The sequence below is a fragment of the Heloderma suspectum genome, chromosome Z (assembly GCF_057233095.1).
Source record: "Heloderma suspectum isolate Gila_16-S chromosome Z, 16-S_ref, whole genome shotgun sequence".
NCBI lineage: Eukaryota > Metazoa > Chordata > Lepidosauria > Squamata > Helodermatidae > Heloderma > Heloderma suspectum.
In genome coordinates this window covers 14013708-14075684 of record NC_139476.1, presented here as the reverse complement: position 1 = coordinate 14075684, position 61977 = coordinate 14013708, and the positions used below count along the sequence as shown (strand labels likewise).

General features: G+C 46.1%; 2 protein-coding genes across 3 annotated transcripts; one reads left to right on the top strand and one right to left on the bottom strand.

The window, feature by feature from the left end:
• Positions 1 to 6659: 6659 nt before the first annotated feature.
• UPF1 (UPF1 RNA helicase and ATPase) lies at positions 6660 to 36492 on the top strand. Of its 2 annotated transcripts, none has more exons than XR_014786498.1 (24): positions 6660 to 8227; positions 17770 to 17912; positions 19128 to 19217; positions 20281 to 20448; positions 20617 to 20797; positions 21171 to 21332; positions 22057 to 22141; positions 22310 to 22408; positions 22860 to 22968; positions 23093 to 23252; positions 23366 to 23484; positions 24118 to 24282; positions 25336 to 25450; positions 25817 to 25960; positions 26769 to 26982; positions 27337 to 27454; positions 28487 to 28643; positions 29605 to 29747; positions 30514 to 30717; positions 31914 to 31995; positions 32684 to 32845; positions 33922 to 34139; positions 34961 to 35080; positions 36095 to 36261. XR_014786498.1 is itself a non-coding variant. In XM_084826075.1 (24 exons), exons 1-23 carry the CDS (start codon positions 7985 to 7987, stop codon positions 35075 to 35077), a joined length of 3369 nt encoding a protein of 1122 aa, XP_084682201.1. In that variant the 5' UTR covers positions 6660 to 7984; the 3' UTR covers positions 35078 to 35080; positions 36095 to 36492. The 2 variants fall into 2 exon arrangements, 1 of the variants encoding a protein (XP_084682201.1); XM_084826075.1 differs by having other exon boundaries at positions 30543 to 30717; positions 36095 to 36492.
• Positions 36493 to 43251: 6759 nt separating this feature from the next.
• GDF1 (growth differentiation factor 1) lies at positions 43252 to 47708 on the bottom strand. Its single transcript, XM_084826083.1, has 2 exons — positions 47426 to 47708; positions 43252 to 44129 (listed from the first exon to the last, which is right to left on the bottom strand). Exons 1-2 carry the CDS (start codon positions 47706 to 47708, stop codon positions 43321 to 43323), a joined length of 1092 nt encoding a protein of 363 aa, XP_084682209.1. The 3' UTR covers positions 43252 to 43320.
• Positions 47709 to 61977: the final 14269 nt, after the last annotated feature.

The window sequence follows — 61977 nt, the reverse complement described above, 5'->3', positions numbered from 1 at the left end:
TGCCACCTGTTCAAATATTGGAAGTACTGTAAGGTCCTCAGTCCATTGCATTATAGGTGGTGAGTTTTTATCCTTCCCATGTTGCAGTATCAGTCGATTAGTTTTCAAAAGGGCACAGACAATCCATTTACACTGACTGTTCATTAATTTCCATGAAGCAGGTAAATAATTTTAAATAGTGTGTGCATCAGTGAATATTAAAGACTGTTCCAGTACAAAATTTATCTGTGTAATAACCTCTTCCCCCAAAGAAACAACTACTGGATATTGGCAAAGCATACATTTAAAAGTTCCATTAGCTGTATTGCACCACCAGCAATTAGCCGAATTAGAAAATTCCTTATTAAAGAGACACTGCCATGTCCAATAGACATGAAACAAAAGTTTTTGCTGAATAAGATGCAGCCTCAGATCCATACGTAGCCGCCAAAGTGGCAATCCACTAATTAGGTATTTTGTGGTGGTGCCCACAGCAGTTTCTCAAATTCCCAAATGTGCTCATTGGTCCAAAAAGTCTGGGGACTCCTGGTTTACCATGTACCAGAACGTGCCATTTTCTTAATATACACTGGGACCTGCATGCAGCCTTGTATATGTGGGAACAGTAATACAGACATCACAGGAATGTAACAAACACAGGTTGTCTAGATCTGGGGTGACGACTTGGTTTTCGTTCCTTGATTATGCAAAGTGCCTCATGCCTCAAAGCCGAATGGGTGAAGTGACGTTATCAGAAAGCCTTGAATTACCATATAAGTGCCATCGATCTGCACTGTGCTTCATAGGGTAGAATAGGGCAGATCTCTGCACCAGTTCCACCTCCCTCTTCCTCCCTCTCTCAACTGTCACCAGGCACCCATTCCATCAGCCAGCAGCACAGGAGAGACAAATAGCAAGGCTCCTCCAACAGGCTCCTCCTCTTCCTAAAGTGTTTCCAGCTGGTCATAATAAGAAATGCCATTTAAGAATTGTTGCCTGATTATGCTTTTTTAAAAACCTCTTCCCTCCCCACGCCTTCTTCCTTTTGTGTCATGTCTTTTAGATTGTAAGCCTGCGGGCAGGGACTGCCTTTTTTTATTACTTGGGAAGACTTTTCAGCTGAAGGGGATAAAAAATACTGTTAAAATAAATAAACCAAATGGTTTATTTTTTATTTTAGTCTAATGAGCAGAATATATTAACAAAGAAACAAAACCTTTGCCTGCCGTATTTCTCTTTATTAACCCATTTGAGGCTATTTCCCTGTGGGTGCAAGGAATGGGGGGGGCCTGTGGTGCAACAGGTCATTGTCGGACCTGCAAGTGGTCTTTGGACTGGGAATGGACGAAGGAAAACACCTAGTCATCATCAAGTTTCAGAACCTTGGACAGCTGCTGTGCCTTGCCACAAGAATATACAAAAGGCCTTGGTCGGAGCAGGTTCAAGAAAAGATTCCCTCAAGAGCCAATTACCTTTTGATGTGTAATTCAATGCCAATAGCACAATAATGAAGACTAAAATCTGGGGTGAAGAGGTGGAGAAATTGCTTGTGCAGCTGTACATGTAGCTGAAAAAAAATATAATTTATACCATGCCATCTGCAGACAGACATCTTCAGGGCTGCATAAAGTTGTATTCAGTGGCGTCCGTCCACCAGCGGAACAGACACGATTGGCAGATTAGATTCCCAGAATGGTTGTGGCACCTCTGGAGTAGACTTGGGGTGTGCAATGGTTGCAGGGAGTAAGGGGAAGTCTCCCTGCATGAGCAGAGGCCTGCTCCCATGATACTGGATGTTAGCCATAGGAAACACAGGCAACAATAATGGTAGTATCTCATCTAGACTACTGAAATCTACTGTATTTCATTTATTTCATTTATGATATTTCTATACTGCCCCATAGCTGAAGCTGTCTGGGCGGTTCACAAAAATTAACAACCATTATAATACATTATATAAAATATAACAATCATTCACATAATGACATAAAACAAATAACACACAACAACATATACCTAAAACAATTTAAAACAATCAGCCAGAGACAATCAGAGACTCATTATACACTGCCAAATGCCTGAGAGAAGAGGGCAGTTTTAACCTGGTGCCAAAAAGATGACGATGTTGTACGTGGAGCAGGGCTTTGAAGACTGTTCAGAAACTGCAGTTAGCACAAAATATGGTTGTGCAAGTGTTGAATGAGACTGGATGTATAGATCATATTTATTGCCAGTCTGAAACAGCTAGACTCACTGCTAGTCCATTTCTGAAAGCTGTTCAAAGTGCCAATTCTGATTATCGTGCTGGTATCAGGCTTCCTGCATGGACTCGATGGTCTTGTAAGCTCTTTCCAACCCTATGATTCTATGATTTCTATGATATCAATGTGTGGGACCTTGTGTTGATGGTGTGTGCATGTGGAAATGTCGCACCAAATACACAGCTGAAAAATGGCCATTCACATGGCCAGAGCCATTTGGAGCTAAATGACTCCTATATATTACATTCATCAACCAGGATCCTTCTGTTCAAAGGCATGCTTTGAAACATAAAATATTCAGGCCTGGGTTTAGATCCATGTTGACTCATCAGCCACAGATGGCTGTACCTGTAAGCCGGGAACTTTTCTCCATACCCTGGAGAGGAATATTTTCCATATTTATCAGTGAGGACTCAGCCTCCATTCCTTTTGGTTTTAATATATGGTTTTAGTTTGATATATTGTACATTTTAAATGCTTCTCAATAAACACAACGTTTTGCATGCACACATACATAAAAACACACAAACGTGTGCTGCTTTTAGGGTGCAATCCTATGCATGTTTAGACAGAAAAAGTTCCTACCAGCCAGCAAGGGAGTTGTAGGACATTTTTTCTGTCTAAACATGCATAGGATTGCACACTTAACCTATAAGGCCCTAAACAGCTTAAAACCTTGAGTATAGCGTTCAGGTCTGGGCGCCAATTTTTAAGAGCACAAACAAACTGCATATGGTGCAATACCTTTGTTAGGCCAACTCACAGATCACAAAAAACGTGCAAGTTTTCAAGAGCTCTTCGTTGGGCACAATATTACAAGAGGCAGGTTGGCGATGGGGGTACTGTAGTCAGGATGCCTGCATAGTCAGAGTCTTAAGATAATACAGAGGAGAGCTTGTAGACATTCAAATCAGGCACTGCGAGGTGATACGGTTTCAGCGTTTCAGGTTTCAGCGCTCCTAGGATCACCAAGAAGGAGAAGGCACTAGATATGACAGCTGTCTTCAAATATTTGGAGTGCTGTCACACAGAAAATGGAGCAGAGTTATTCTCCACTGCTCCAGGGGGGAAGGACTAGAATCACCTAATGGCAATTGCAGGGAGGCAGATTTCGGCTCAACATTAGGAGAATTCTTAATAATAACTGATGCCATGGGAGGGGGAGGGAGCTCTCCTTCTCTGGAGGCATTTAAATAGAGGCTAGAGGGATGCTGTAGGTGCAAGATTCCTGCACTGCAGATCCTACACTGAGCAAGGGGTTGGAGAAGATGACCCCATAAGGGTGCAATCCTATGCATGTTGAGACAGAAAAGAAGTCCTACAAAAAGTTGTAGGACTTCTTTTCTGTCTCAACATGCATAGGATTGCACCTTCAGGCCCTTCCAGCTCTATGATTCTATGTAAAGGGACACCTCCTCCTGCACGAACCTGCCCAGCCACAACAATCAGCCAAAGAGACTCTGTTCCATGTTTTCCCCACACCCACTGAAGCAAGGCAAATGGTGATAGCACACAGGGCCTTTTCAGTGGTGGCACCACCCACGGAACTCACTCTGCAGATGTTTGCATGACACTCTTTTTCTTTTATTTCTGGCACCAGGCAAATACTTTTTATTTGTCCAGACTTTTTAGACCTGTGCTTATTTTATGCTGATTGCATTAACTGTTTGCTGCAATGTGCTGTTACCTGTGTTACTGTATTGATGGCACTTGAAAGGTGTTCTACACACCACCATGACTGAAGAACAGCAAACAAATGTTTTGATGACGATAAAAATTATATCTCTAGAGGGGGAGCTGTTGCTGTTCTGTTGCGTCCACTTCACCAAATGCATGGAGTGTTATCCTCAGCTGGTGGTAGTGTGTATGTACGTGCAAACACACATATACACGTACACACAGATATAGAAGGGGAAAAACTGGAAACAGGTGTCACATGAAAATGCAGAAAATATATCCTATAACATCATAAATGAAAGCTTAATAGAGCAGTCCTATCTCCCCTAGACAGCATCGGGGGGGGGGGGCACTGAATAGTTTGGATTCCTGGATCTGAGGTTGGAATCAGCGCTCCAACCTTGGACCCAGGAGTCTGAGCTCCCCTCCTCTTCCCCGCCTGCATGGAGAGAACCGTGCTGGCTCCCTCTCTGAGCTCGCAAAAGCAGCTTTGGAGAGAACGGAAAGGGTTCTGTGGGTGGGGAGGAGACTGGGGAAGCAGGAATATGAGCTCTCCCAGCTTGTTTTCCTCCCCTTCCACAGAGCCCTAGCTAGACGGGCAAAAATACCCATCTAGCAACAATGCAGAGCGGGAGAAGCTCAGGGGCGATTATCGCCTCTGCACTCCTCCCACTCCGCATCAAATACCTGTCAGCCTCCGAGTTCGGAAGCTATGGGCATCCGGATAGGATTGCTCCCGAAACATACGCAGACTAAATGCAGTGGTCATTTACAACTGCAGCATTCAGTGATAACCACTGTAGGATGGCTAAAAACCAGGTTCATACCAATCTTAACATTGCTACCAATAATAGGTCCCTGGTCCCCATGTGCTTACAATCTAAAATAGTGTAGGGAAACAATGGAGGCAGAGAGGGTGGGAAAAATCAAGGTAGAGAGTGAGAAGAATGGAAGCCAATGCCAGTACGCTTACTTAAAGCTTGGTTACAGTTGGGAATAAGGATGAGGGGTGTATGTTGAAGGCTCTGTGAAAAAGGTAATTTTTGAAGGATGGGAACAAGGTGGCACCATGCCCCGGTTTAAGGAGGCCATCACATTTATTTATTCATGCGCTGTATTTTTATCCCGCTGCTATTTCAGACTGCTATTGTCTCCCATCCATCAAAAAGAGAGACAGGCCCTGTCATCAGGCTTACAAACTAAAAAGGGAAGGGAAGGGGAGTGGAGTGGAGGGCAAAGCTAGAGAGGAGGAGATGAGTTTTTCCAAGACCAGAAAAATAAAAGTGGCAAGCCATAAGTGGGCATTTATTAATAGCTAGTCTGGCTTTCCCTTGCTGGCGTTCTCACACTGAATAGCAACTGGTGCCTCTTGTTCCTTTGGCTGATGGATGGCCCGTAGGGTTCTTTCCCCTGCTTTCTGCAGTCCCAGGGCTACAGACCAGTGGAGCTAAATTCTCTTTCTGGCAGGGATGGTAAGGAAAGCTCCTTGCAGTTGATCCTTCTCTAGCCAATGGATGGGGCCACATTGGCTTCCCTCTTGGCTTGATGTCATTCCTGGGGGGGGGGGGCAGAGGGTGACATCACCCCATCTTCCTATATCCCCTGGCTTATGGCAGAAGCCAGCTTGTGCTTCCTTTTTGCTCTCGAGTCCCAGAGGCAACTCATGCTTAGGGGCAAGGAGGGAAAACAGGCAGATTCTTTCAATGCTATGCAGATGGATTCAATGGTCCTGTTATCCTTAACACACCAGGAAATTTGTCCCACTGAACTTCTATCTGCCTTTCTTCATTGAAATTTAGACTGTACATCAAGTGAGGCACAGACTTGCTTTATGTTCTTCAGTACTGTGCTGCTACATAAGGAATAATAGAGATTAGTGCACAGCTGTGAGCTGGAAAGTCTTGGATTCAGATTTTGCTACAGCTGCAAATTCTGTAAGTGGCCTTTAGAGGGGCCACTAACTCTTCACCTCAGGATGTACCTACCAATGAGCTCAGGGCCCCACCCATAACTATGAGCCGCAGGCAGGTATTTGGGTGGGATTTAAACACATGCCTATGCCAGGTTTGATAGAATCTGGGTTATCTTGATGTGGTGATCGCCAGTACCTTAGATGGCTTTCAAAGGAGGTTCGACACATTGCTGTAAGATGGCTATTTATGTAAGTGCAGAAAAGGGCAACTAAAATGATCCAGGGGCTGGAGCAACTCCCCTGTGAGGGAAGGTTACAACAGCTGGGATTGTATAGCTTGGAAAAAAGGAGGGTCAGGGGAGATATGAGAGAGGTGTACAAAATAATGCATGGTATGCAGAATATGGATAGGGAGACATTTTTCTCCCTGTCTCATAATACTAGAACCCAGTGGGGTCCTCCCATGAAGCTGAACAGTGGGAGATTCAGGACAGATCAAAGGAAGGATGTCTTCACACCGCACAGAGTTAAACTGTGGAATTTGCTACCACAGGATGTGCTGATGGCCACCAATCTGGAAGGCTTTAAAAGGGCATTGGACACATTCCTGGAGGAGAAGGCTATCCATGGCTACTAGTCCTGATGGCGATGTGCTATCTCCAGTACCAGAGGCAGTGAGCCTATGTGCGCCAGTTGCTGGGGAACATGGGTGGGAGGGTGCTGTAGCACTCATGCCCTGCTCGTAGGTTCCTGGTCAACAGCTGGTTGGCCACCGTGTGAACAGAATGCTGGACTCTATTAATTTGCGCACTGTAAATTTTGTTACATTGATTTTAATTGGTCAAAATCAACCCATGTCATTGATTTTATTTATAAGGTATTAGCAGTTTATTAATTTCCTTAACTATTTCACTGTTATTGATTTGCTCTTAATAAGATGAATAATAATGCATCAAATGATTTCATTAACATTGTTCATTAATAATAATGTATTAAAATGCTTCACTAACATACCAACCCATCAAAAAACAGCCACGTTCCCCTGCAGCGGAACAGTCTGGTGCGGACACGTAAACGCGCATTAAATTACCCCATAAAGCATTTTGGCCAATCACAGTTCAGCTAGTGGCTTTTCCCCGCCCTCCTGCCTCGGAGAAGGGGAGTGGCCTACACGGAGGCGTTCAAATTCCGGATTCGACTCGCGCATGCGCACTACTGCCACACCCTCTCTCCCTCACGCTCCTTGTACGTGCTTTACGTTACGTACTACGTGTCGTGCCTTGTCATCTCCCGCCCAGGCCGTGTAGCGTCCTCAGCGCCAGGGTGTTTGACGTGTGCGGCACGCCTCCGTCGTGGGGGGGGGGAAGGAAAGGAGGAGGGCGGGCCTTGAGTTGGCCATGAAGCCTCCGACCTCCTCATTGGCTTTCCGGGAGCGTTTCGCGCGCGCTTCTATAGCGTCCGCATCCTGATTGGCTAGTCAGCAGCGTCGCGTCGCCTCCCGCCTTCCTCTTGCGCGGGGCTGATCCTCCTCCCTCACCACTCCTTCCTCGTTTCCCACGAGCTCCACCTTGATTGGTCCTTTCCTCCCTCTTTCCCCCACCTCCTCTCAGAATGAGAATCCGGTTGGATAATCCCTCTCTCTCTCGCTGTCAGTCTTCGTGTAGGGGCGGACTTATAAGGACCGCCTCCCCCCCCCACCCACACACACCTTTTCCATCCTTTCTCCTCAGGGACGCTCTCATCTCCTCGCTGCCGGGCTCGACTCAGAAAAAGGGGCGGCGCGAGGGAGGGGGGAGTCGGGCGCTGTTGGCGGCTGAGGCGGCGCGCGCACACGCGGCCGACGCTCGCGCGCTTGCACGCGTGCGCAGTGAAAACTATTCTTCTCCTTGCCTCTGCCTTTCAGCCCCCTCCTCCGTCCCTCGCTCGCTGGCCCGGCTCGCGCCACTCGGGCGAACGTTAGGCCGCCCGCTCATTGGCTGCTCCGCGGCGGCGTCCGGCCCGGTCGACGGTTGCGGCCTCGAGTTCCGCGCAGGCGCACAAGCCCGGAGGCGCTCGCTGTGAGGGGGCCGCCGCCGCCCGCCGCCGCCGCGAGCCTCGCCGTGAGGGGAGCCGCGGAAGACCTGGAAGCGCGGCCGCCGCCTCAGCCGCCGCCATCATGAGCGTGGAGGCGTACGGGCCCAGCTCCCAGACGCTCACCTTCCTGGACACGGAGGAGGCCGAGCTGCTGGGCGCCGACACGCAGGGCTCCGAGTTCGAGTTCACCGACTTCACCTTGCCCAGCCAGACCCAGACGCCGCCCGGGGGGGGCGCCGGCGCGCCGGGCAACGCGGGAGCCCCTGGCGGAGGAGGGCCCGGGGGGCCGCCCTCCGTCGTCGCGGCGGGGCAGCTCGACGCCCAGGTGAGGCCGGCGCGGGGAGAAAGAGGACGGGGCGGGGCGGGGAGGGGAGGCAGGTCGGGCCTGCCGCGTTAAAGGGAAGCGGAAGAAGGCGGGCGAGGAGGAGGAGGAGGAAATAACGCCTCGGCGCGCGCGTGTGTGTGTGTTGGGGGCATGGGGGGTACGTGTAACCCCCCCCCGCGTACCTTTGTGTAGAGAGCTGTCTGTGCGCGTGTTTAGAAACGGAGTATTGGGCAGCTGTGTCGGCACGTGGATATAGGCAGATGCCCCCCCCCCGTGCATTATGTACACACACAGCATATCGAGAGAGAGAGGAGGCATAGGCCGTATACACGTGCACGCACAGTCGCCCAATATTCCTTTTCCTTCCAGTCTAGGAAAGACATCCTTTCCCCACAAAAGGCTACATGCACGCAGATCCATGACACGCTTGCTTGCGTGTGTGATATATGTACACTATACACACACATTCTCTCCCTTGCGCGTGCGCTCTCGCTCTGTGTGTGTGTGTGTATACACATACATACACACACACACACATACATACATATGCACACACACACAAGCATGCATGTCATGTAGTGTGCATGTAGGCTTCTGTGGCGAAAAGTAGCCTTTTCTAGACAGGAGGTAAAAAGAATATTGGCGGATTGTGTATACTTTTGTGTATGTCTTTATATGTATGCATTTCTTTATATGTATGTATTTCTTTATAGGTATATACCGTGCATCGGGGAGAGAGGGATGTATATGATATGTGTCATATGCATCTCCTGTGCATCTGTCTAAATCTCTGAGTAGAACTGTTTGTGGTTAGAAGCCCTTTCCAGAGCAGTAGGTGTGTTGGGCTGTTTCAGTAAAACCAACAAAGTGTTAACATGTTTATTATGGTATGAGCTTTCACATGTAGGCACATTTGTATATAGATGTGTCCATCTCTGTACAATGTGTGTGTGTTATGACCACACTGGCTGGGGAATTCTGGGAGTTGCAGTCCAACGCATCTGGAGGGCACCAGGTTGGGGAAGGCTGGAGTAGACATTATAGCGTACTTGCACTTGTAAATATGTGTGGATATTACACATGCTGTGGGTGTACATACAAGGGTATAGTGAGTTTTCAGTGGAAAGTAGTCACAACTAATGTTAGCTGGATTGGGCCACTGTGTACCTTTTTGTGCCTTTGGAGGAGGAGTTGAAAGGATATTGATTTGTGTGTGCGCACATGTATATTAGCTAGGAACCATTGGAGAAGTGTAACAGTCTTACAACTACCCCCTCCCCGAAGTCACTAGTCCTCACTGTTACTAGCTTGCCCCTTCTAGACATAACTTTTAGGCTACAATCCTGTGCACTCATACCTGTGAACTTATTTCGAGTAGTCATGCATAGGTTTGCACTGATTGTCATTTTGTGAGGTCTGAAACAGAGATCCAGCTCTCTCCTGTTTTCCAAAAGTTTCCATGCCAGATCATCAGAAGATAACTCTTACTTGCCATAGGAGACTGGGCACATGATTTTTTACAAGAGGGGAATGTAATTGTGAATAACACTCAAAGTAGTGTACTAAACAGGAGATTATTTGTGTCTGTAGAAACTGGGGCGAAAAGGAACAAATTTTGTGTGAATATAACAACCTTTTGTGGTTAAAGTAGCCTTGTAGAGAGGAGACCAAGAAATATTTATGAGGATGGGGGCACTGTAATGTGATGTAATGTATAAAAGTATTCTGTGAATTAAGGGAAGACTCATCCCTCCTCAACCAAGGACAGGGTTTCTTATCAAATCATGTAAGGGCTTTATTTTGTGAACCAGCCAGAGAAGTTTGGCTATTGGGCAGCATAGCAATGAAATAAATAAATACTGAAACGGTTCTGGTGTGGATAGAGCAGCATCAACAGCAGTAGTTTTACCTCTGAGTAACTAGGTGTGGCATAAACTGCGGGGCAAGGTGTGTGTACACATAATGAATACATCTTACCCCAAGCAAGTGCCCAGACTATTTAGAACCATAGAATAGTAGGGTCGGAAGAGGCCTATAAGACTATCACGTCCAACCCCAAGAGTAGCTTTCCACTCTGTTCTCTGGATTTGCTCTACCTAGCAGTGGAGCCCTCTGTTCCTCGGCCTTGTGGGAAGTTTCATCACCTCATGCTGGACAAGTGATGACAGGCAGTGCTTGAAGCTTCTTGCATCTTCTTTGGAAATGCTTCTTTAAAGGATAAAACATCTCTCTGTACGTGTCTGAATTTTCACAGGTGCACTGTGATAACTTTGCAACTCTTTTAAGAATTGGTCGCTTGCATGCTGCAAACTGTGTGTTAACCTTGTACTTTATGAAAATAGACCACAGCTGTTGCAGTTTTCTCTTGGCCACGTCGATTCAGGAAGTACTGCATGCTTGTACCCATCCACCTCTTATCTTCCCCAGCAGTTGGTTGCTAGTGCTACAAAACATTCCCATATGAGTAGTGACATAACATAAGAGTAAAACATGATGTAGTTTTAATTAATGCACCAACAAAAAACCATAATGCTCAGTTTCCCCTAATAGACCACCTTAAAAAGTGCTCAATTGAGTGTGTGTGTGAGAGAGTAAATAATACGTAGCCCTATTGCCATTTGTGTTGGGTCTTATTCAGACATAAATTTTAAACTGTTGGGTCCCCCATTGCTAAGCCTGAGCAAGTTACCCATCGCTGTCTTACAATATCTAGTCCACAGGATAATGACTGGATCTGGACGTAAAGAGGTTCTATTGCCTTGGCTGTCAGTAACCTGGTCAGTCAACATTTCTCTTGACCTGTGTTTGCTCTACTTGACCTCCTTTAACTGGAACTTCGTTGTTGTTCAGTCATTCAGTCGCGTCCAACTCTTTGTGACCCCATGGACCATAGCACGCCAGGCCTTCCTGTCCTGCGCTCTCTCCCGGAGCGTGCTCAAGTCCATATTCATTGCATCAGTGAACTGGAACTTGGTTGGTGATTTTTCAGTCTAGCAGTGGCCTTTTTCCTTTGCTTTTTGAAAGGAGGAGACTAAGCCCTAATGAAAAATGAGCATTTTGGTTGCGGCCTGCATATTTGATCCATGTTTTTGTAAAGCCTTTTCTGTGTGAGTGTTTTTAAAAATGGTCAGGTTATGGCTTATGAACATATTGATGCTGAGCTTTCCCAGCAAAAGGATAGTACTTCTGTCTGTTGTCTTCAGTGCTAGCTGTTGCACAAATAAAACTCTACCAAGCCCCCAACCTTAGTAGATGAAACTTTTTTTCTCTCATCCAAAATGTTAAGTCTTGCCTCTTAAAAAAAAACAAAGGGCTTGTAGCTGATCAGAAGCCAATCATCTCTTTTGAAAGAGTTAAACATAATAAATGATCACCCTGGCATTTCTTGTAGTTATGTGTGCAGATGCTATATATTGCCTCAAAAGAAATGAGAGTGGGAAGCCCAGCCAAAAAACCCCGCCTCTTCAGGCAAAGAAGTTTTTTTGAGCAAGCCCCTACATGATGCTCTTCTTCTAGCCAGACTTGTCTGTTCAAGAGATGGTGTTGAGATGATGGCAGATCTTGTCGACTTTTTTGACCCCCTCCAAGAACCCCCCCCCCACACACACACACACACACACTGCTCATGTTGAAGAACCTATTGTTGGACAGCACATCTTGGATTTATAGTGAGGTGAACAAAGTCCAACTCCATAATTTGGGAGGAAATAACTTCAGCGTGTACTTGAGCAGCTGCTGAACTTGATTCCCTCTTCCCTGCTGCTCAGTGCTTCACTTCTTGGGTGTGCTGATGTCTCTTTGGTTCTGTTTTTTAGGGAGGTTTTTTTAATAAACCTTTTGGTGTTTTAATTCATGGATGTTTAATATAATCACGTGTTAGACCTCTTCATATTAACCAAGGCATTAAACATGGGTATAGGCAGTCTGCTATATACCTTGCATTCTCAAGAATGTTTTGCGTGGTCTTTTCTTCCGGGGACCGTTAAGGCTCCAACTCAGTCAGGATGTTGCAGGGTGAAAAACTATAACATCACATTAAAAAAAAACCCCTCTCCTCCCATCAAAACTGAGGTCAAGGCTGTGTTTTTATACAAGGATATAGCACACTTCCCCTCAGTGTGATATGCATGGTTGTGTCCACACACACACACACACACACACACACTTTTACTTTCTCAACTACCCTATGAGATAGGTTAGGCTAAGAAATATCGACTGGCCCAAAGTGAGCTTCATGGGTGAGTCGGGATTTGAACATTGGTCTCCCAGATCCAATGCTTCAATCACTGCTGGATTCAAGAGAGACTGTATGTGTATCTGAGAATACCTACGGACCTGTGTGTGGGAGTACTTACGAGTTTTCCTTCTTAATGTGACCCGTTGGTTAATTTAGAATGAGCAAGGCCAAGCAGGAGGTCATTACTGCTGGCTCCAATTGGCAAGACAATTAAAGACACGCAAGTCCGTTTCCTACTGATATGTATTCACATTTCCTCCATATAGGCTGGGGATCAGTACGGGGACTGGAGGGGAGACCCAGATCTAGCACCCAAAGGTTTCATTCCATCAAGCCACAAGCATAGACCCTGATCTCATGGTCCAGTGCTCCAGAAATGGGAAAAATGGTAGGGAATGAAATCCACAAGCCCCATCCCACCTCCCACCAATTTAAACTAGTTTTTCCCCCTCCTCCATAGCTTTCTAAAAGCAGTGGATGGGCTGGGCTGAGGGTAGGCTCTGTAATTCCAGCCCTGGCAAGGTCCCACTCCTCTCGCACACTAATATTCACCTCAGCCCCTTTCTTCTAGGCAGAGATAGGAGTGAAGGTCTAGGGATGGATAGAAATCAGTTGTGTGTGTTCAAAAATGGATTTTAATTTTTTAAAAACAATTCAATTATAAGTAAGTGTGCCTTTTAAAATGATATAAAAAGAAACTTGGATATGGTACAAATGAACAAACTAAAAGTTCCACTTACATTCTCTCAAAACAGAATCATGATGATCTGTCAAGATCCTGAATTAAAGACTGCTTTTCTGTATAAAAGAAAACCTGGGGTGGGAGGGGAGGAATCTGACTTCTGAGGTTAAGCACCGTAAATGATACAGTGTGCCAGTTTCCACATAATGATGGCAAATCGGGGGCTACTTAGTTCTCAGGTTAATTTTGGGTTCTTTAACCCACAAACAACCCAAAGTGTCCAGGGTCACATGTCATGGAGCAACCTGTGATCAGGCTAATAGGAAGCTGCATATTGAAATTGGAAGTGGCTTGCACCACATCAAATCATAGGTTAATTAACCCATGAGTGGCTGCTTTTACATTCAACCTCGGTCAATAAGTAATCCATTGTGTTATATTATTGTGGGTTTTCTGCTGGACCCAGGGACTAGGAAGTCATTACAGATCCTAGAATCCAAGAGGTGGCATCCTGTGGGCCAGTTCGCCCATAATGACAGCCCAGGAGCTGTCGGGACCAAGCAGGAGAGCGTGGGGGTACTACCTGCAGTGCACCAGCCACTTCTGCTTTTACTCAGCAACCCACACTTAGCTCCTCCATAGATTGGTTAACCATGGGTTAACCGCTGGGTTGTTTAGCCCCTAAGCAAGCTATCTATCTGGGTTTGGATGTCACACTCCACATCCTACGATGGAGCTGAGTGTTAGTTGTTGAGTAAAAGTGGATGTGGTGGGCATGCAGGAGGTAGTCACTCTCTCCTGCTCATGCATAAATTGTTTAAGCCATGGGTTGTTGTTACATGTGAACCAGGTCTGTATCTCACCAGGATCATCCACTGACTTGTGTGTCTATCTTGTGGAGAAATGCTATGATGCCTTTATAGGAGTAATCTCTTGTTTCTGGCTAGTTCTGGAGACTCGTTTCAATTCAAACCTGTGCATCTTTACCCAGAAGAGAATTCCATGTAGTTCAGTGGAGCTTAGTTCCAAATGAGAGTGCGTAGCCTTCCGTAAGTGATCTTGCTTAGTATCATTGCCTGTGTACAGAGATAGTGAAACAGAAACCTGTCTCATGTCTCTAAGACAGAAGTCTGTCTGCTGTTGAAAGGGCATGTGGGCTGCATGGCCAAGGGCTTTGGATTATCCTCAGTGTTATGAAAGCTCTGTTAAGTTGCAGACCAATATTTTTTTAATTGTTATTCCAATTAGTAGGCATACCTGTCAGGAATTACATGCATTTCAAAATGGGATACTTGATTTAAATAAAGCAATTTCCAGAGGCATAGCCATGTCAGTCTTCTGCAGCAAAAACAACAAAGTCTTGTGACACTTTAAAGACTTAAACAATATTATGGCATAAGTTTTCATAGACTTCTCAGGTGCAGGAAATGTTATCATTCCTGCATCTAGAGATGCATGTTCTCCCCAAAGCTGAGGTAATTGTGGGTAAGTATAAAGTGGCAGAGTTTGGTGGCTAGATATGCTGTAACACTATAAGGATGATATTACTGATGGCTTTTGGTCCATCTTTGTGGGCGATGTTGGTGTAAAGGGCCCCAGCATCCATGGTAGCTAGAATGGTGTTCTCTGAGAGACTGTCAATGTATTGTAGTTTCCTCAGGAAGACATGGGTATCCTGTATTGAACTTGGAGGATTGGTGGCATATGGTCTGAGAATGAAGTCTGTATAACCAGACACCCAACTGAGATAGTAGTGATGCCTGAAACAATGGGCCAGCTTGCATGTCATGGTGGCAGATCATTGGTTAATTAACACATGATTTGCTGGGATGCACACTGTGTGCGAGCCACTTCCAGTTTCTGTGAACCCCCAATTGGAGGGTGTGAGCATAATGTGTGAATCCAGACTGATGAGTTGTTTAATGGCTAAACAGTCCAGTGGTTAACCCAACAACAAGCCATGGGTCCAGGTTCACACGTCACTCTCACAACTTCTAATCAGGCCGATCAAAGGTTGCTTACAGAAATGGGAAGCTGCTCACCCGTACTGCACAGCCCTGCAAATAATTGGTTAAATAACCCACAATTTGCTGCTGTGACATCCGAACCAGGTCATAGAATGGGTTTACCTCAAAAGCTCCTGTGTTCTTATTGATGCTTAGGCAATCTATGACTTTACGTTTTCTGGTTGCCTGGTTGTGTATTTTCCATAACAGATAGAAGATGCCTGATCAAGGTCCTGAGGTGTGTTTGTGGAGATCTGGTCCTCCACATCTGTAGCAAATTACTTAATCAAGTTGTATAGTTCCTTCTGGATAGGGGCCTATAAAAGGCCGCATTGGTGAGTTTCCTCAGCCTCTGTACATAGTCTTAACTTGTTCATCGTGATGACAGAACTTTGTTTGTTGGCCTCTTTAATTATGGTGTCAGTATTTTTCTGAGGCTGCAATTTATCAAGAGCTCAACACTTTATCTTCTGTGACGTGAATAGAGACAAAGGTTTCCTAGCACATTACGTGTATTAATTAGTTCACCAGCCCCAGGATATCTATTTTAAATCAGGGTCTTTTCCTTCTCCTGTTCTCCCCCCACACACACATACATACACTTTTTATAATACCTCCTTTTTGTAATGCCTTGCCTGATGAAGAGATCTGCAGATCTCAAAAGCTTGCACATGTTTTGTGATCTTTTGGTTTGCCTAATAAAGGTATTGCACTAATATGAATTTTGGCCATAAAAAAGGTCAGCATGGCTACTTTATTTATTTATTTATTGCATTTATATCCCACTTTTTTTCCTCTTGCAAGGAACCCAAGGCAGCTTACATAATCTTCCTCTCCATTTTATCCTCATGACGACAACCCTGTGAGGTGGGTTGGGCTGAGAGTCTGACGGGCCCAAAGTCGCCAAGTGGGGACTAGAACCCGGATCTCCCAGCTCCCAGTCCAACACTCTCACCACTACACCACACTGGCCCTTGCTTTTTCAGGATGTCTGTGTTATCACCCAACAGCTGTTTTTGAATGGCTACAGTTAATAACTTCATTGTTACTGTGTGTACTTCCTGCATTGATTTCCCTCTGAGCTCACTGTTTACATTCCCCTCCCTAAAAATCTGTCTCTATACCTGTAAGTCAGAACAACACTTCATGCTTCAAATGAGGTGGACTGTAGTCCACCAAAGCTTATGGCATAATAAATTTGTTAGTCTGCCACAAGAGTTCTTGTTTTTGATTTAAAGCAATTATTCAAGTGAATTGCATTTTTGTGGTGATTTCTAGCAATTGGCCCCGGAAAGGGCTCTCTTGACACCCCCCTCTTGCATTGTTAAGCAAAGCAAAACCCTCACCTTGTGAGCAGCTGAAGTGTGTTGTTCCTCTGCTCAGGCCCTGCAAACTTTGGAAGAAATGAGCAGCTAAGGTGCAGCCTAAATGAAGGCCCCCTCCCAAGCCTCCGTTGCTCTTCATACTGGGGAGGGCTGTGTGTGGAAGAGCTCTCTGCTTGTATCTTAGCTTGTGGAGGAGTGAGTCAATGTTGCCAGTCTCTCAGCCCTTCCTTAGGCCCTCTTAAAAAATGACTTGCTGTGCAGGGGTGTAGGCTGAGTGGTTGTAAAAGTGGCTGTGCTTGTTTAGCAGGTGAAAATGCTCCAGTTGTACAAAAGGTGTGGGCTTGTCTCTAAAGCTGCTGTGTTTTTATTGCTGCTTAGGCAGCCTAGATTCTCTAGTTAGCCTTGTGCTGCAGGTAGTTAAGGAACAGCAAAGGGAAGTGAAGGAACCTTGTGCAACTTGTTCCAATAAAGTTAGGCTTGGAAAGTTGTTTGAAGTGTCTGTGTTTTGACACGTGGGGCTGCTTTGAGGAATGTGAGTGATCTGTGATGTACTGCTGCTGATAAATGATTTTCTCAGGAATAATTTAGAATTTATAGCTGTGTGTTGTCCCTGTTGTATTGCAAAGTATTCGGGGGTTGCTTGGTCCTGAATTGGCAATTAAGACCAACAGCTTTATCAAGGACCTGCTCCTGGTAGGGCTGAAAACTGCTCAAGTACGAAACTGATGACTGGTGGTGGGGAGAGATTATTTGAAACTAGTGGCAGGAAAGGATGTAGATAACAGGGAAGGGTATGGAGGGAAGAAAGTGGGGAGGCAGTGATAAAAGCCAAAAGGAATACAGCATATTGGGTGGGTGGGAAACTCCTGTTAAAATTTTTTTTGTTTTTTTTCGCTGCTTCTTTCTAAAAGGGCCATGTTTTTTTTTCATCAAAATTCAAGATTCTGTGTGCATGCTTGTTAAATAGCCACTTGCCCATGGTGTGTAAGAATTATCTCCAGGTGACCAACCAGGCAGCCTACTAAAACATTTTTGTGCTAATAGTTTACTTGCAAGGCTGCCCATCCTGATAGACCATTGGAAAGACTGGGGCTTGCACAGCAGTGGTGCCAGGTGGGCTGTGTCTGCTGAGGTCCCACACCCCACTCCGGCTGGCTGCTTTTGGTTAATGACAAAATGTACTCAACAGCCTGAGTTCACGTCTGTCTGCTCATGACATTGGAGCCATTTCCCTCCTCGATCTTGCCTCTGTGAATCTTAGTTGCGTGACTGAAAAACCTGTTTTGCTCCAGGTCAATGGGCCAGACGGCATTCTCCAGAATGGGGCAGTGGACGATAACATACCTAAGACCAGCCAGCTTCTTGCAGAGCTCAATTTTGAGGAAGACGAGGAGGACACTTATTACACCAAGGACCTGCCTGTGCATGCCTGCAGGTAAGCTGGTGGGGCCTGCAGTGGCAAGAGCTGAATATCCTCTCCAGTTCACTACAGAGCCTCTCCCTATGGCCCCAGAGTCACATCCATTTTAGTCTGTTTTGCCGCTGCCCTTCCTGCCACTGCCAAACAACTCCCTTCTCAGGCTCTCCTGGCACCCTCACCTACAGCTTTGGTGAGGAGGATGGGTTTGCAGGCATGATCTCTGTCTGGCTGATGGCAGGTTTTAGAACTTGGATTGGGCTGAGACAAACGCTTAACTCAAGGTGAAAGTTCTCCTTGTGATCTAGGATGAGGCACCAGACCAGAGAGCCTGAGCATGACATGCTGGTCAGGATAGATTGCTGACTCCCACTCCCTTCACTTCAACACCCCACCCACACTCACCTCCCTGTATACCAGGAAGAGGGCCCCTCTTCTGAATCCTCTCTGGCTGTATGTGTGTCCCTTTCCCCAGCCAGAAGCAGCAGCAGGTCACCCTGAGAGCTGTCAGCTCTGCCCTTTAAGAGCTGTTGATGCATCGACAGCATTGCAGCTGCACACAACATCTTTCCCAGGCTTAGGGATGGTGAGCTGATGGTGGTCAGAGGAGGTCCCAGCAGTTGCCTGCTTTGCCTCTATCAAGCTTCTTGCAAATAGCCACACCTGTGTGGCACATAAAGCATTGTCTTCAGAGGATTGGGCAACAAAACAGCTTGTGGGTGCTAGGTGGCCTTTCAGATGGCGAGGGGTGGTGGAAGGGGGAGTGTTGCTGAGGATCCCTAAGGCTTCTCTAGTACAGAAGCAAGTCTGTTTTATTCACACATACACGGCATTTGCTCAGTTATGCCACATTCTGCCATGCTCTTGGCTTCTTTGCCAGATAGCACAGCTGGACGTATGGGGATCTGTGGGAAAGTGTCCTGACTTCTTGAACATCTTCACATGCTGCAACATTTTCTAGTTCAGCGCAGAGGGCTTTGGCCCTCTGGCAGCATACGCTTCCTGTGGTCAAAGTACAGCTTGCATTGTGGTAACATAAAGGAGAACTGGGGCTTAACTACTGATGCCAACTCTTCGCATTGCAGAGAAACTAAGAACACTAAGCAGCTGCACAGCATTTTTCTGTGGCAGTTTCATGTTTGATCAGCTTGTGTTGGAAAGGACCAGGGGAAAGCCCGCTTGCTTCTCTCTCCTTTGAAGCAAAACTAACTCTCCATCTCTCTGTGTCCTTAGCTACTGTGGCATCCATGACCCAGCTTGTGTGGTCTACTGTAACACCAGCAAGAAGTGGTTCTGCAATGGACGTGGGAATACATCTGGCAGGTAACATCGCACCCACAGTGGGTGGTTCACCTCTGTTGAGCTTATGAACATAGGAAGCCACCTCACACTGAGCTGGATCACTGGTCTCTCCAGCCCAGTTCTGTCTGCTTTGACTGGTAGCAGCTGTCCAAGATCTCAACCAGAGGCCTTTCCCTTCTCGCCACCTCTCAGTGGGGAGGCCAGAGTTCAGATCTGGGACCTTTTCTGTGTATTCAGTGCAATGCGTATGGTCTACCACTATGTCATGGTCCCTTCCAAGTCCTGTAAGGATTTAATCTTGAACATGTTAGGACTTAACACCAAGCAACTTTTAAAATTGAATAGATTGATTTATAAGCCACCACTTGGGGCCTAGTTCTCACAAGACAGCTTCCATCGAATACATATCACATACCAATATTTTATAAAACAAAATCATCACGAAGGCACAAATTACGATATAAGGCACAACATAAAAACAGCAGTCAAGCTCAGTTACTTTAAATAGTAGCATCCGGTTCAATACATTAGCATCAATACAGATAAAATAACTAGCACCAGATCAAATGATAGCAGCTTTTCATATCAAGAAAAGTGATACAGAACAAATAGGTCTTTAATGCCTGTTTGAAGGCTTGCAATGTTATACAAACCTCCACTGGAATATAATTCCATTAATGTGGGGCCACTGTTGAAAAGCCCCCTTCCTTGTGCACACCAGCCAGATTGCTCACACCAGTAGGCGCACAAGTAGGGCTTCCAAGCATGATATGAAAGAACAGGCAAGTTGATAGGGCTGTAGGTAACCCGGTCCCAAAAGATGCACCGTCATGGAGTGCAAGAGAAACAGTATTTCTTTAAGTTGGCTTAGCTTGTTTTTGGCATTTGGATGCACAGGGTTGCCCCTGAAGGAGCTTGTTGCGAAACACATTGGGCTGTATTACGTTTTCACTATTCATGCTATTGAGAACGTGTTTCCCTTTTTGCATTCTTTCTGGGTTTGGTGCTCCCCTCCTGGTCTTTGGTGCCTCCCTCTTGTGGTTGTGCAATTCAACCCAGCGTGGCTTTTTCTGTGTTTTGTCAGCCACATCGTGAACCATCTTGTGAGAGCTAAATGTAAGGAAGTGACTCTTCACAAGGATGGCCCTCTGGGTGAGACGGTCTTGGAGTGTTACAACTGTGGCTGTCGCAATGTGTTCCTCCTCGGCTTCATTCCAGCCAAGGCAGACTCGGTGGTCGTTTTGCTGTGCAGGTGAGAGGAACTGCTTTTTTGGAAGCAAATTGCTGCGCCTTGGCAGGGCAGTCTCTAGTCTTCTACAGTCATAATGAATTATGAAAACTTTTTTAAAAAATTAGGCTTGGTGACTCTCTTCTTCCACTTGTCTAATATAGTATTTTCTCTAATATCTTGGTTGTGCAGGCAGCCTTGTGCTAGTCAGAGCAGCTTAAAAGATATCAACTGGGACAGCTCACAGTGGCAGCCTTTGATCCAAGACCGCTGCTTCCTTTCCTGGCTGGTCAAAATTCCTTCTGAGCAGGAACAACTGAGAGCACGGCAGATCACTGCTCAGCAAATTAACAAGCTGGAAGAGCTCTGGAAGGTGTGTATGAGAGATTGAGGCAGATGGTAGAGTGAAAGGAGGCGTCACCAAGTCATAAGCACAACTGCATGTCATAAGCACAACTGCATGTACATTGTGGTACTGGGCACAGAATGCAGCTTCCAGAGAATCTCAGTTTGCTTTTTAAAATCAAGTATCTGGTCCTTATTGCTGCGATGATGTGCTTGAACATCCAAAACCTGTGTTGCAGAAGATGTGGCTGAACAAGATTTTCAGTTGCTGGGAGTTCAAAGTGCTCTCGTCTTGCATCTCCCGCCATGATTTAGGAAGACCCACCATGAAGCTAGCTCACGTCAGGCAGGTTGCAGTGTGGCAGAGGAGAACTGTAGAATGCTCTCTTCTGTGACTGCAGGAAAACCCATCCGCCACCCTGGAGGACTTGGAGAAGCCTGGTGTTGATGAAGAGCCCCAGCACGTCCTCCTCAGATACGAGGATGCTTATCAGTACCAAAACATCTTTGGGCCTCTGGTCAAGCTTGAGGCAGACTACGACAAGAAGCTGAAGGAATCCCAGGTAAGGTGCAGTATGGGGAAGAAGCAGCTGCTCCAAAATTGATTGGCCGGGTGGTAATAGGAATTGTTTGCTGGGTATTCCTTTGAGTTAGGCTCTCTCTTTGCACAGGGGAGAGTGCTCTGTGCCAGAAAAGAGTGGATGTCTTGTGTTCCTTGTAGTGAGTGAGAGAGCGTATTCTTACTAGCTATTATATTTGTGTCCTGCCCTATCTTAAAGGCTGTGAGTGGCTTACTCAAAGGAGGGGAAATTATTTTCCCTGTGTGTAAGGTGTATCCTCCCAGTAGCCTTCTTTGCCTTCAGTCACAAGACAACCAACGACTGCAGCAGAGTTATTTTGGGGCAGCGGGAGAGAGGAAGCAGGCTCCCAGAAGATCGGGTGAGCAAGCAATCCCTTTGCAAGCGATCAATTCAGCCTCTTTGTGAGTGATGAGTAGGGTGAGAGGAAGAGCAGTTCTGCTGAATCCTAAATTGATCCACCCTCTTTTCCTTAACAATGGTTCTCCCATGACGTTTGAAATTCTTGGTTAGATCTTCCAGCAACTGCTAAACCAGACTCAGCTCTGAAGTATCACCGGGGAGTGTTAGCAGCCCTTCCTGTGATTGTTCAAGCTGTGAGCCAGCCGTGTAGTACCCGGGACAAAGGAGACAGGAAGTAAGGCTCCAGATCAAGTATTGGCCTCTCCTTGCCCATGTGTAAAGTTAGGATCTGTTCCATTATGTTTAGACCCAAGACAACATCACTGTGAGGTGGGATCTGGGCTTGAACAAGAAAAGGATCGCCTACTTCACCTTGCCAAAGACTGACTCAGGTGAAAACTAGAATTAACAAGGTCAACAAACCAAAAAGATTGGTTGGGGCTTACTTAAAAAGGGGTGGGGGGGTGGAGGTAGATTCTGATTACACAGTATCACTGCTCGTAATGGGTGGACTCAATACCAGCTCTGGAAGTACTTACAGCTTCTCGCTGTCTCCTCAGATATGCGCCTGATGCAAGGAGACGAGATCTGCCTGAGATACAAAGGGGACTTGGCCCCGCTGTGGAAAGGAATTGGCCACGTTATTAAAGTTCCTGATAGTATCCTTTTAATTTCAGAGGAGAACAAGGAGGGCTTGACCCCTCAGCTGTACAGTGGATTTAACGGCAAGTGGAGTCCTTCAAGTGCCAACTTCAGGCATTTGAAGGAGAACTATGGGAGACCACCGGTTTCTCTTTCTCTGTGCTATCTCAGAACATCCCTTATGATCCTGTCACCCAAAAGAAGTAAAAGGCCTTGGTTTATGGATGTTTCACCCCCATTCTTCCTCTGAGGAGGTCAGAGCAACTTCCTCAGGCTGGTCTCCCATCCAGGCAGTTAACAGGGCTAGATGGGATCAGCTTCAGCAGTGGAAACTGTTGTGGGCATTCCAATGACATCTGCTCACTAGAGTTGCATTGCAAGAAAAGGTACACAGGTGGGGAATGCAGACAGCCTCTGAAAAGAAACGTGCAGCTGTTAGAACAATTGCTACTTAACACGGTTTTGAAGATTATGGTGATGAAATTGCGATCGAGCTGAGGAGCAGCGTCGGCGCTCCTGTGGAAGTGACCCATAACTTCCAAGTGGACTTTGTGTGGAAGTCGACTTCCTTTGACAGGTGGGTGAAGTCTTACCTAGAAGGCAGCTATGGGTTGTGAAGTACCCTGAAAAATGTTTTTGGGGTTGGGGTGGAGGGAGAGAGACAAGGTGATGTGGTTTATATTTGTATTTTTGCCTTTCAGAATGCAGAGTGCCCTCAAAACGTTTGCGGTGGATGAAACCTCTGTGTCTGGCTACATCTATCACAAGCTTTTGGGTCACGAGGTGGAGGATGTCATTATCAAATGTCAGCTGCCAAAGCGCTTCACAGCACAAGGACTTCCTGACCTCAACCATTCTCAGGTAACCTTATCCTGTCCCACAACAAAGGCAAGAGTTAGAGCGGGGAGAGCGTCAAGTGTCCATTTCGTAACCTGTGCTCAGCCTGTACGAATTCACAATCTTTGCTTTCTCAGGTGTATGCTGTGAAGACTGTCTTGCAGCGCCCCTTGAGCCTAATCCAGGGCCCTCCTGGGACAGGCAAGACTGTGACATCAGCCACCATTGTGTACCATCTGGCTAGGCAAGGAAATGGGTAAGAGCCAGAGTGGAGAGCACTGAATCTTCCTCACCAAAAAATGTGTAGAGCTTCGAGGGCTGAAGATCACTGTCAGGATAACTGAGCTTACATTTATAGAGCACTTTCTGTTTAGATGGCACTTTTCTTAAAGGTGCCACTGGAACCCGTAGTCTGGCGCAGATGAAATATCCCAAGCGCTTAACCATGGTTGTAGTATAGTTTGATTATTTAGCTAGAAGTCATAACAAAACCAAAGAAGCTTCAGATCTGAGCAACGAAATTAGCTCTAAGTTTCCTAGCATCCAGCACAAGTAAAGAATAACACAAAGTCACATTTTTCATTATCAAACAGCAGGAAACTGAATCACAGTTAACAGGCCACAGGGTCGTGGATTCTATTTCTTCTGAAGTACAAATTCCCTCCACCAGCTTTAATCATGTTTATGGAATATGCCTGTGCTGCCGTTAACAAGTGTTTGTAGTCCTTTCCAACTCTTGAGTAGCGTTAGAACCATGGTTTAAAGTTGATGCCGCTGTAACCCTGAGCCACGGTGAAGAGAAAGGGGAAGCCCTTGTGGGGCTTGGTTGTTGGTTTTTAATTACCGCCTCATCAATATTTGGCTCCACATTTTACTCTGTATTCTGAAGGCCTGTACTGGTTTGTGCCCCGAGTAACATAGCTGTGGATCAGCTGACGGAGAAGATACATCAGACGGGGCTGAAAGTGGTGCGTCTCTGTGCAAAGAGCCGTGAGGCCATCGACTCCCCTGTCTCTTTCCTGGCACTGCACAACCAGATCAGGAATATGGACAGGTAAGATGCAGCCTGAGAAGGGCCTGTGGTTACATGTTCTCTCTAGCACTCTGCCTCTTAAGTATACCATTCCCTCTCTAGCACTCTGCCTCTTTAAGTATATCATTCCCTGTTCTCCACATCCCCTGGATTCTGGAGCTTAATTGCCTCCTATCTGCCCAATAGGTTCCTGACACCAGTAGGGCCTTTAGCTGTTATTCTGCTAGCTACATCGGCCTTGACCTCTAGACCTCACTTTGCTGCTGCTCAACCAGATGCCAGTCTTGCCCACAATGTGGCCAACATCTGTGTTTGTTGCCTCCCCATGTTCTTCCAAAACGTAAAGCCCTCCCAGCTTTCTTAGATAAGAAAGGTAGTTCTAGGAAGACCATGTCGGGTGGGTCCCTCCATCAGCTGCTCCAGCCAAACTTCCACTGGAAAAGTCTACTAAAACTGGAGCTGAAATCAGTCTCCTAGCAGGCAAAGATAATTTAAAAAATCCAGTTGTTACTACACAAATAGTCATGCTAATCGTCTCTCTCGAGCAGCCTTCCCCAACATGGTGCCCTCCAGATACTTTGGAATACAACTTGCCACTGGTCAGGCTAGCCGGGGCTGATGGGAATTGGAGACCAAATACATCTGGACAGGTGGGGGAGGCTGCTATAAGGGACCTCTTAGAGATGGCATCCTGTTGATGGGATACCTCCTTGAAGAGGACTGTTTTGCTAAGCTTTAGGCCCGAGGTTAAGATCTCTTTATTTTCCTGAGCCTTTAGTTCTTTAGCAAACAGCAGACTTGTTTTATTATCTGCAGATCAGTTTCAGGCAGATCTTAAAAAAACCTCATTTCCTGATGCTCATATTACTATCACTGCCAAGTGCTGCCTTTATTTTCTGCCAGCTGCTACATGAATCGATTTTTGCTTGTTGCTTCAATTTAATTGTGATGTCTTCATTGATCGTTACATGTAAAAGCAGGATATGGCGTCTTTAAACAGGCATCCTGTAGGGCCTTGGGGTAACTGGAGCATTCTAGCATCACCAGTGGGGGGTGTGTGTGCTTGCTTCTCAGTATGCCTGAGCTCCAAAAGCTGCAGCAGCTGAAGGACGAGACTGGGGAGCTGTCGTCTGCAGATGAAAAGCGCTACCGGGCACTGAAACGGACAGCTGAGCGGGAATTGCTGATGGTAAAAAAAATCCTCTTACGCTGATACTGGCTTCACCTCTCACAGGTCTGGTGCTGGCAGCTGATCAGACCAAACAAGCTGCTTGTGGCCAAATCCATATGCTACAGGAGGCTGAGCCTCAACCTTGTTCACCATCAGTGCTGTGATGGGAAAAGAGCAACTCAAAATGCACTTTCATCATGAAGAATCCCAGTGGTTCCAACAGATATTACAAGGGAACCTTATCCCATGGTTTTCCAGCCTTCTGTTGATATCTTTTGGGGAGGGTGTGGCAGTTCCTCAAATTTTCCTCAAAATTTCTCAAATTTTGAGGAAAATCTCAGTTCCTCAAAAATTCCTCAAATTTTGCCGCTTGGTCTCCCTCAGAATGCTGACGTCATTTGCTGCACATGTGTGGGAGCCGGTGATCCAAGGCTCGCGAAAATGCAGTTCCGGTCCATTTTGATTGATGAAAGCACGCAGGCCACTGAGCCGGAGTGCATGGTGCCAGTTGTCCTCGGGGCAAAGCAGGTAGGATGGGGCTGCTTTAAAAAAGGAGCTACCCAACGGGTTAAAGAGCCAACAGGCTCTTCAGCAGTTCTGACTGTTTTCTATCATCTTAATATGCCCAGCTGCTTGGGCTTGTATGTGGTTTTCTGAAATGTCTGTTCTCTGGGCCTTGAGAAGAGAATTTCAATTATTCATAGCCCATGGTGTCTTAGATTGATGGCAAACAACTGCAGCCTTGCATGGGTAAAAAACAATGGAGTGCGACCTGCCCCCAAAGCTTTGCATTTAAATCCTGTGTGTGTTGGGGCTGAAGATGGGGTCCAAGATTAGGGTACTGAAGAACTAGTAACTAAGAGAAAGCATATGAAGGATGGATGTAGAGGGGGGAAAGGTTTAAAAAAAAAAAAAAACAGGTGAGAATAATGCAAACAGGAGATGGGGACCAGCCTGTGCTAGAAACTGGTTGGTTGTGGAGAAGAGCAGCAGGCAGTGTTACCAGGGGAGAACTGGGAAGCAAGGGTAAGAACTGCATGAACAGGGCCAGTGAGAGACAGGCTTTTAAACAGTAAATAATCCCAGAGTTGCGATGATTTGTGCAGCAGCTCTGCCTCTGTTCTCTACAAGGTTGAAGGAAGGTTGCGGGAGAGGGATTGTGAGAGATGCTCTTCTGTAGCAGTAACTTTCCAACTCAGCACTTTGGCTGACCTCAAGAGCAATTTAAATCCACCAGCAGCCATTGCCTTCTGATGTTCAGCATCTCTGCCTTCTAGAGGTGGAGCGAGGGCTTTACCTGAGCTTCTCCTGTTGACTTTGATCTTTGCTTGCCTAGCTGATCCTCGTGGGTGACCACTGCCAGCTCGGCCCTGTCGTGATGTGTAAGAAGGCGGCCAAAGCAGGCCTGTCTCAGTCCCTCTTCGAGCGGCTGGTGGTACTTGGGATCCGGCCCATCCGTTTGCAAGTGCAGTACCGCATGCATCCGGCCTTGAGTGCTTTTCCTTCCAACATCTTCTATGAGGGGTCTCTCCAGAATGGCGTCACCGCAGGTAACGGGTGTTTGTGGCAGTGGTGGGAGTGCAGGTAACTGAGTGGACCTTGTAGCTTCAGAGAAGCACGGTAACATCTTTTGCAATGGTACTCACATTGCAAGGCTGTGGATTTTGGAAGCCTCCACTCTAAAATAGGTTTAGCACAAAGCTTATCTCTCGTGAAGGCCCCAAACTGGCTCCCTCTAGATGTCTTGAACTTCAACTCCCATGATTCCCAGCTAGTAGCCATGCTGGCTGGGAATGATGGGCATTGCAGTCCAACACGTCTGGAGGGAGCCCAGTTGCAGAAGAGTGCCTAGGCCTCTGCAGAAGGCGCTGATGCTGACAAACGAGTTCTGTATCCCTCTGCAGCGGACCGTGTGAAGAAGGGATTTGACTTCCAGTGGCCCCAGCCAGACAAGCCCATGTTTTTCTACGTGACCCAAGGGCAAGAAGAAATTGCAAGCTCCGGCACTTCTTACTTGAACAGGTAACAAATCACGTGGGAAAGAGGAGAGGCTCCAGCTGAATCCCTGTGAAAAGGGTGTGTGTGGAGGGGGTCCTCCAGGTTTAAAAAAAAAAGAGGAATACTGTTGGGTTCACCAAAAATGAGAAGATGTGGCTGAAAGAAGCAAAGGAGGCTGAACTTTTTAGCCTGTTAGAATCCAGAGTTCTGCAGCCCCATAGGGGAGAGGTGCAGTCTGGTGCACAGATGGTTGGGGGAGAACACGATCAGTCAGCAAAGTACATCAGCTGGCGGCATGCTATTTCCACTAAACTCCTCTTGTCCCAAACATTGTATAATCAGATGAAATCTATTCCAGATGGTGCTCCCAGTTAAATTTGCTTTAATTCCTCTTTGGTCAAGTGAAGATGGCCTGGAACTTCAGAAGGGTCAAGATGCCACGAGTTACAGGGGTTACAATGCCTGGGCAGCTCTGCGCATGCTCAGGCACATGACTCCAGCCTCAGTAACATCAGGAAATGCACTGTACGGGTGCAGTCTTCTCTACCCCTCGCCAGTTATGCTTGTCATTTTTTAAAAAAACGCTTTGACAATCTGAGAGGTCAGAATCAATTAGGTCGTTGGAAAAGCTTTATTGTGTTGAATGAACTGACTGGAGTTGCAAGCAGGTTACGTTAGAGTAGGGGTGTTGAACCTCTTTCAGCCTGAGGGCCTAATCCTATTTTGGAGAAGCTCTCGGGGGCCACATTCCAGCGGGGGGCCAAGTACAAAAGGAGTGGGGCCAAAACAACAAAAAGACCTGCATATTGTAGGTAACGTAACGCTCTTACTGCCTGCAGTTAAGCCTTAGGAAAGGCATTTCAGCATTTTAGAATGGGGGGGGGGATCATGCAAAAGCTGGGAAACCGCTAGACCATCAGGGAAAAGGAGCAGGTGGCCATCCGGGGAAGCCTGGGAGGGCTCTGGCCTCATATTCTGCTGCCTGTCTACTTCTGCTTAAACGAGGGCCCACGGAGAGACTGATTCCTCTCTTCCCCACCCTTCTGTGTCCTACAGAACGGAGGCTGCGAATGTGGAGAAGATCACCACCAAGCTGCTGAAGGCTGGTGCAAAACCGGATCAGATCGGCATAATCACTCCCTATGAGGGCCAGCGCTCCTACCTGGTGCAGTACATGCAGTTCAGCGGCTCTTTGCATACCAAGCTTTACCAGGTATGGCATTCCCCGCATGCTTTCTGAGTTTCCTGTGTCGTCTATGTTGGCGTAAAACCTGCTGGTCTCTGCACTTGGTTCAGAGCAACCACACCTGTATTTACAAATATTCTGCTTGAAGGCACAGAAACCTAACCACTGCCATGTCGTGAAGAGCAGGGTATGGCATAATACAGAAAAGAAACATCAGATACTGTGAATGTTAACCTGCTGAATGTCCAGCCTGCTGACTTGTGGATTCTGGGAGTTGTGCAGTGGAGACTGGTGGCTCCAATGCCAGTGGGGTAGTGAATCCGTTCCGGGTTTCAGTCGGAACCAGTTGGAACTCTAAAGGACCTATTCACCTTGGATAGCTCCTTTAGAGTTCTGACTCATTCCAACTCAAAACCAGAGTGGATTCCCCGCTCAACTCACATCAGCCTCCACTGGAGTTGTAGTCTTCAGTGCCTCTGGAGGGCACCAGGTTGGGGAAATCTGCCCTGTCCACTAAAACTGTATGGACTCTCTCTGGAATTACTGAGATGTACAGACTAAAGAGAATTCTTTGGCCGTGGGCTGCTTGTACTTGTGTTAGAGGTAGGGCTGTGCAGGTGATTTTGTGCTCTGAGCCTCCCTCACTTTCAGGATGTCATGCAGCTGAATAAAAACAACAACTTGGCACCCAAGAAAACATGAATTTCTGTAACGGTAAAATTTTAAATGGATAAAAAATTAACCCCACCCACCCCCAAACCACCATACAGTGAGGATGAGACAGAAGATCATCCTTAGGACTCAGAACTGTTTTGAACAATTGATTCTGGGAGTCAGAACTACCTCTCTCAATCAAATGGGGCGAAGTGACTCACTCCTGGATAACCCCACTCCTTCTGAAGGAGAATATGGTATCTTGGGGGAGGGATTAGAACTTGCTATAGCTGGACTCTTTTCTCTGTTCTCCCTCCCCCGCCCTCTTTTTCAGGAAGTGGAAATTGCCAGTGTTGATGCTTTCCAAGGACGAGAGAAAGACTTCATTATCCTGTCCTGTGTCAGAGCCAATGAACACCAAGGAATTGGCTTTCTGAATGACCCCAGGCGTCTCAACGTAGCTCTCACCAGAGCAAGGTACAGAAGGAGCCTTCCAGTGCAAGTCAGCAATCGGTGCCAGTCCCATAGAGCCTTTTGCTTCTCTCCAGTTAAGAAGTTCCAATTCCTGGTCACTTAACATTGCATTTCTGGCCCTTGTTGCTGGGTAGAAAAACAATGGTCTTCACCGGCTCTGAGTTCAGGCTGTTGTTGTTATTGGTGCAGGCTACAAAGAGCTCAGCCAGTGATCAACGAGTCACCTTGTGTGGACTGTCCTTGCACAGATGTTTGGAAGTATATTGAATTAAGAATTTAACTGTATTCCACAGGTCACTAGCCATTAACTCTGTGTGCCTTTATTTAAATATGAAAAGTTGCACACTCTTCTTTGGTTGGCAGCTGTGAGACTGCCTTAAAAATCAGACAACCAAAATAAAAGTAGTGACCCATCAGAAATACACACACAGAATAAAGTAAGCAGAAACTACAGCGCCATGAGATTAAAGCCAATTTAGATGGTCTGCTTAGATAGGAATTTAGATAGGAAGACCTAGGCAAATAGGGTCTTTGCCAGGCACTGAAAACATCAGTGTGGGTGCCAGGCATATACAGCCTGCCACAACTGGTAAGGCCCTCTCTTCCGCCATCCCCTGCCTGACTTCAAAAAGGAGGGGATCTGGAGAAGGGCATTGGATAAGGGACATAATATACAGGCTCATACCGGAGTAGGTGGTCCTTCAGGCAGTATTGCTGGCAGGGAGCAGCTGTGTCTGGGCAAGAGCCAGCCAGTTTCCCACTTTGCCAGGCTGCAGGGCTTTGCGGTTGACTCCTCAGGTACGGCGTCATCATTGTCGGCAACCCAAAGGCGCTCTCCAAGCAGCCCCTCTGGAATCACCTCCTGAACTACTACAAGGAGCAAAAGGTGCTGGTTGAGGGGCCCCTGAACAACCTCCGCGAGAGCCTCATGCAGTTCAGCAAGCCTCGGAAGCTGGTCAACACCATCAACCCCGTGAGTGCCACGCCTGGGCCTGTTTGCGCATCTGCGCACTCAGCAGGGAGGAGGAGGAGCGGGGCTAGAGACCCTCAGCCTGCCTCCCCTTCTAAAGGGGGCATTACAGAATTGGTGGAGTGAAGTGGCCCTCAGCACACTGGGGCTCCACCTGTGGAGGGTAAACTTAATAAACAGCCGTATGCGGAGTCAAACCATTGGTCCATCTTGCCCAGTATCTTCTACAGCTTTTGGGGGTCACTTGCACAGGTCTTTGTTGCCAAGCAGATTACCACTCCACCACCACCACCTGCACGGCTTGGGTGAGTGACAAAGTGGCAGGGAGACAAAGACTTCAAAGGGATCTCATGAGTCAACCTGACTTTGGCGTTCCCACCCCCAAACATGACCAGTTAAACTCAATTATAAAGTATTTTTTGTTGTTTTGCACACTGCCTTTCAGCTATAAAAGCTCCTCCCCCTGCAAAGTGGTTTATAATAATAAAAAAACAACAGGGTGTAGTTAAACAAGCCAAGATAAAAACAGCCAAAAATGAGTCCACAATAGGCAAGACTGAAATGTGCTAGATGCTTGGTGGAACAGAAATACTTTGGCCACCTGACTAAAAGATGACAAAGAAAAGTTCCACGACAGGGGGTGCCACCACTGGAAAAGCCCTGTCTCCTGTCCCCACTATCTACACTTCTCGTGGTGGCGGAATGTGGAGCAAGGCCTCTGAGGATGACCACAACTAAAGGGCAGGTGCATGCAGAAGGAGGCAGTTCTTCAGATATCCTGGCCCCAGATGGCAGAAACCAGAATCTTTTACATAGAATACTCTAAATTTTAAAGGACTACATATCACCTTGTAATCCTTACAGCAATCCTGTAAGGTAACTCAGTATTATCTCATGGGGGGCGGGGGAGCTCACTAGAATGACAGTGCCTTCCCTAAAGCAACCTGATATGTTCATGGTAGAGGTAAGATTCAAACTGGGAACTCCCTGATTCATAGCTCACTCTGTTAGCCACCCTGTTATACTATCTACAGAAACACGTGTGCAAGCTCCGCTGGAAAGGTGATTTATGGAGGTGGACACCCACTTCTTTTTGCAATTTGTTTCTTACTACAAGCTTCCTATGTCATGGGTGATAACTGCATATGACATCATCTTTCTTTCCTCTCTGTAAGTCTTGATTTGTCCCCCTGTCCTAGGGAGCCCGGTTCATGACAACTGCGATGTATGACGCCCGTGAAGCTATTATCCCTGGATCAGTATATGACCGTAGCAGCCAAAGTAAGAGATCTTGGGAACTCTCCTCCAATCAAAACAAAAGTTACCCTGATTGCAGAGCCATGAATAGTTAGGTTGGTTGACTAGGGGAAGCAAAGCACCCACTGGACATGGAATAATGGGCTCAAGTTCCAGGAAGCCAGATTCTGGCTGAACACCAGGGAAAACTTCCTGACTGTTAGAGCAATACGACAATGGAACTGATTCCCTAGGGAGGTGGTGGGCCCTTCCACACTGGAGGCATTCAGGATGAGGCTGGACAGCCATCTGTCGGGGATGCTCTGACTTGGATTCCTCCATTGAGCAGGAGGTTGGACTCGATGGTCTTGTAGGCCCCTTCAACCCTACTATTCTGTGATTCTATTCCAGTCACAGCCTTTCTCTTGCATGGGGGGTTGGGGAAGCAGCTCATCCTGCTCTGGGGTTTTCCGCTCATCTTTGTTCCATACTGCTCAATAAGATGAATCCCATAGGTGACTGCATAGTAAGCCTTGACAGCAGAGAGTGGAGTATTACAAAAGTATTTCCTTTAGCCATTTAAAAGGCCAGAAGTTAGGAGGCAGATCTGTATCTGTGGCGGGTTGAAAGGCCTGAGGAAAAACTAATGCCTCGCGGCTGCCATCTTATCCTGTGATTCTGTTTCTTGGATGTCGCTGGATCCCTCGCAAACTCTCCCTCTCCCTCTCCCCAGGCCGGCCCTCCAACATGTATTTCCAGACCCACGATCAGATCGGGATGATCAGTGCCGGGCCGAGTCACGTCACTGCCATGAACATCCCCATCCCATTCAACTTGGTGATGCCTCCCATGCCGCCACCAGGGTATTTTGGACAGGCCAACGGGCCAGCTGCTGGTAGGATGCTCTGCCCTCACAAGTGCTTCGCGGGCTTATGTTGTGCGACCACTGAAATGCTAAGTGTGCAGGGCAGAAAGAAGGAACCGTAAAGGAGCGGGGGGGGGGGGGAGTTTGCTTATTTCCCCCCCCCAATAGTGGCACATATTTGATGTTGGATGTTGCTCTTAAAACCTCAGCAAGTATAGCTGTCTAGATCTGCATACATGCCAGTAATGCAAAGCATTCCACATTGGGTGTTGGTGGAAGAGCATGCCCTAGTCTCCCTCAGTGGAGGAAGTTATTCTGAGATAGAACCCTGCTCCATAGGAAGAGCCCTGAAAATACTTGTAGGCCTTTCCATTTCCATTGGCAGAGACTCCACCCAGTTCTGGTTTCGCCGACTCCACAGTGGCTGTGTTCTTCTGCAGCTCCTGCTCCTTAAATCTGCTTGCAAGGCCACATACATTTCCTGCCCTCCCTTTAGACATCTACAGTGGCAGGGGAAGCCATGTCATTGTCTTAAGGCAGCCTGGCCCAACCTGGTGCTCTGCAGATGTGTTGGACTGCAATGCCCATCATTACCAGCCGGCGTAGCCGCTGGGAACCAATAACTAAACGAGTTAATAGGAATTGATTCAGTATACTTAATCAGTTTCCTTATTTAATCAGTCTGTATGTTTGACCCTGTCCTCTGTGAATTGACAGTCAACAGCAGTTAGCTTTGGGTAGCTGCAGTGTTTGGGAGGCAGGACTCTCCAGAATTCTTTCTTCTGGAGACAAGTGGAAGGGGACGTCTTGTGTGAATGCCCTGTTGGTGAGCTTCCCAGGGGCGTCCTCTAGCTGGCCAGGATTGGGAGCCGAATGCTGGATGAGATGGAGCCTTTGATCTCCCAGTCTTGTGTATGTTTTCCCATTCTGTGGAGGTGGATCCCCAGATTGGAGAGCTTGAGCGAGTCTGTCCACAAATGTCCTCTGCCCCATCATGTATCTTGCCTGAGCTTTCTCCATTGGATGCAGGCTAGCTGCTGCAGTGGATGCGCTCCTGCTGAATGCGTGTCTTCCTTCTGCGTGTTGAAATCTGGTTGCTCTTGCAGGACGTGGGAACTTGAAAGGCAAGACTGGCCGTGGCGGGCGCCAGAAGAACCGTTTTGGGATGCCAGGGGCTAGCCAGGCGAACCTACCCAATAGCCAGGCCAGCCAGGATGTGGTCTCCCAACCGTTCTCTCAGGGCCCACTGACTCAGGGCTACATCTCCATGAGCCAACCATCGCAGATGAGCCAGCCAGGCCTGTCCCAGCCAGAACTGTCGCAGGTAACAGCCTCCTGAGCAGCTTGGGGTGGGGGGCTCCAGGGCAGGTGCTGCGTATGGGTCGATGCCCCGGCCTCTGCAGCACCCTGGGTGGTGGCATGCTGTATAATATCTGTCTGATTTTTCCTGGGTTCCTCAAGAAGTGCTAGTGTCTCCTTTAAAGCCCTAAACCAGGGGTGGGGAAAGCATAGTCCTCCAGGTGTTGTTGGACCACAACTAGTGCCACCCCTCACCATTGGGTTGCTGGCCAGGGCTGATGGGAATTGCAGTCCAACATCATCTGGAGGGCTACGTGTTCCCTATCCCTGCCCTAAATGGCCCAGGGACAGGTTCCCTCAAGAGTTGCCTCCTCCCATTTGAAGCTGCCTGACCTTTTGAGATCAAGGTCAGAGGCCCTGATCCCCAAGCCATACAGTAGGTGGAGACAAAAGACGGGGCCAAAACTATGGAGTGCCCTCCCGGTAGAGGTCTGGCAGCTTCTTTCCTGTCTGCTTTCAGACATCTATTGAAGATGTTTCTACTTCAACAGGCTTTAATGATGAATCATTCTGCTGTTTTTAAGAGATTTTTGTGATTGCTGCTTCTAAGTGTTATTGCTCCTTTTCTTGTTTTTACTTGTTTTATGTATTGCTTTTTAAAAAAATATTTATTTTTATTTTTGAAAGTTGCTTTGATCAAAAAAGAAGAATGTAAATGAAAAATAGTGTGTATTTGTATTTTTCCATCTACATACCCTGCCACATGGCCCAACAGGCCCTCTTAGATGAAAAACGTCACTTAACAGGAAAATTCTCTTTTTTTCCTCCCCCCCCCCCCCCTTTCAGGATAGTTATCTTGGTGACGAGTTTAAATCTCAGATCGACGTGGCCCTGTCGCAGGATTCGACCTACCAGGGGGAGCGCGCGTATCAACATGGAGTGACGGGACTGTCACAGTATTAGAGCGTAAGGCGGTTCGGAGGATGGAAGTGGCAGGGGGAGGACAGCTTGGCAGTTCCCTCAGCATCTTTTGCGTTGAACACCCAAGCGGCCCCTCTTGTCCTATTAAATAGGGCCTGAGGACTGCGCTAAAAAAGCCCAACCAAATAAAAACGTTGGCACTGGAGCTGTATTAGTTTTTATTCCAAACATGCGCAGCTGATTTAGATGCCTTATTCTCTTCTTGCTATTTTGGGGTGGGTGCTTGGGCCTGCCAGAACAGGGCTTTCTAACCCAGCAGTAGAAGTGGAAGAGGCGGGAGTGGGGGCTGAGGGGCCTGCGAGAAAGGACCAGGGTGTTCTGGATAAAGACGCCTTGTCCCTGATGCTTTAGGAATGAAATCTACTTTCTGTCTGCCCTAGTCCTTCACTGGGAAAAAAAAGCTGCTGCCACCCCAAACCCGTCATTTTTAAAGCATCAGAATTTGGAGGTCCCCTGTGAAACTGACTGGCAGTAGGTTCAGGTGTAACAAATGGAATCACTGGTTTGCCCAAGGCACTGTTACCTTGTGGAACTCACTGTCACAAGGTGCGACAGCTGCTGGCTTTGGTGCTTAAAAAAGGGTTAGACAAATTCATGGAGGATCAGCATCGATGCAGCTGGCCGTCATAGCTGGATGGAGCCCCCAGGCAGAGCCAGTTACCTCTGAGGACTAGATGCTGGGGACAAAGAGGAGAAAGGCGGCCTCCTCATGTTCTGTTTGAGCTGCTTTGGGGATCTGTCTGGCAATAAGAAAAGTCCTGTGTTAATGGGTCATATTGTGAGTGGTGACAAGTTTCATGGTGTGGTGCTGAAATGCCTCATCTATCCACTGGGCGTAGCTTTCTAGGCTGTTTATAGCAGCAAAAGCTATAAGCTATCCCAGATCTCCTGGTTATGGCTGTTGAGCCATTTATGATGGGTTCTTGTGCTCATAAACTCTCCGCCAGCAGTATCCCCAGCGTTGCAACATTAATAGCATTCTTTTCCTCTTTTATTTAGGTTGAAGGAGACGAGCTAAGCTTGTGTGGAGCTTAGTTCAACAGCATTTTATTCTGGGTAATAAAAATAAAATAAAATGGATACCTGTTTTCCACTGCTAAAACTGAAGCAACTCTGTGAGAGCAACAGGAGAGAGAGGTAGAGAAGAGAGCGAAACCAACGGAGTGGAGAAAGAAGAGAGCGCGAGAGAGAGCGAAAGAGAGAGAGCCCACTGCTAGCTCACTGAGACAAGGAGACTGACCAGAGATGGGAAGAGAGCACTGGAGGACCGACTGCGCCTCGCTGTGGGGGAGCCAACTCGCCCCGGAAGAACTGAGTGGTCAGCGGAGTTCCCTGCCCCCCCCCCGCCGTCAACACACACACTGAGAGAATGAAAGCGAGAGAGAAGGGCCTTAGAAGCAAGATTCAGTTCATTCCATTCTCATTGTGAGCAGGGCTTCACTTTTCAGAGCAGGGCAGGGTGAGAAAAAAAAACCCATCTCAGAGTTGTTCATGTACCGATCTCTTTTTTGTTTTTCCTTTTTTCAAAAAAAACCCTAGCACGTTGGCCTATTCAGGATCAAGCGCATCATCCGAGAGGAGATACTCCTCCAAGCTTGTGGGAAGCCAGCTGGCTGGTACCCGACTCTGAGATGAGGTTTTGCTGTCCAGAATCCAGCTTTAAGCCTCACGTGTGGCCTCACCCATGTTCTGAATGGGCTTCTTGCGACAAGATGGGGTGGTTCCTTTTTTCCTTTTTAAAAAGAGATTCTTTCAAAGAAGCACTGGATATTTTTTTAGGAGTTTGTCTCTGAAATCTTAGTAGTGGACCTGGGGGAGGGAAATCCTTGCTCTGAGAATATATATATATATATATATATATATATATATATATATATATGGCATTAAACTGTGTATATATATATATACACACAGTTTAATGCCTAAATTAGAGCACCAATCATTTTAAGATCTTTTCAGTGTAATTTCAGTCAATTGGCCTCTTCTTCCAAGGGAGGATAGCAGTCAGCAAGGAACCCGGGGCATCCCGAGGGTGAGATGGTGGAGGGTGAAAAAATGCATTGTCTGCTTTAATCGGCTACTGCCTGGGCTTGGCTCTGTGTGACGGCAAGTTTTTTTTTTTTTCCTTTTCTGTAAGACATCCCATATGCTTCACAAAAGGGAGATCGGGTATCTGTGCCCTTCAGCCCAATAGGAAAAAGGACTCTGGGGCTGGGCTGCTCTTTGTTAGCTCCCACCGACACTGGGGAAACAGTAGTGGAAACTGGGGATTATATTGGTTTTGAAGTAAAGACTCTAAAGATACATTGAGGCAGGTTGGGTAGGGGTGGGCCGGGGCAGGGAGAAGAGCAGGCCGGTCTTGGAAGGTGGCCGCTGATAGAGGGATGTAATCCTTGGAGCATAGTTTTGGGGTGGGGGTATTGTTTTGATTGTGTGTTTTACATACAGCAGGGGATGGTGGAATGAGTTGAGTACCAGAAGCTTAAACAAAGCTAGAGACCACGGTGGGGAGCGTATCCCTCTGGCAGGCTCCTCCGAACTACAGCTTGGAGTCAGACTGGGAAAGGGCACCTTCCACTACCCCCACCATCCCGATTGTGCTAACAGCAGGAAACATTTTTATCTGCATCAAAACTTTTTTTTGGGGGGGGGAGCTATGCCTGTTCCCTGCTGTTTGCTTGTTTTTTTTCTCCCCCCTAAGATGATCTCATTAACGTGCTAATGCCCTTTACCTCTCTTGAGACAGTTTGACCAACCTCCTAGTCGTGGTTTTTAAAAACTTATGAATTAAGTTAGCTTTTTCTGATCAAAGGGCTCTAAGCATCTGTTTTAACTTTCTGTGAGTGTTGAGGAACTCAAGGCAACTTACATAAATGTACTTAAGAGAACCCCTCGCCTTTTTATTTAGAAATTTCAAAATCTATCCAGTTCCTTCCCCCCCAAAAAAAACCCTGCATTGCTGTTGTGCAAGAAGTGTACTAGACCTCTTTTGCCCCTCCTAGAATCCATCAGGCCTCCACTTACAGCTGCAGAATTGGGAGGGGTGTAGCACATGCAATGAGAACCTCTAACCATTCTCATTAACTGGAAAAAGATCTCCAGAATTTAGATTTCTACCATGTGTAAGGAAAAGAGGATGCAGGCCACCTTCCTGCCTAAAAGATGGACTCTTATTTATTCAGGCTGCTCGAGGGCTGTTCCTCAACTTACTCCACCCCCACCCCCCTTGGGTAGGCTGTGTGGCTGCATAGATTTTTGAGCTAGACTTTAAGTGTTTAAATTACCCTTTTTGTGTAATGCAATCCACTGAGTAATGTAGCTCCCTCCTTCTACTGCTTCCCTGATTTCTCCCGACCCCCTCCTCATATTTCACTAGTTAACGCTGCTTGCCTCTGCTTTTGTGTTGGATTACTTCCCCCACCCACTTTGTAGCAGTTATACAATTCTGAGTTTTTACATAAAACCCACGAAAACATCAGTGCTAGCACGGTGTTAAGATTTTTTTATTTTTTTTCTGTCTCTGTTTTAAAATCTGTTTTGTCATCAAATTAATAAAGAGCTCTTGCATTCAGTCTCTGGGAGCTTATATTTTGATAATGACATTCAGCTTGTTCACTACACACACCCCTCTACCTTGTATGCCTGGCTGTGTAAACCTGCAAGCTCTCTTAACACAGGTTAGAAGATACTTTTTTTTTAGGTATGTATGTCTTCATCTTGTCCACTTACTCCCTTCAAATGTCTTAAGAAAGCTTCCATGTCACCTTTCTGCAAATAGCACTCAAAATGGCTAACAAATAATGCATACATATAGAAACAAATGAACCAGTCAGTCTTGGGTTCTTTATTGTACTGCTTTGTATTGTGCTTAGAGGGCACAGCAGGGGGACTAGATTCTGCAAGCTGTATCATAGAATCATAGAATAGTAGGGTTGAAAGGGGCCTACAAGGCCATCGAGTCCAACCCCCTGCTCAATGCAGAAATCCAAGTCAGAGCATCCCGGACAGATGGCTGTCCAGCCTCGTCTTGAAGGCCTCCAGTGTGGGAGAGCCCACCACCTCCCTAGGTCATCGGTTCCATTTTTGTATTGCTCTAACACTCAGGAAGTTTCTCCTGATGTTCAGCCGGAATCTGGCTTCCTGTAACTTGAGCCCATTCTTCCGTGTCCTGCACTCTGGAATGACCAAGAAGAGATCCTAGCCTTCCTCTCTGGGGCAGCCTTTCAAGTCCTTGAAGAGCGCTATCATATCTCCCCACAGTCTTCTCTTCTCAAGGCTAAACATGCCCAGTTCTTTCAGTCTCTCTTCATAGGGCTTTGTTTCCAGTCCCCTGATCATCTTTGTTGCCCTCCTCTGAACACTCTCCAGTTTGTCTGCATCCTTCTTCAAGTGTGGTGCCCAGAACTGGACACAGTACTCCAGAGGCGGCCTAACCAGTGCTGAGTAGAGGGGAACTAGTACTTCCCGGGATTTGGAAGCGATGCTTCTATGAATGCAGCCCAAAAGAGCATTGGCCTTTTTTGCAGCCACATCACATTGTTGGCTCATCTTCAGCTTGTGATCGACAACAATTCCAAGATCCTTCTCGCTTGTAGTGTGGTTGAGCCACGTATCCCCCATCTTGTAACTGTGCATTTGGTTTCTTTTTCCTAGGTGCAGAACTTGGCATTGATCCCTATTAATCAGCATATCAGTTATGCATAATTGGATTCTGTTCTTTCTGAAGTGGTGGCCAGGAGCAAAATGTACCTCTGCTAGCCATTTTGCCTCCCGCTACACGTAAAGCACTGCATGATCACTTTTTTGATTGCTCTTGTAATATACAAAACAGTTGGTAAAGGGGCGTAGTAGAACCTGCTGCCCTGTAGAGTTTTTTAATGTGGAACATTCAAAAATTAAACCTCTCTCTCCCCCACTCCCCATCTGAAGTAGTGCAGTCTTCTGCATATGTAAACCAAGTCTTGGTTAGCTGCTCCTCTGCCATCTGTGATGTTACCTGTAAACTTTCAGGTACATTCTTTGCCATCCATGAGGGCTAGAAACTTTGCCTTTCATTTTAATGACCACAGAGATCCTTTGGAAGCTGAATTTGAACAAAAGGGCAGCCCTCCTTTAGCATTCCTGTTTCTTATTGTGGTCAGATTATAACTGAATTTAAGAGCCTTGTAAAGCTGGAGCTAAAAAATCAACTTATAGCCCCATACCAAAAAAAGGGAAGCACCAAAGAATGTTCAAACTATCGAACAGTGGCACTTTTTCCACATGCCAGTAAGGTAATGCTCAAGATCTTGCAAGGTAGACTTCAGCAATTCATGGAACGAGAATTGCCAGATGTACAAGCTGGGTTTAGAAAAGGCAGAGGAACTAGAGACCAAATTGCCAATATCCGCTGGATAATGGAGAAAGCCAGGGAGTTTCAGAAAAACATCTATTTCTGTTTTATTGACTATTCTAAAGCCTTTGACTGTGTGGATAATAACAAACCGTGGCAAGTTCTTGGTGGTATGGGGATACCGAGTCATCTTGTCTGCCTCCTGAGGAATCTGTATAACAACCAAGTAGCAATGGTAAGAACAGACCACGGATCAACGGACTGGTTTAAGGTTGAGAAAGGAGTACGGCAGGGTTGTATACTCTCAACCTACCTATTCAACCTGTACGCAGAACACATCATGCGACGTGCTGGGCTTGATGAAGCCAAGGCTGGAGTTAAAATCGCTGGAAGAAACATTAACAATCTCTGATATGCAGATGATACCACTTTGATGTCTGAAAGCAAGGAGGAGCTGAGGAACCTCATGGCGAAGGTGAAAGAAGAAAGTGCAAAAGCTGGGTTGCAGTTAAACCTCAAAAAAACCAAGATTATGGCAACCAGCTTGATTGAGAACTGGCAAGTAGAAGGAGAAAACGTGGAGGCAGTGACAGACTTTTGTCTTTCTAGGCGCCAAGATTACTGCAGACGCTGACTGCAGCCAGGAAATCAGAAGACGTTTACTTCTTGGGAGGACAGCAGTGACAAATCTTGATAAAATAGTGAAGAGCAGAGACATCACACTGACAACAAAGGTCCGCATAGTTAAAGCAATGGTATTCCCCGTAGTAACCTATGGCTGCAAGAGCTGGACCATAAGGAAGGCTGAGCGAAGGAAGATGGATGCTTTTGAACTGTGGTGCTGGAGGAAAATTCTGAGAGTGCCTTGGACTGCAAGAAGATCAAACCAGTCCATACTCCAGGAAGTAAAGCCAGACTGCTCACTTGAGGGAATGACATTAAAGGCAAAACTGAAGCACTTTGGCCACATCATGAGAAGACAGGATACCCTGGAGAAGATGCTGATGCTAGGGAAAGTGGAAGGCAAAAGGACAAGGGGCTGACCAAGGGCAAGGTAGATGGATGATATTCTGGAGGTGACGGACTCGACCTTGGGGGAGCTGGGGGTGGTGACGGCCGACAGGAAGCTCTAGCGTGGGCTGGTCCATGAAGTCACGAAGAGTCGGAAGCGACTGAACGAACAAACAACAACAACAAAGCTGGACACTGATGGTCTCCTACTTGCTTTAAATTATATATTTTGCCAGCTGTAGCTTTCTCTTCTACAGTCTTAACCCAGATATGTAGTGAGATATGTCTACCCTGACGTCTACTCCCAGGAACTGGCTTAGGTGCATGCTACAGCAGTGTTACTGGGGCCTAGTTGCTTTCACAGGTACAGAGACTTTCCTAAAGATTTGTGTGAGGCCTTGCTTTGTAGCACTTGCCTCACCACCGCCTCTCTTCCCATCTATAATAGAAGAGCTGTCTGCAAGGATGTTTACTCTTGCAGTAGCCTGTCCTCCAGCCATTTAAGAGCCCAAGGGGGTGATTGGTCTTTTGGTTAAAGACATGGATTGTTCAGCTGTTCAAAGTAGTCTGCAGCCAGAGCAATTTATGAAGTGGGGGACATGCCTCTATGTTCATGCGCACCTGCATTATAGCCCATGTGCACTACAGACAAGATGCATCCATTCCTCACTGAGGCATTTTACTTACTGAACACCTCCCTCCTGTCAGATCATGCTTAAAACTCCCACTAACAGTGCTTGAACAAGGCAGCAAAAAAATAGGGACATGACTGTTTAGCAAGGGCAGCCATCTGGCCATTGTGAGGAGGACAGTTGAAGAATATGCTGTAGCAGGCTCAGTGTATGCAGTGTTCAGAAAACAACTGTGCCTCAGTTGCCCTATCAACACATCTTTCCTGTCCCATCAACACCGCTTCATCCTCAACATCTGACCTGTGAGCTAGCACTTGTTCCCAAGTTCTGAGGTTGGCCTTGGAACATGCAAAAATAGCTGGTGAGGGCAAAAGAAGCTACTCCTGGGGTGTCCTTCCTAAATTGCGATAACGCAAGTAACTTGGTCAAGATACTGAGTACAAGGCAGCATCAGCCTCAGAGCCCCAAATGCCAAATCACATAGTGCCCACCCTGCCCCTGCAAAGCACAATCAAATGCCAATTTCACAGAAGGCAAATGGGTGGTGCTCAGAGAAACACAGCATAGCCAACTGCCCCCTCCCTCTAGCCTTTCATGTGTATGGGTTTACAGAAAAAAAGGCTGCCCCCGGTTGGAAATGAGAGGCCAAGCTAAATGAAGTTAGCGTCTGACCCAGTTCCAACATGACTTATTCACAGGAAAAGTGTGCACAGGAATTACAGCCTAGCAATAAAGGGAAGCTGAGACCCCACTTATTTTTTTATTGTCTATTTTAATTATAACAAACCAATTTTTAAAATCTCTCCACCAGAAGACACCAAGGTGCAGGTTTAAAAGGCACGGAGCATTGCAAAAGCAGCGTCCCCAGCTCTCAATAGGTCTCTGTCCAAGGAATATACTCAAGAACAGCCACAGGGCCATATTTCAAAATGAACACATGACAAAGTAAAAGACAATTGAAACACCCTCTCCCCAAATATTTGAACGTGGCTCTGCCAAATGCTGAGCAGGAGTTGATTGACAAAAGGATTCTGAATTATTTTTAAGCAATCAGTAATCCACGGTTATGCAGAAATCTAGCTAGCCACATGCAAGAGGATCACGAACCAAAGGGGCACAGCTTGACCACTTGGTTGCTCTTAATGCAGAGGGAAGGGGTTGGCATTTTTGCATGAGTGTCCAAGTGATAGCAGATCAAAGTGAGTCTTGTTGGTGTCTGCCAAAACTGCTAGGGGAACGCAACTTCCCCCTTACCGGCAACCACATTCGTCCACCACCATGTCCTCGTAATGCCTCAACACCACGTTGTCGTTGTTGTCGTAGTACAGGATGGAGATGGGCGACAGGCGCACTGGGACGCAGCAGGGCTGGGGCGTCCCCTCAGGGTCGAGGGAGTGGACGATGGTTTGCAGGATGGCGTGATTGGTGCTGTTGAGCTCCTCAGTCAGTGGGAAGGGGCACTCCCCCAGGCAGTAGTTGGCCATATAACCTTGCGGGGCGATAATCCAGTTCTCCCAACCCACGTCGCTGAAGCTGATGTACAACCGCCGAGCCTTGCAAATGTTCCCGCCCGTGACCGGCACGTAGTAAGCGCTGCGCTTCTTCCTGGTGCTTTTGCACTGTTCTGGGGCGAGGGAGACCACCAGCAGGGAGGTCTCGAGGAAGGAATCTACGCTGGAGCAGAGGCTCCGGTCGGGCAAAGCAGGGGCACCGATTTCAAGGATCAGGCCCAGATTCCTGCTGTGTGCTCGCCACTCCTTTGCCACCTTGGTCAGATCGAAGACGAACGACTTGTGCAAGTGGGCAAAGGATTGCTCTGCCAAGAGCTTGCGGCTGTATGAGTGACTGGACATGCCCTCCAAGGCAATCTGGGAAGCTCTGTAGAGGCTCAGCTCAAAGGAGTGAACTGGGCCTGAGGCATGGTACAGATTGTGGCTGAATTTGATCTCCAACTGGGCCATCGTCAGCACCTCCCCTTCGTCCAGGGCGGAGAGGTTAAAATACAGCCGCTTTTGGAGACATAACCAGCTCTGGGCCTCCTCTCTGTGAACATAGCCACCTAGAATGGAAGCCAAAATGAACAAATAGTGAAACAGGAATATTAACTGGGTCAGGCTGTGTCCACCAGACAGGGATGCTAAACAACTCATGTTCATGTATTGAGCATTACTAAAATAACTGCGACATTTTCTTTTTGATTACGGAGCACTGCAAGCTGCTTGAGGTGAGCCAGATATCAGCTTGCTTGGGGGCTGAGCAAGGGCAGCTGGCTAGGCAGAGTAACAGCATGAGAACATCTCTCTGATTCTGTGCCTGCTGCCTAGCACAGGAAAGCACATTCTGCCATCCAATCTGAGGGTGGGGAGGAGTAAATCAGGCATGTGGCGCTGGCCAGCAGAAACCAGATAATTACTGATTTATTCAAATAGTTTCAAAACAGGAACAGAACCATCAATCTGAATCTTAAGACCTTGTAAACTGACATTGTCCTTAACACCTCTAATTTGAGCATATTGATATTTATATATTCATCACACTCTTCCACTGAGGAGTTGAGGGCAGTTGACCTCCTATCTCATATTTCACAGCAGCCCTCTGAGATAGGCTAATCTGAGAGAAAGGGAGAGTTCTCAGCCCAAGGTCACTGAGCAATCTTCATAGCTGAGTGGAGACTTGAACCCAGGTCTCCCCAATCTTAGTTTGACACGCTAATCAGCCTCTTAGCATGTTAGCTTTCTATGTGCAGGGAGCTGAACACATAGCTGTCTACACTGAGGTTCACTGAGCATTTAACTGAGCGTGATCTCTGCTAGCAATTCTCCGAGGTGGCAGAAAGTAAATTTAGATCTATTATTAAATCTCTGGATGATTTGCCCCAGCTCTGACTCCCACTTGTTTAACAACAGCAGCCACAAAATTATTTCTTCTCCCTTGCCCTAAATTATCCTGCTGAAATGAAGAAAATTTGGGGCAATCAGGAGCAGATCTTTCTTTTGAAAGACTGTGAGTTCCATCCAGTTTTGGTACTCAAAACCAATTCCTGGGCTGAAAATGCTTCCATTCCAAGCATGTTTTTTGCACTAGGCTCCAGTTGGTGGATCTTGCAGTTCTAGTAAAAACAACCCCAAAGTAGATTTTGCACATCTGCCCACCCCTGCTTTAAGCAGAGAAATGACTTTTTCTAGTCCTGTTCCCCCAAATCCCCTTTTTAAATGGAGATTAAACCTGGGACTTTCTGCATGCTCCAGTCTAAGGACTACAGCTATGCCTTTAAGAACAGCTGGATTTGCAGACCTTTAGCAAGCAGTAATGCTGATCAAGGGCATGAGAAATCTCACCATTCTATTACTGCAGCTCAAATTACTTAAAAGCCCATGAGCAGCGCAGGTGGAGTTTTCCTGGTCAGTTGGCAACCTTTTCTGTGTGCACAAGGCTGCAGACAGGTGAAATGAGGCGATAAAAGGCTCTGTTCTTTTGCATCCGGAATAGGACAAGCCCTGTTAATGGATGGCCAAATGCAGGGATTGGGGTGGGAAGCATTTTTTATTATTTATACAAACAGGGAAAACCCAGACAATGGACAGAGGTGGCCTATTTTTCCTTGAAAATGGATTTGTATTTCACTATTGATCTGCACTCATATCAACTTTTAATTCTTACAACAGGGCAGAATGTGTGTGTGTGTTTTAAAAAATATTTTAAAGTACACACAAGTGTAATATGTATGATAGTTAATAAATGCGAGAGATTAATATTCATACATTAGTAAATCAAAAGGAGTGAGAAATTAATAAACGGGGATTAGTACTTCAATCCATCTGCAAAACAGTGTAAGACAATGGAAAAAAAATGGTAAGAAGAGATGCAAAGTAGAAAAAGGAGTATTTGCAGATCACCCTAGGAATGTCTACAACTCCACCGAGTTCAACTGGACTTTCTCCCAGGTAAGTGTGCATAGGATTGTAGCTTTAATAGAACGTCAGATAAACGATGACTAAAATAATTGGTTCTAATAATGGGAAGAGGTGGTTCTTCCTACATTTTGTAGGTTGGTGTTTCAATACTCTCTCTGAAGCAGCCCTAAGAAATTTCCCAGATCTATTCAGGCAAGTATCACCTGGCCCGCGGCCCCCTCCCCCCCAGTTTAAAAGAAAACGAAAGAAAGAACAAGAACGTGTTAAATGCAAAGCTTGCAAAAGCAGAAATTGGCAAGTGCAAAGGGATTCTGAAATTTAGCTAGTGGGCTTGCAGCACAATCCTGTGTCTACTCAAAAGTAAATCGTATTGCGTTCAATGGGGCTTACTCCAAGGTAAGTGGGTATAGAATTGCAGCCTTAGATTTCCATCTTTTGTTGATCTGACGGTTCCATAAAGCAGGTCCCAAAGGAAGAAACACTTCAGAATCCTATCAATAATCATATTTGTGCCAAATCTGATTGCTTTAACCAGCTGGAATCAGAATTATGGGCATCTACTTGCATTTCATACCGCAGCTCCTCCCTCCACTCTACTGTTATCTTTTTTATTGTCATTTGTAAACTCCTTGGGGCTGAGATCTTTTTGTTTTTGCTTATGAACCTCTACAAAACCCCGATGTACTACATCAACATCTTTCTTTCTGCTAACATCATCCACACTCATAGTAATATTACCGAGGACTTGGGGTTGTACCGTTGTATGCAATGTTAGTCTAACTTAAGTACCATTCATTTCAATGGATCTACTCTCAGTAGGATTAAAACTGGATACCACCCCAAAGCTGCAATCCTGTATACATTTAGCACAAACCCCATTGAATTCAATGGGACTTTTGAGTAGACATGTATTAGATTGCACTACGAAAGTGGTTTCTCTACCAGTAATTATTTATTCTGCTTTGCTGCCATTTGTTTTATTGCAGCTTTATTGTTATCTTAAGTGTTTGTAAGTGTGGCTTTAATTGTTTTACTGGTCTAGTTTTGAAAGCTGCTTGAAGAGCTTTGGTTAAAGAGTGGCTATGAAGACACCTAATCAATAGATTATGCCAAATTCGTTCTTATCCTGCTGTTGGGGTTGTATTCAATGCGAGTCTGAAGCCCCATTCATTTCAATGGGTCTACTTTAAGTAGGAGTAACATTGGATACAACCAATAGTTTTATTGTATAAAACTGATCTCAGTCATTGGAACTGATTTTTAATGCTCATCTTTATAAACTTGTATTTTGCATGCTGCTTTGAGCTTCTTTTAGAAAGCAATGCAGGCTGTAACTTTAAAACAACAACATACCAGTAAAATGCATTCGTTAAATTAATGGATGAAGACACAAGTTTCCCAAATCAGAAATAAGATAGCTCCCCCAAAACTTTAACCATACCTTGGTCAGGGAAGACACGAATGATATTTCCAGGTATATTAAACTCTTCGACCCAACACCAACCCTTGGAGTCTTTCTCAGCCGGCAAAGAGTTGGTTCTTTTTTGGAACATCTTCCACAACACAGGAGGGACCGGCCCAGGCGATTTGGGTCTGGGTCTGGCCCTCAACCCCAGAGACTTTAAAAGCAAAGTTTCCTGCAGTTGCATATCCGTCCCTCTTGCCAAGAAGGCCCAAAACATCCCAAGAAAGCCCAAACTGAGCTGGAGGTGCAAAGGTCCCATTTTTCTTTGCTTAAAAGAAAAGATCTAAATGGGAGGCTCTTGAGGAAGGAGTTTCTTTTGCGGACAAAAGGTAGAGCCGCTGGTGGGGTGTCCTGCTCAATTCCTTGGAGAGGAAAAGATGGGAGGGGGGGAAAACGACTCTTCTTTTTTTGGGTGGGGAGACTAACCAGCAAGAGGAGAAGGGGTGGAGGAGGACTCGGTTGATAAGGGTTGATTGGATAATGAGTGTCTTTGATCTTTGGGAGCTCACATAACATGGCCAGAAATCCATCCCTGAAGCCTGGGTGATGGGCAAAACCAGTTAACCCTTCCTTCCCCTGCACTGAGGACAACTCCCAGGCCAGGTGAGATCTTCCTAGTGCCCCGTTCAGGGAAGCCCTGTGGGAAAGACATTCTAACAGTAACAATTTCCGGAGGAAATTATTTGTGACAGTCTGTTGTAGAAAGAATAGCAATGAACTTGTGGCTCTTTAAAGTCAAACACATTTATTCTGGCAAAAGCTTTCGTGGGTTGCGTGGCCCTGATCACCTGCGTGGCGTGTTATTTATCCAGATTTATTTTTTTGTCCAGCTTTAATGTCATTTGTAAACACGCTTTGCTGCTATGGCAGTGACAATCACACAGAGCATATTTAATTGTCTGCTCCGTAGTAATCAAGGGTGCAATCCTATACATGTTTAGACCGAGAAAAGGCCTACAACTCCCAGCATTCCCCAGCTTTGCTGGCTGGGGAATGCTGGGAGTTGTAGGCCTTTTCTCAGTCTAAATATGCATAGGATTGCACCCTAAATCATGGCTTCCAACTAGTCTTTGAAAATCCCCCTGAATCAGCATTTGTGGGGAGAAATGAAGACCATCTTTGCCTCAGCTTTCTGGTTTTCATTTTGAACTTCTTCATTAAATCTTCCAAATCCTGGTTTCTTTTCTCTAAATATAATGTTTCTGAACTGGATAATTCAAGCCTTTGGCAGCACATTCAATAATTTCCTCATACAAAGCCTCCTTGCATGTCAAGGTACCCTAACCCTTCTGAAGTTTGTCATTTGCATCCTTCTTCTTTGGATGCCAAAATTCCAGGTTTATATACGTAGGGCAAACAGGGCAGTTTCTTGGAGAAAAGGATAAATGGACACAAATGTGACATCAGAAAGGGCAATAAAATAAAAATTTAAAGAACAGTAGAGGAACATGTCAGCCTCCCAGGGCACTCTGTGTCTGACCTTAACGTAGCCACTGCAGAGCTAAGAAAAGGGCAAAGGGGATGTAGAGTGAGAGACAGCTGAGTTAGAATTTGTCAACAGGTTCAATTCTATCACCAGAGGATAAAGGCTTAAAAAAAAAAAAATCACACTGCAACTGTTAATTGGCTTACCCAGTGCCAGAGTGTTTGTGTAATCAGCAAGAACCACATTGTGCATGACCACTGTTGAAAATGTGATTGTCACTGTCAAGGACTTTCTGCATTTCATTGCCCTCTGACCTCACTGTTTACCATTCTCTTCCCTGGCCTTCCCCCATGTAAAGTGTACATAAACCTGAAAATCTCCATAATCCATCTATAATCTGATCTGATCTTCACAAAAGTTTATGCTGGAATAAATGTGCGAGTCAATGGGCCAATCACAGCTGAAGCACCCACTAACAGCAGAAGATGATTGGAAGGAGGCAATTTCAGGGCACAGCAGAGCATGCAGAGACACACCCTAGGCATTCTTGTCTCTAGCTGGGAACTTTCAGGCTCACAGGGGTCTCCCATTGTTCAATTAACATAGAGAAAGCATGGTATAGTAATTAAAAGTATTGGAAGAGTTTGTCTGTTGTATTCCTGTATGAGTCATTGTTCCATGTTGGTCTTCCAGTCAGAGGCTTGTCCAGAAAGATCCAGTAATATCAACGCCCTATTTTGAGGGCAAGTCATTTTACCTTTAAACCTTCCAGCTTGTGAAATCTGCTTTCTTATCCCACTCCTCTCATCTAGAGCCAGTTTCCCCTAAACGGCACAGTGTGAGGAACTCTCTTTTCTTTCTCAGTGGCAAAAGGTACTCTGCATATGCTCAAGCACACTTTTGCCTCTGTTCTTCATACATTTCGAGGAGTGATCCATGGCATTAAAAGCACACTGGGGCCGAAAACAAAGCCCCTTGGTTTACTCTTAGCTCCATCTCTGTGCCAGAAAAAAAGCTTTGCAGGCCCCATTTTGATCTGTTTGGAACTGACAGAGGAATCATGCCAGACATAAAAGTTGTCAACTACAGATGACATTGATCAGAGCGTCCCAGCGGTGTGTGTGTTTTTGCTTTAGTGTGTTCCACTGTAGGTCTTAAAAGTTTGTAGGCCGCCCTGCAACCTGCTGACAGGCAGGACACAAATCAAATCAATTAATTAAAAATGGTGACCCCCCCCCTCCCCACATTATTTTGCTGCCACAGGCTGCATCTCCTCTCTAGTTCCCCTCTATAAGGAAGGCCATGTGGCTGGGTGAACCCACTTGCAGGGAACCAAATTTTCACAGCATGTTTAAGGCAAAGTATATACCTCTGCTGGACTTGGAGGTTTTATGAACACTGCTATTTTGGTTACACTTGTCTCATCCCTTTTAAAAGCATTCTCAGCTAGCTGGCCATGATCACATCTTGTAGCAGCGAGTTCCACAGGTAAAGAGCTAGTGTGGTGTAGTGGCTGGAGTGTTGGACTGCGAGTCAGGAGATCAAGGTTCACTTGGCCGTGGAGGTTCACTGGGCCAGTCACAGACTCTCAGCCCAACCCACCTCACAGGGTTCTTGTTGTGAGGATAAAATGGAGAGAAGGAGGGTTACGTCTGCTGCCTTGGGGTCCTTAGGAGGAAAAAAGGCAGGATATAAATGTAATAAATACATAATAAATAAATACATAAATAATAAATACATTGTGAACTGCCCAGAGAGCTTCAGCTATTGGGCGGGATAGAAATGTAATAAATAAATAAATAAATAAATTTACGTTGGGGTGGGGAAGTATTCTTTTTACTGCCCTGCATCTCCTGTTGCAATAAATCTCATCGGGTGATCCCAAGACCTGGTATGAGAAGGGCAAATGTGGCGATACTGTTCCAGCTGGGTGGGGAACGTCACCTAGTGGAAAACATGGGCAGCAAAATGTACAAACATACTACACGCATTCTGTCTTGCCACCACCTGCTTCCAATCTGTTTCTGGAACCAATTCACAGTACGTCATATCTGACAACAGTACTTCATATCTTGGGTCTTGATGGATTCAGCCTCCTCCTTTATATACCTGTGCCTGAAGGTCATTTATGGAGGGGGAGACTGTCTTCCAAGTTCCCCCTCAATCTGAAGTTCAGAGGGTGGCCATGACAGACAGGGCCTTTTCAGTCTAGGCCCCTCAACCTTTCGAAACCAGGCAATGACCTTTCCATTCTCCCAAGGCTTTTGACGACCTTGTTAGTTTAGTCCTTGTGGTATTGGTGGTAGTTTTAACTTCCGTGTTGGCTGGTTGTTTTTAAGCTCTTGTTATTTGCATTGGTGTTGCTGACTGTATTGTGTATGTTTTGCCATTGCTGTTCCTTTTTTTAAAACAAAAACAGACTGTCAGATTTTTCAAATGGTATTATTACATTTTAATCCATTTAGTCTGCCGTGTCGACAACTTGTTTGTAAAGTGTCTAAACCCAGGGATGGACAAATTAGATTATGATCTACTGGTCGGTATCTCAGTGATTTAGAGGATCAGCAAAGTGTTCTGACTCTGAATTGTTTAACAACAGCAGCATGGGTGCCCACTCACTGCTGCATTACCAGTTAGAACCTCTGATCTATAGCTGCTCAGATGTATCTGTACAGATATACAGGAAGTCATCCTATGGGTAACTGGATTTACTTCCTCAGCCACCTTTTTTTTGCATCTGGATCCGTCCACTCCCAGCTACTATTTTGTATTTGGCCACAGCTGGTAGATCTTCTTGTGGTTCTAGCAAAAACAACACCACCACCAAAAACCCAGTAACAAAAGTAGATCTTGGCATCCTGAAGTCTCAAGCCGGCTAGCAAAGATCTCTCTCTCTAGGTTAGGTGAATCGGACTGATTCAATAGAAGACATATTCATATGAGACAAATTGCACTTTATACAGGGGCAGATTTAAGGGTCACACTCTAGACATGTTCGCAAGAGGCCTGGACCTGAGCCCCTACTCAAATTTGCCTTGCGTGTGTGGTGAAGTAATTCTATTGGGCAATTAATCCTGCTTCACCCTCTCAGGAAAGACAGTCTGGAGGACTACAAGCTTCTCCTTTTTAAACATCATGATGGGGTTGTGTGTGTCTGCGGGGATCCTTAGGAATCTGGCATTCTATGCAGTTTTAGACAATTTGGGGGTGCGAGGGGGGGGAGATGAAAAATTCCAGCTAAGCTCTTACAAGTTGGATTTTTTTAATGAGAATTCTTTCACAAAAAGATTGGCATTTAAATAACACTAAAAACAAGTATGCAGACGGAATGCCTCATCTTGTTCACACATGGTGGAACACCCCATAGCAGAAAGGGCTGGAGCAAAAGAAAAGCGATGTGAAAATGCTGCAAGGTGCACATCCAAACCAAACCAGGGCAACCTTGAAAATGAATCTTGTCAATGCTGTCCCCTCAGGAAATGAGAATACGGCATGCTTGTGTGTTAATGCAGCTATACTAATTCATTAGGGCTTTGTAAAAACAAAAAACAAATCTTCCCTTAAAGGCAAGTTTCCTCAACATGGTGTCCTCCAGATGTTTTGGACTTCAACTCCCATCAGCCCCAGGCAGCACGGCCAAGACTGAGGAATCCTGGGGGATGTACCCTAAAACACTGGGAAGGCATCTGGTCAGAGAAGTCTTCTTTAAGGGACAAAATTGCATGTTATTTCCCTCCATCCCCCCCCCCCATCCCCAAAGTTGGTACTGAAGCTAGAAAAAGAGCATTAATCATTCGGGGACCCCAGTTTTACAACATGTCCTATTTTGAGGGTGATATTGCACACTTCGGAAGTGGGACAATTTCCACCCACCTCATGTTAAGTTTTTGCCTGGGTTACAATCAACGCAAGTGCCACGAGAGAGAGAGAGAGAGAGAGAGAGAGAGAGAGGGAGAGGGAGAGGGAGAGGGAGAGAGAGAGAGATTAAGGACACAATCCTATGCATGTTTAGACAGAAAGAAAAGTCCAACAGCTCCCAGCATTCCCCAGCCAGCTATACTGGTTGGGGCATTCTAGGAGTTGTTGGACTTTTTCTGTCTAAACATGTGAAGGATTGCACCCCAACTTGTCAACCCCTCTAATGTTTGGGCTTCCCTTCTCTGCAACTTTTGATGACTGCTCATTTGCAAAGCACACATTTCAACAAGCACCCGTTCCTGGTGCAAAATCTGGTGCAGTTGCTGAAGATAAGAGGAGCCCTGCTGGATCAGACCCAGGGTCCATCTAGTCCAGCATTCGGCTCACACAGTGGCCAACAAGCTGTCCACCAGGAACCCACAAGCAGGGCACAAGTGCAACAGCACCCTCCCACCCATGTTCCCCAGCAACTGGTGTACATGGGCACACTCCCTCTGGTACTGGAGGTAGCACACAGCTATCAGGACTAGTAGCCTTTGATAGCCTTCTCCTCCAGGAATACATCTATCTAATCCCCTTTTAAAGCCATCCAAACTGGTGGCCATCACTATGTCTTGTGGCAGCGAGTTCCATAGTTTAACTCTGCGCTGTGTGAAGGACTTCCTTTTCTCTGTCCTGAATCTCCCACCAATCCACTTCATAGTATAACCCTGGGTTCTAGTATTCTGAGAGAGCATGCTTGAACATTTTTTAAAAGCATTAATAAAAATACTCTATAATTTAAAAAAGAAAAGAAACATATTATTCTACAAACTTATTTTCCTTTTTAGGGTGAACCAACAGTTTTAAATGGGTCTATCAGCAGACATATACAAAATTCGATGGGTCACCCCCATGTATCCAAAGCTCACGAGGAAACAGTTCTCTCTCTTGGGTGCAAGTCACAATTTAGCAGGAGTACAGAGAAACCTGTACGAGCGCCAAGAAGCAACAGTAAGAACCACACATGGAACAACTGATTGGTTCAAAATTGGGAAAGGAGTACGACAAGGCTGCATATTGTCACCCTGCTTATTTAACTTATATGAAGAGTACATTATGAGAAACGCCGGGTTGGATGAATCACAGGTCGGAATTAAGATTGCCGGGAGAATTATCAACAACCTCAGATACGCAGGCGATACCACCCTAATGGCAGAAAGCGAAGCGGATCTAAAGAGCCTCGTGTTGAGGGTGCAAGAGGAGAGTGCAAAAGCTGGTTTGAAACTCAACATTAAAAAAACTAAGATCATGGCATCTGGCTCCATCACTTCCTGGCATATAGAAGGGGAAGAAATGGAAGCAGTGACAGATTTTACTTTCTTGGGCTCCAAGATCATCGCAGGCGGTGACTGTAGCCATGAAATTAAAAGACGCTTGCTCCTTGGGAGGAAAGCTATGGCAAACCTAGACAGCATAGTAAGAAGCAGAGACATCACCTTGCCGACAAAGGTCTGCATGATCAAAGCTATGGTTTTCCCAGTAGCAACGTATGGCTGTGAGAGCTGGACTATAAGGAAGGCTGAGTGCCGAAGAATTGATGCTTTCGAACTGTGGTGCTGGAGAGGACTCTTACGAGTCCCCTGGACTGCAAGGAGTTCAAATCAGTCAATCCTAAAGGAATCAACCCTGACTGCTCATTGGAAGGACAGATCCTGAAGCTGAAGCTCAAATACTTTGGCCACCTAATGTGAAGAGAAAACTCCCTAGAAAAGACCCTGATGCTGGGAAAGATTGAAGGCAAAAGGAGAAGGGGACGGCGGAGGACAGGAGGGCCTGGCGTGCTATGGTCCATGGGGTCACGAAGAGTCGGACATGACTTAACGACTGAACAACAACACAGAAAAAAAGAGCAAATTAGTTGCAGAATCCGGCTTGCAGGGACCCTCGGCTGTCTTTCCTTAAAGACACCAAGGTCCTTGCCCTCATGAATGCAAAGATAAGCTTGAAAGTACGTGCACTGCCTGCTTGCTAAAATGTCGGAAGTGGGAGGTATCTGTCTGCATGTGCCAAACATTTCCAGTGGTTGGGGGTGCTCAGTGCTTTGCATGCCCACAAACCACAAAATTATGCAAATACAGAGAAGTCATCAAATGGACATAATATATGCCGGTTGCAGAATCCAACTTTTCTTGGTGCCAAATTTTAAAACGATGTCCACAGGCAAAGTGGGAGAGGCACCTTTCTGAATTGAACAACTGTGCATAAATAGGCTGTTGGAGATCAACTTGTTTTGGGGAAATGTGCCAGTGAGTCCAAGTGGGGAAGAGTGCTGCACCATGGGCACGCACAAATATGCATACCCATGTGGCCTCCAAGTCTGCCTCGAGTCTCTTGAGCCCACTGGGAGAGAGGCAGTAACAAGCGTGCTCCATCTTTGGCATGGCAGCCGTTCTGATATTTTAAGGCTGCTATCATGCCTCCCCCCTTCATGGATCACTGCCTTGTTGTGGCGAAGGGGCTTGCGTAACTCAGTGAAGCCATAAGCTATGCCGTGCAGGGCCACCCAAGACGGACAGGTCATGGCAGAGAGTTCTGACAAAATGTGGTCCACTGGAGAAGGAAATGGCAACCCACTCCAGTATTCTTGCCAAGAAAACCCCATGGAACGTATCACAAGGCTAAAAGATATGACGCCGGAAGATGAGCCCCTCAGGTCGGAAGGTGTCCAATATGCTACTGGGGAAGAGCAGAGGGTATTTCCAAGTAGCGCCAGAAAGAGTGAAGCGGCTGGGCCAAACCCGAAAGGACACTCAGCTGTGGATGTGTCTGGCGGTGAAAAGAAAATCCGATGCTGTAAAGAACAATATTGTTTAGGAACCTGGAATGTCAGATCAATGAATCAAGGTAAGCTGGAGGTGGTCAAACATGAGATGGCAAGATTGAACATCGACATCTTGGGAATCAGCGAACTCAAATGGACAGGCATGGGCGAATTTAATTCAGGTGACCATCATATCTACTATTGTGGGCAAGAATCCCTTAGAAGAAATGGAGTAGCACTCATAGTCAACAAAAGGGTGGGAAAAGCAGTACTGGGGTACAATCTTAAAAATGATAGAATGATCTCAGTACGAATCCAAGGCAAACCATTCAACATCACAGTAATTCAAGTCTATGCCCCAACCACTGAGGCCGAAGAAGCTGAGGTTGATCGGTTCTATGAAGACCTACAACACCTTCTAGAACTAACACCAAAAAAAGATGTCCTCTTCATCATAGGGGATTGGAATGCTAAAGTAGGAAGTCAAGAAATCACCGGGATAACAGGCAGGCATGGCCTTGGTGTACAAAATGAAGCAGGACAAAAGCTAATAGAGTTTTGCCAAGAGAACATGCTGATCATAGCAAACACTCTTTTCCAACAGCACAAGAGGCGACTCTACACATGGACGTCACCAGATGGTCAATATCGAAATCAGATTGATTATGTCCTTTGCAGCCAAAGATGGAGAAGCTCCATACAGTCAGTAAAAACAAGACCTGGAGCTGACTGTGGCTCAGATCATGAGCTGCTTCTTGCAAAATTTCGGCTTAAATTGAAGAACGTCGGGAAAACCGCTAAACCGTTCAGGTATGACCTAAATCATATCCCTGATGAATATACAGTGGAGGTGAGGAATAGATTTCAGGGATTAGACCTGATAGACAGAGTGCCTGAGGAACTATGGACGGAGGTCCGTAACATTGTTCAGGAGGCAGCAACAAAATCCGTCCCAAAGAAAAAGAAATGCAAGAAAGCCAAGTGGCTGTCTGATGAGGCTTTACAAGTAGCTCACGAAAGAAGGGAAGCGAAAAGCAAGGGAGAAAGGGGAAGATATACCCAACTGAATGCAGAGTTCCAGAGAATAGCAAGGAGAGACAAGAAGGCCTTCTTAAATGAACAATGCAAAGAAATCGAGGAAAACAACAGAATGGGAAAGACTAGAGATCTCTTCAAGAAAATTGGAGATCTCAAGGGTACATTTTGTGCAAAGACGGGCATGATAAAGGACAAAGAAGGCAGGGACCTAACAGAAGCAGATGAGATTAAGAAGAGGTGGCAAGAATACACAGAAGAACTATACAGGAAAGATCTGAATGTACCTGATAGCCATGATAGTGCGGTCACTGAACTTGAGCCGGACATCCTCGAGAGTGAAGTCAAGTGGGCCTTAGGAAGCATTAGTAACAACAAAGCTAGCGGAGATGACAGTCTCCCAGCTGAGCTATTTAAAATCCTAAAAGATGATGCTGTTAAAGTGCTGCATTCAATATGCCAACAAATCTGGAACACTCAACAGTGGCCACAAGACTGGAAAAGGTCAGTTTACATTCCAATTCCAAAGAAGGGCAACGCCAAAGAGTGTTCAAACTACCGCACAATTGCGCTCATTTCACATGCCAGCAAGGTGATGCTCAAAATCCTACAAGCTAGGCTTCAGCAGTATGCGAACCGAGAACTACCGGAAGTACAAGCTGGGTTTCGAAGAGGCAGGGGAACTAGAGATCAAATCGCCAACGTTCGCTGGATCATGGAGAAAGCAAGAGAATTCCAGAAAAATGTCTATTTCTGCTTCATTGACTACGCTAAAGCCTTTGATTGTGTGGATCACAACAAACTGTGGCAAATTCTTAAAGTGATGGGAGTACCAGACCACCTTACCTGTCTCCTGAGAAACCTGTATGAGGGTCAAGAAGCAACAGTAAGAACCAGACATGGAACAACCGATTGGTTCAAAATTGGGAAAGGAGTACGACAAGGCTGCATATTGTCACCCTGCTTATTTAACTTATATGCAGAGTACATCATGAGAAATGCCGGATTGGATGAATCACAGGTCGGAATTAAGATTGCCGGGAGAATTATCAACAACCTCCGATATGCAGACGATACCACCCTAATGGCAGAAAGCGAAGAGGATCTCAAGAGCCTCTTGTTGAGGGTGAAAGAGGAGAGTGCAAAAGCTGGTTTGAAACTCAACATTAAAAAAACTAAGATCATGTCATCTGGCCCTATCACTTCCTGGCATATAGAAGGGGAAGAAATGGAAGCAGTGACAGATTTTACTTTCTTGGGCTCCAAGATCACCGCAGATGGTGACTGTAGCCATGAAATTAAAAGACGCTTGCTCCTTGGGAGGAAAGCTATGGCAAACCTAGACAGCATAGTAAGAAGCAGAGACATCACCTTGCCGACAAAGGTCCGTCTAATCAAAGCTATGGTTTTCCCAGTAGTAATGTATGGCTGTGAGAGCTGGACTATAAGGAAGGCTGAGCGCCGAAGAATTGATGCTTTCGAACTGTGGTGCTGGAGAAGACTCTTACGAGTCCCCTGGACCGCAAGGAGGTCCAATCAGTCCATCCTAAAGGAAATCAACCCTGACTGCTCATTGGAAGGACAGATAATGAAGCTGAAGCTCCAATATTTTGGCCACCTAATGCGAAGAGAAAACTCCCTGGAAAAGACCCTGATGCTGGGAAAGACTGAAGGCAAAAGGAGAAGGGGACGGCAGAGGATGAGATGGCTAGATAGCATCACGGATGCAATGAATATGAACTTGAGCACACTCCGGGAGAGAGCGCAGGACAGGAAGGCCTGGCGTGCTATGGTCCATGGGGTCACGAAGAGTCGGACACGACTGAACGACTGAACAACAACAACAACAACAAATCATGCCTCCCCTCTTCATGGATCACTGCCATGCTGTGGCGAAGGGGCTTGCATAACTCAGTGAAGCCATAAGCTATGCCGTGCAGGGCCACCCAAGACGGACAGGTCATGGCAGAGAGTTTTGACAAAATGTGGTCCACTGGAGAAAGAAATGGCAACCCACTCCAGTATTCCTGCCAAGAAAACCCCATGGAACGTATCACAAGGCTAAAAGAGATGACGCCGGAAGATGAGCCCCCCAGGTCGGAAGGTGTCCAATATACTACTGGGGAAGAGCAGAGGGAATTTCCAAGTAGTGCCAGAAAGAGTGAAGCGGCTGGGCCAAAACCAAAAGGACACTCAGCTGTGGATTTGTCTGGTGGTGAAAAGAAAATCCGAGGCTGTAAAGAACAATATTGTTTAGGAACCTGGAATGTCAGATCAATGAATCAAGGTAAGCTGGAGGTGGTCAAACATGAGATGGCAAGATTGAACATAGACATCTTGGGAATCAGCGAACTAAAATGGACAGGCATGGGTGAATTTAATTCAAGAGATGGCTAGATAGCATCACAACGCAATGAATATGAACTTGAGCACGCTCCGGGAGAGAGCGGAGGACAGGAAGGCCTGACGTGCTATGGTCCATGGGGTCACAAAGAGTTGGCAACAACAACATCACGCCTCCCCTTAATCTTCTCCAAGCTAAACAGACCCAGGTCTTCCAAATGTTCCATCCCAGAACTTGGGTCATTTCCAAACCCCTCACCATCCTGTTCTGCCCTCCTCTGAACAGGCTGCAAGAACTAGTTTGTCAATGCCCCCCTTAAAATGCTAAAATTTGCATGGAGGGGAAGAATGTGCATTTGCATTACAAATGCCCCGCCCCTCCTGCATTCTCATTCCCCTGCCTTAACCATCATCAGAGCCCTTAGCATAAATAGCTTCACAAGTGAAAACCTTTTTAACACTTCTGGCTTTCAAAAGCTTAACCCTTGCCTGCACTGAAACCTTCAAAAGGTTAGAATAAATTTGTTAACACTGATGTCTCCATATTGATTTGTCTGTGGATGACACTGCCGTGGACACTGCAGCAGAGGATTCTGGGGGACTTTTGGGGGGTGCATCTTCAGTTCACAGGTCCCCTCACTGTCACCCCAACATGATCGTACCTGACACTACCCCACACATTCAGCTATGCTCTACAAAGGGAGATAGCCCTCAGCAAACTATCTCAGAGGAAACGTCCACTGATCACCTTAACATGTTTCAAAGTCGCTTGGTTCCCTCATGCTGACATCCATACACCAGCCCTGTAAGGTAGTCAGCATCATTATCCCTGTATCACAGAAAGAGATGTGAGAGCCCAGACAAAAACTAGAAAAATTTGGAAAAAAAAACATTTTTCCCCAAGGACCGTTTTTGTTTTTTCCTGAAAAATTGGAAAAATTGAACAGCTTTGGATTATGAAATATTTTCTTGCAGAATTTAAGACAATTTATATATTGTTACCCAGCCTTTAAGAAGAGGTGGCAAGAATACACAGAAGAACTATACAGGAAAGATCTGAATGTCCCTGATAGCCATGATAATGCGGTCACTGAACTTGAGCCGGACATCCTAGAGAGTGAAGTCAAGTGGGCCTTAGGAAGCATTAGTAACAACAAAGCTAGCAGAGATGACAGTATTCCAGCCGAGCTATTTAAAATCCTAAAAGATGATGCTGTTAAAGTGCTGCATTCAATATGCCAACAAATCTGGAACACTCAACAGTGGCCACAAGACTGGAAAAGGTCAGTTTACATTCCAATTCCAAAGAAGGGCAACGCCAAAGAGTGTTCAAACTACCGCACAATTGCGCTCATTTCACATGCCAGCAAGGTGATGCTCAAAATCCTACAAGCTAGGTTTCAGCAGTATGCGAACCGAGAACTACCGGAAGTACAAGCTGGGTTTCGAAGAGGCAGAGGAACTAGAGATCAAATCGCCAACATTCGCTGCATCATGGAGAAAGCAAGAGAATTCCAGAAAAACGTCTATTTCTGCTTCATTGACTACGCTAAAGCCTTTGATTGTGTGGATCACAACAAACTGTGGCAAATTCTTAAAGTGATGGGAGTACCAGACCACCTTACCTGTCTCCTGAGAAACCTGTACGAGGGTCAAGAAGCAACAGTAAGAACCAGACATGGAACAACCGATTGGTTCCAAATTGGGAAAGGAGTACAACAAGGCTGCATATTGTCACCCTGCTTATTTAACTTATATGCAGAGTACATCATGAGAAATGCCGGGTTGGATGAATCACAGGTCAGAATTAAGATTGCCGGGAGAATTATCAACAACCTCCGATATGCAGACGATACCACCCTAATGGCAGAAAGCGAAGAGGATCTCAAGAGCCTCTTGTTGAGGGTGAAAGAGGAGAGTGCAAAAGCTGGTTTGAAACTCAACATTAAAAAAACTAAGATCATGGCATCTGGCCCTATCACTTCCTGGCATATAGAAGGGGAAGAAATGGAAGCAGTGATAGATTTTACTTTCTTGGGCTCCAAGATCACCGCAGACGGTGACTGTAGCCATGAAATTAAAAGACGCTTGCTCCTTGGGAGGAAAGCTATGGCAAACCTAGACAGCATAGTAAGAAGCAGAGACATCACCTTGCCGACAAAGGTCCATCTAATCAAAGCTATGGTTTTCCCAGTAGTAATGTATGGCTGTGAGAGCTGGACTATAAGGAAGGCTGAGCGCCGAAGAATTGATGCTTTCGAACTGTGGTGCTGGAGAAGACTCTTACGAGTCCCCTGGACTGCAAGGAGGTCAAATCAGTCCATCCTAAAGGAAATCAACCCTGAGTGCTCATTGGAAGGACAGATAATGAAGCTGAAGCTCCAATATTTTGGCCACCTAATGCGAAGAGAAAACTCCCTGGAAAAGACCCTGATGCTGGGAAAGACTGAAGGCAAAAGGAGAAGGGGACGGCAGAGGATGAGATGGCTGGATAGCATCCCCGATGCAATGAATATGAACTTGAGCACGCTCCGGGAGAGAGCGCAGGACAGGAAGGCCTGGCGTGCTATGGTCCATGGGGTCACGAAGAGTCGGACACGACTGAACGACTGGACAACAACAACAACCCAGCCTTTACTCCCCCCAAAATGATTTCTAAAAACGATGTAAAAAGAACATTTTTATAGAAAGACTAGAGATGTGAAATGTCTAGCAATAGTGAAGCCATGGGGAAAATATTTTTTAGCCCTCTCTGTAAGATTCCCAGCATAACTATTTCTTCCATTCCTCATTAAAAATTATTGATCTAGAGTATGTTTTACTGATAGACGTTTATGCTCAACGTGTTATCCCAACATGTGAGTAGAGTCACCACTGTGTGTTCTTGACAGCAAATGTGCATTCTTGGGTTCTGTTCTGTAAGAGTCCTGTGTTTCTGATGCTGTAACAGTCATTTAATGTAGTTCTGATCTATTCAGACAAGAATTACAAATTTACTAACAG

Excerpts from the sequence above, each read along its gene's own strand:
- GDF1 (XM_084826083.1), bottom strand. The coding sequence starts at position 47,708 with ATGGGACCTTTGCACCTCCAGCTCAGTTTGGGCTTTCTTGGGATGTTT. Across the intron at positions 44,130-47,425 it reads TCGTGTCTTCCCTGACCAAG|GTGGCTATGTTCACAGAGAG; the intron begins GTATGGTTAAAG and ends CTTCCATTCTAG.
- UPF1 (XM_084826075.1), top strand. The coding sequence starts at position 7,985 with ATGAGCGTGGAGGCGTACGGGCCCAGCTCCCAGACGCTCACCTTCCTG. Across the intron at positions 22,969-23,092 it reads AAGTCGACTTCCTTTGACAG|AATGCAGAGTGCCCTCAAAA; the intron begins GTGGGTGAAGTC and ends TTTGCCTTTCAG. Across the intron at positions 31,996-32,683 it reads ATATGACCGTAGCAGCCAAA|GCCGGCCCTCCAACATGTAT; the intron begins GTAAGAGATCTT and ends CCCTCTCCCCAG.